The 62,063-nt window shown below is 44.0% G+C and overlaps 2 protein-coding genes and 6 long non-coding RNA genes across 8 annotated transcripts; 3 read left to right on the top strand and 5 right to left on the bottom strand.

Moving 5' to 3' along the window:
- The first annotated feature begins 5,412 nt into the window (after positions 1-5,412).
- Positions 5,413-7,138, top strand: LOC147644176 (uncharacterized). The gene is made up of 4 exons (XM_086829857.1): positions 5,413-5,908; positions 6,308-6,577; positions 6,672-6,825; positions 6,904-7,138. The coding sequence occupies exons 1-4, from the start codon at positions 5,413-5,415 to the stop codon at positions 7,136-7,138; spliced, it is 1,155 nt and encodes a 384-aa protein (XP_086685983.1).
- Positions 7,139-10,274: 3,136 nt separating this feature from the next.
- LOC147644175 (uncharacterized) lies at positions 10,275-11,021 on the bottom strand. The gene is made up of 2 exons (XR_015270967.1): positions 10,715-11,021; positions 10,275-10,615 (listed from the first exon to the last, which is right to left on the bottom strand). It is a non-coding gene; the product is annotated as an uncharacterized LOC147644175 (long non-coding RNA).
- A 4,013-nt stretch (positions 11,022-15,034) lies between these two features.
- LOC147644174 (uncharacterized) lies at positions 15,035-15,782 on the bottom strand. Its single transcript, XR_015270968.1, has 2 exons — positions 15,476-15,782; positions 15,035-15,375 (listed from the first exon to the last, which is right to left on the bottom strand). It is a non-coding gene; the product is annotated as an uncharacterized LOC147644174 (long non-coding RNA).
- Positions 15,783-18,512: 2,730 nt separating this feature from the next.
- LOC147644173 (uncharacterized) lies at positions 18,513-20,389 on the bottom strand. Its single transcript, XR_015270970.1, has 2 exons — positions 20,116-20,389; positions 18,513-18,887 (listed from the first exon to the last, which is right to left on the bottom strand). It is a non-coding gene; the product is annotated as an uncharacterized LOC147644173 (long non-coding RNA).
- A 7,315-nt stretch (positions 20,390-27,704) lies between these two features.
- LOC147644172 (uncharacterized) lies at positions 27,705-29,570 on the bottom strand. The gene is made up of 2 exons (XR_015270971.1): positions 29,292-29,570; positions 27,705-28,079 (listed from the first exon to the last, which is right to left on the bottom strand). It is a non-coding gene; the product is annotated as an uncharacterized LOC147644172 (long non-coding RNA).
- Positions 29,571-49,056: 19,486 nt separating this feature from the next.
- Positions 49,057-50,859, top strand: LOC147644171 (uncharacterized). Its single transcript, XR_015270969.1, has 2 exons — positions 49,057-49,247; positions 50,421-50,859. It is a non-coding gene; the product is annotated as an uncharacterized LOC147644171 (long non-coding RNA).
- Positions 50,860-55,538: 4,679 nt separating this feature from the next.
- On the top strand, positions 55,539-57,939 carry LOC147644170 (uncharacterized). Its single transcript, XM_086829855.1, has 4 exons — positions 55,539-55,919; positions 55,985-56,448; positions 56,557-56,957; positions 57,029-57,939. Exons 2-4 carry the CDS (start codon positions 56,246-56,248, stop codon positions 57,238-57,240), a joined length of 816 nt encoding a protein of 271 aa, XP_086685981.1. The 5' UTR covers positions 55,539-55,919; positions 55,985-56,245; the 3' UTR covers positions 57,241-57,939.
- Positions 57,937-58,805, bottom strand: LOC147644169 (uncharacterized). The gene is made up of 2 exons (XR_015270972.1): positions 58,535-58,805; positions 57,937-58,477 (listed from the first exon to the last, which is right to left on the bottom strand). It is a non-coding gene; the product is annotated as an uncharacterized LOC147644169 (long non-coding RNA).
- Between the last annotated feature and the right edge of the window lie 3,258 nt (positions 58,806-62,063).

The raw sequence follows: 62,063 nt of genomic DNA, 5'->3' as shown, positions 1-62,063 counted from the left end.
ATATTCCTTTTCGACTTTTTCCCATAAGGCTCACACCTGTTGGAGGCGTACTTGTAGTGTATGCGAGGACGGTGTCGCTTGACCAGGAGTGTTGATCTTTGCCTCAAAGAGGCTTACGCGATCGCTGACCGCAATAAACTTGTGCAAAGCTTCGGTTGCTGCCGTTGGCTGGTCGGAGGATATCATCTTTTTGCTGACCGCGCGTGTCACCCTTAGGAATTCACTCCCGGAAGTGGAGGGGATCTCAGGCTTAACTGCAAGCGACGATTCGCTGGATGCTTTCGCCAATGGATGGGAGATTACAATCCGGGGAGTGGTCTTTGAACTTGGCGACGGAAGCTCCCTTCCTGGAGATCCCCACAATTCGGTTCTTCCTTTCGGACTGACTGACTTGGGTGTTGGCCTAACGCGAGGCGGTACTGGAGTGGATGGGGTGGCTTTGGACTTCTTTCCTGGCGCAGATGTCGGTTTCGACTTTCTCTCTATGGGCATGCTCAATTAGGGCCTGACGAGACCGACACCGCCTGACTGACGCACCGCTCAACCAGAATACAAAATAAAACACTGCGACAAGGCCTGGACTAGGATGAACAACCCAGTCTAAATCTCAATTCGCAAAAAAAAAAAAAAAAATTGAAACTCCGCCCTAACTGGTACAAATAGTAAAAACAAATAAATTAGCTAAAAAATAGCTGAAATGCGGCTGCCAGTGTTAGCTTAAGCAGATAACAAAAAAAAAATATCCCTCTAGCTTGGTCAAATGCGCTACATAAAAACAACAATCAAACAAAAAAACGTTAGCTTTCCTTTTTATACAAAAAAGGCAATTAGCTAGAAAACCAAAAAAAAAAAAAAAAAAATAGCCAAATGAGAGAAGGATTGCTCTTTTATTTTTTTTTAAATAAATTAAAAAAAATAGTAGCAGTCACTCGGCTAAAAAAGGGTGGGAATCGGCTACAATAGCGCAACAACCCCAACTAGGAACAGAGACCGCAACACAATTTAAAAAAATAACTTTTCTCGCCAAGCTAATGGAATTAGCCTATTGAACGGTACTTGACAATTGCTTCCAGCCGACAGCCTCGATTTAAACTTCCGGAATACGACGAATGATCGCAGAAGGGATGTGAGCACGAAGCGAGACAGAAGAAAAAAAAAAAATAAACAAAAAAAAAAAATAAACAAAAAAAAAAATAAACAAAAAAATCAAAAATAAATCGCCAAACTAGCTGGAAAACCCAGCTAAAATATAGCTAACGCGTGTGTAGCTCGTTATGCAGCAATTAAGCAAAGTAAAATAAAACTTGGATAATTCTTTTTTTTAAATCCTTGGTTCACGAAATTTATTTCTTTAAAAATTGTAAGTGGCGGATTTTATCTCGTCGGCACTGTTCGGCTGTGGACTTTATAAGTGCAGGTGCTTGTACACACTCTAGGCACAAAGAGGAGACGAAACAGAAATGACAAATAATCACTTGATATGCCCTTATGCGGGCGTGTATATATACATATGTATGTATGTAATAGCTTGGATATCGATGCTCAGCGCAGAATAGCGCGAAGCTTGCCCAATATATATGTATGTACATATGTATTATTATTATTTTTTAATAATGTTTGTGCAATTGTGTTTTTGTGTGTGTGTATATATATATATTTTTCGTATTGTATATTAAAAATAGGGTTATTTCTTGTGCATGTGTGTGTGTGTGTGTGTATATATATATATATATTCGTATTGTATATTAAAAAAATTAAGTGCAGTTTAATGACGGACACTGGTACTTATGTGTGTGAATAGGCCTCTGGATTAAATAATCTATATACATATATAGATGCTGTTCGTGTCTACATCCTTCATAGACTTGAAAAGTTCTAAACCGTTTAAGCCCAAATTTTTACACAACATGCGTTGAGGTTCCAGTTCGGTTTCGATGTTGATAGCTTATCTGCGGTTGTGAATATATCAATTTTTTCGCGATTCTCCGTGCCCCTACTGCTGCGCCCTCTACAGGCAGCCAGCTGAATCAAAGCATTTCCTGTCAAACATTCAAAACAGATTGAAAGAAGAAACTTAAAAAGTTATGAACCGTTTAAGCCAAATTTTTACACAACATGCGTTAAGGTTCCAGCTCGGTTATTGTCTACTTCTGATGTTGATAGCTTATCTGCATTTGCGAATATATCACTTTTTTTCGCGTTTCTCCGTGCCCCTACTGCTGCGCCCTCTACAGGCAGCCAGCTGAATCAAAGCATTTCCTGTCAAACATTCAAAACATATTAAAAGAAGAAACTTGAAAAGTTCTGAACCGTTTAAGCCAAATTTTTAGAGAACATGCGTTGAGGTTCCAGCTCGGTTATTGTCTACTTTTAATGTTGATAGCTTATCTGCATTTGGGAATATATCACTTTTTTTCGCGTTTCTCCGTGCCCCTACTGCTGCGCCCTCTACAGGCAGCCAGCTGAATCAAAGCATTTCCTGTCAAACATTCAAAACATATTAAAAGAAGAAACTTGAAAAGTTCTGAACCGTTTAAGCCAAATTTTTAGAGAACATGCGTTGAGGTTCCAGCTCGGTTATTGTCTACTTTTAATGTTGATAGCTTATCTGCATTTGGGAATATATCACTTTTTTTCGCGTTTCTCCGTGCCCCTACTGCTGCGCCCTCTACAGGCAGCCAGCTGAATCAAAGCATTTCCTGTCAAACATTCAAAACATATTAAAAGAAGAAATTGGAGATACAAATTTTATTTTTTTGTTCAGGTTCAGTAAGAAACGAAGTCATGCCACCAAAGAAGTCGAGATTGGGTCGTCGTATTCGCAATACAGAAGCAAAAAGACGTAAGATTACGAATATGACTGACGAAGAACGGGCCTCCATCCGACAGACGCGGCTGCGCGATGAACTTTTACTCATACAGGTTAATGGTTCGGAGGACCGATTGCAATCATATATTGAAATGTCGTCAGTTGTTCCATCAGTACATTGTCGATATGTATGCAAAAATTTAAACAGAACGTTTGCTGTTCCTCCGATTGAATCAGAAGAAACTTCGGTCCGAGGAATATATCCATTTGCGGGATGCTGTGATGAATGACCGTAATACAACCAACGTTGGAAAGCTCACGATTTTGCAATCCTCATACATAGGTAGTCCACGCCACATGCATGAATATGCTCAAGATGCCATGGCATATGTTCGTTGCTACGGCCGTCCAGACTTATTTATCACCTTCACATGCAATCCAGCTTGGGACGAGATAGTGCAGCTGTTATTTCCTGGACAATCGTATATTGATAGGCATGACATCACAGCCCGTGTTTTCAGACAAAAGCTCAAGTCACTGATGGATTTCATTGTGAAACATGGAGTTTTTGGATCTGTGCGGTGCTGGATGTATTCAGTAGAATGGCAGAAGAGAGGATTGCCGCATGCGCACATACTGATTTGGCTGTATGATAAAATTACTCCAGACGAAATCGACGATGTTATATGCGCTGAGATTCCACGGGCCGAGGTTGATACGGATTTGCATGAAGTTGTCATCAAGAACATGATCCATGGCCCTTGTGGTACCCTCAACCCATGTTCACCATGAATGGTAGACGGGAAGTGTTCCAAGCGATATCCTCGAGCATTTACAGCCAAGACCGTAACAGGGGACGATGGATATCCTCTGTATAGGAGACGGTCAACTGAAGATAGAGGGACTTCGGCAACTTTAAACATGAGAATTGATGATATTGAGGTAGACAATCTTTGGGTGGTTCCATACTCATCACTATTGTCAAAATCATACAAAGCGCACATCAACGTATAATATTGCAATTCCGTGAAATCGATTAAATATAACTGCAAGTACGTGAATAAAGGCAGCGATATGGCAGTTTTTGGTGTTCAGGCAGAAAATGGTGACAGCAATGCAGTAAGAGTTGTCGATGAAATCTCTCAATACCAGGCTGGAAGATACATAAGCAGCAACGAGGCTGCATGGCGAATTTTTTCGTTCCCAATTCATGAACGCTATCCAGCTGTAGTTCACTTGGCAGTCAATTTTAAGAATGGTCAACGTGTCTATTTCACAGAACTAAATGTGCAAGAAAGAGTCCTGAATCCGCCTACGACAACTCTGACTGCCTTCTTCACCTTATGCCAGGAAGATGCTTTTGCCATCATTAACCACAATATGCCACAGAGAAACGTGGCAGGTTACAGCTAGTATATATATATATATATATATGTACATATATATACATATGCTTGGAACAGCGGATCACAGTGAGACGAAGGAGGGGGCCGATATTGGCAAGCGCTTAAGCACTTAGAAAAGAAGAAAATTCACTGTGGCTGGGCATATGTACATATGTAGGTATGCACTTGGATGTATATACATATATATATATATATTTATTTGGCACTTTTCACTTTGGTCGGAATCGGATGCACTTGGATTTATATACATATATATATATATATTTATTTGGCACTTTTCACTTTGGTCGGAATCGGATGGAAAGAAAAAAACGCCGTCGGAAAAGGAATATGGCGACCACGGACGAATGGACTTTGGAAGGCGAGTCGTACTTATCTTTGGAAAAAAATCCGCGATGTGGCACTAGTGCGATCAGGATAGATCCGGCGATCGAAGGACCATGAAATGGAGTGGGCGGATGGTGTCCAAAACTCTATTGCCGTCGTCAGCCAGTAATTCCTCGTGGTCGATGGCAGGAGTTCATTTTTGATGTTGTTGTTGTTGTTTCACTTTATGTTTTTTCCACAGAAAAAAGAGCGTAGTTGGCTTCACTTTGATATGTTTTATTAGGCACTTCGTTTCCAATTAAATCTAAAGCCCCGCTCAAGGGCTGCTGGGACCGGTGGAGTCGCCTTCGGCTACAAGACGAGAGGGAGCGAGCGACGGCCGGGAGCAGCGAGAGCGAAAGCTCGTGCTCCCACACTGCTGCTCGAAATTAAGCGCCCTTGTGGCGCGAACACTATGCATTCCTTATGGTTGGAACACTCCTCGAAAATCTCGGCAGTCAGCCATTTAAAATTTCCTCGCTTCATCATGCAATCTGACTCATCTTTGGAAATTCATGGATTTTCTGATGCAAGCTTGGCGGCATATGGTGCCTGTATTTATGTGCGCTCCGAAGCAGGGGGCACCTACTCATCACATTTGCTTTGCTCCAAGTCTAGAGTCTCGCCGCTTAAAACACACACCATACCCAAGCTTGAATTATGCGCAGCTCTATTGCTATCCGAACTCTTCTACAACATCGCTAATGCCATTTCTCAGCCTTGCACATATCATTGTTGGTCTGACTCAACAATTGGATTCGCCAGGCCCCATCAGACTTTAACATTTTCGTTTCCAACAGAATCGCGCAGATTCAAGAAAGGACCAAGGATATGGCTTGGCATCATATATCGACCCACTACAACCCGGCTGACATATTATCCAGAGGATGTACTCCGCTTGAACTTTTGGATTCGACGCTGTGGCGTGAGGGCCCACCATTCCTGCGGACAGACGAAGCTTGCTGGCCGCCTCATACGCCTACTCTAGTAGATGTGCCTGAACGCCGCCGCCTCGCGCTGGTGCTGACGCAAAACCAGGATATTTCGTATGGCTGCAAGTTTCAAAATTGTTTTGGAAAGCTGCAGCGAGTCTTTGGCTACATAAATCGATTCCTAATACTAAAAGCCAAGGATGAGCCACGACGGCGAGGACCTCTTACAGTAGACGACATCAAGGGAGGCACGCATCTGCTCATCAAGGGAATCCAGCTCATCAACTTTGCTGAGGAGTATAAGGCCCTGCAATCCGAAAGGCAGATTTCCTCAAAATGCAAGCTGTACTCGCTGCATCCAATCTGCGATGAATCGGGACTTATTCGAGTTGGCGGTCGGCTGCAGAATTCATTATTGGATTATGATGCAAAACACCCAATTTTGCTTCCCAAGGATCATCCAGTCACGTCAGCAATCATAGCTCACTATCATTTGAAATTTCTTCACTCAGGTCCGCAGAGCTTATTGGCGGCTTTACGGCAAAGGTTTTGGCCAATTGGTGGTCGAAAAATAGTCGCCGCCACTATCAACAAATGCATTCGCTGCTTTCGATTAAAGCCCAAATTAGCTGAGCACATCATGGCCCCCTTGCCATCCAACCGCGTGCAGCCAAGTCGACCATTTGTCACAGTGGGAATCGATTTCTGTGGTCCTTTCTACTCCAAGTCTGAACTCAGAAACCGGCCACCCGTCAAATGTTATATCGCAATATTTGTTTGCTTCGCCACTAAAGCCTGCCATTTGGAGCTGGTGGAGGATTTGTCTGCGGCTTCATTCATCGCTGCCCTCAAGCGCTTCATAAGCCTAAGGGGAAAGCCTGGCACAATATGGTCCGATAACGCTACAAACTTCGTTGGAGCCAAAAACGAGCTGCTGGAACTGAGGCAACTGTTTCTCGCCGACCCTCAAAACAGCGATCTTCAGCAGGCCTTCGTTTCCATCGGGATCAAATGGCAATTTATTCCCCTCGTTTGCCTCATTTCGGCGGCCCTTTCATCGGGTCGTTGGCAACACTATTCTCGCATTCAATGAGCTTCGCACTTTAGTCTATGAAATTTCAGCGATGCTTAACTCTCGACCGCTCTGTCCAATTTCAGAAAACCCTAACGATTTGGATGTCCTTACACCTGGTCACTTTTTCATTGAGTCTTCTTTCGCCACAATCGAGGAGCCCGACATCACGCACTTCAGCATCGATCGGCTCAGCCGCTGGCAACGAGTTTGCCAAATTCAGCAAATCATCTGGCGGAAGTGGAGTACCAGCTACCTCTCGCTTTTACAAGAGCGTTGGAAATAGCGTGCATCAAGGCCCAACATCCTACCGCATAGCATTGTGGTGCTCAAGGAGGACAACATCCCTCCGCTTCAATGGCGCCTTGGCAGAGTGGAGAGCATCATCCATGGAGCTGACGGTGTGGCCCGTGTCGCTGTCATTTGGACAGCCACCGGCCTAATAAAAAGGGCTGTTGGCAAAATAGCTGTTCTACCCCTGGAAACCACCTCATCTGGCAGCGTGCCGCATCCAGCGGGGGGAGCATGTCGGGAGCAGAAGCAGCAGATTTAATATCAACATGTTTAAAATCATTATATGTAAACAAGCGATCAGCTGCGGCAGAAGCTTTCCAACTCATAAGCCGGCTTGAAAGCTCTTCCGCCGCAGCTCTTCTGTTTTGCTTATCTATTCTCTCGCTTACATTCGCTCACTTTCTTTGTAACCAAAACCACACACAAGCACGCACAAATTAAAACAACTAATTTTACGCCAACACAAAACAAACCCCTCGCTAAATCAACTCGCTAATAGGTGGCATAAATTAATGCCCTCCTCAAAACAGATGTATTCCTGATTATTTTTGTTTTTATAAGCGGATTTTTGCATAAGAACATGTTTATACAACTAATTAAACAACTAATTTTACGCCAACACAAAACAAACCCCTCGCTAAATCAACTCGCTAATAGGTGGCATAAATTAATGCCCTCCTCAAAACAGATGTATTCCTGATTATTTTTGTTTTTATAAGCGGATTTTTGCATAAGAACATGTTTATACAATTAGGGTATTCCCTATACGACTAAATTCCTTAAAATATATATGTATATATCACGATATTTAACCGATTTTGAAATTTATGCGAGTGAATATGCAAACTGCCTAATTCATCCTAGTCCTTTTAAAAGATGACGATTTTTTTTAATAACAAACGCGCGGCTCGACAATAACATACAAATATTTATTTAATAAGTTACAGTTGTCTGACGAATAAATCACATTTTCGTTAAAACTCATTATTATGAATTTAATTATATGGCGAAACTAAGTATAAAAATTGAAAATCGAACTTTGAAAACCATTTGATTGGGTTGTTGCCGATATTTTCATTAATTCAGTCAAGTAATCGTATAGGGAGTCCCCTAAATATTAAACATTTCCAATTGTCTAAACATCTTGTATCGTTTATTGTAATGCTTTCGTTACCATGGTGGCTTCAAAACCGGATTTCTATTAAACATGCTAACATCATTGCTGGGTTTACTTTCTATAATAAATTAGAAAAATCAAGTGGCATTACAAGTAAAAAACCGTTAAGTGTACATATACAAAAGCATTCCTTTTTTTATTTTTTGTGGTTTGCTTAATAAAACTAATATAAGCACAATGATGTTAGATTATAGGTATACTGCCGTATTAATTATAATATATTGCACTGTAACAAAAAGTCATCATAATACAATTGAAGAAAATACTTCGGACAAACAGTCTATTATTGACACTCCGAGACAGATGTATATTGCCAAAGCAAAAGATACAAGCCCACCAAACTTTATTAGATTGGTATTATTGCGCTTAATATATGGAATCGCCTCTAGTATGGGTATAGAAGATAGATTAGAGGAGTCATTTAATGGAGTGTTTATACCTCCAGGCGCTAACGATGCACTTGAACTTGATGATACTGACAATGAAGGGATATTGGAATATATTTACGACAGATAATAATGTATTGAAATTCAAATTAAATTATTCATATTTAGATTATTAATAAAAATGTTGTTTATTAGAATAAACCTATCTTACTTTTTTATTATATCAGACCCTGTTCGATAAGGCAAGCGCAACAATGTAAGCCAATGGTATTGTAGCAAGAAATTTGTGCAGGCCTAAAATGATTTGAATGGTAACGAATAAAGGTCCAAAAAGAACTTTGTGTTACGATATTGGATTAACCGGTTGAACGCACATAGTGAGAACAAATGGTATCTCTCACATATCCTTAATACCCTGCAGTACCGCATGCCATCAATAGGCCATTGTAATCAACTGTTTGCGACTTCTACCGAGTCGACGCTCTGTCGGCTGCGACTTCTACTTCGAAGCGCTGCCCGCGATACAGTTACGACGGTAGTCTAGCCGGCAGGTCCACAGCCCGGCCGTTGAGAAATTTGTTGATGAATTGTTGATGATTCATCGATCAATTTTTGATGAATGATTTGATTAATAGTTGATGAATTTGTTGATGATTCATTGATTAATTGTTGATGACAGCCAAGGCCATGCCAATGATAAATTCATCAACAGTTTGTATGGCCATTCATCGATGAATCATCAACAACACCGCCTTGACTGTTGATTAATCGTTGATAAATTACTGATGACTGGTACTGCTGGGTATCAACGTATTACTACGGCCTGTTTAAATCAAAAGAAAGAAAACAAACTTCAGAAAGCCGAAGTGGAAATCAATGAAAAACTGCTCTCATCCTAAGCTCGTGCTTGTTCCACGGAATTATAGTGAATTATATGAAGTAGCCATACGATAGAAAGAATCTATTTAACAGGCAGAAGGATGCATTTCTGACGATACACAACAAATAGCACAGCCCAGTACCATGCTCACTCACCTCTTCATCCTCTTCTTTATCGGCATTGAAATTCGCCTCGCAAACGAGCTTATGCCTCAGCTGATTTAGTTCTGGTCGCCACAGCAGTTGTTCCTATTAAGAACCGTGCAGGCGCATATGTGCCTAGTTGCACGCTTCTAGACTCGAAATTTCAAGTCCATGGCAAATTGTAATAAGTTTCGTGTGTTTCCCGTGGCTCTTAAAGGCGAAATCTATAATGTACCATTGTATACCCATTGGACCTCCTCATTCTATGTTTCAGTGCATCCTACGGCGGGAGACTTCAACACTGGATATTCAGATATACAAGCTGGACACCGAACAAAGCGTGGCTATACAAGAAATGCATTAGCTGGCAGTGGAGAGTCTGCCTCTTATAATTTGGATTCTGCCGTAGTCCTACGAGATTTTTATATTGACGAGACTATTTCTGGTGGGTAGTCTCAGAAATCAACGATCAGAATACTGGTCCTTTTAAATGTGGTAATTTTCGGATTAAGAAGTGGTGAACCAATTCACCTGAGGTTTTGCGATGGAAAGGGATTTCTGAAGTTTGATAATGGAACGGACGTAACAGACTCATGGATTGGTTTTGCCATTCACATTTTCCCACATTGTATGTACATACATATGTACATACATATGTTAGAATCAAATTATAAATATTTTGCATACACACCAAATAAGCAGAGAACAAATGTCAAAAATATATTAATATATAAAACACTTATGAACACTGCAGCTGTCGTTAGAGCTGAGAAAGCATTGATTTCAACAACAAGACTAGATTCGGTAAATACTATTTTTTTCATCTAACTTTAATGTCGGAACCGCTGCTCCGAATCTCTTCGAAAACGACAGCAAATATGAAGTCAGATCATCGGCAGTAGCCGAAAACTGGTAAAAATAAACTAATTTACCTATTAATACATAAAATTATTAACTGTTAATCTTTTATCTTTCCAAGTGAACGTTGTTTTTTCTTTCGCTCTCGATTTATGTTTTGCATTCCTTTTAGTTCCTTTTTGACTGCTATGCGATTTAATTTTCTGTCTCCCACGCTCTCTCGCTCCCACGCTCTCGCTGTGCCTCTGCACCTCTTATCTTGCTCATCTTATCCAACGCTCTCTCTTTTTATCTACAAACGTTAAAGTACAGTGTTAAGTCATTATAATGTCCTCTAAGGTCGTCTGTTTCTCAAAAACGTGCAAGAATGCATAAATGCAGGTGATCTTACCATCGTCTGTCATTGTTCTTGGCGCTGGACACCCAATTTAATAGCCTTACGCTATTAAATTAGTCTCTGAGGGCGAAAAAAAATGTGGTAAGCATGTAAACGGACCCCAACTACCCGCAACGGGCTCTCGGCAGCAGCCCCCGCTCCCCAAATATTGATTAGGCAATAGCCGAACTATTTTCGCAGTTTTATCGAACAACTTATTCAAACTTTTCGTATTTACACCAGACTTATTCCTACGACATACCCAAATCAAACTTAATTTTCTGTCCTAGCCTAAACGAAAGCTCTCTCCTTTTAGATCTTCATCTAGAGGTGCAGAAACATCGAGTGAAACATCGATGTTATCGATGTTTGCAAATCATCGGAACCATCGATGGCTCCGAAAAAGAGAACCTTGGCGAAAATGAAGACCCTTTAAAATATTGGAAGGAAAGACTTTAAAATTGTTAAGCGGAAAATGCTAAGTAACCATTTTTATTATAGAAAAGTACTGATCACTGCTCTTTAAAATTGGTAGCAGCCAAATACTTGTCTAAACAAGCCTCGTCATGCGAAGCGGAAAGAGTATTCAGCAAAGCTGGACAAACCATTAGTGACCGCGGGACAAGGCTCTGTGAACAAGCTTGTATTTAACAATAAGAATTCACATTTCAATAATACTATTGATAGTCCTGATATCACAGATCTCGAATAAAATCTAGTCATATTGTTAAATTCCATTTTTTTTTAGAAACATCGATGTTTCACTCGATGTTTTTTTTTTAACATCGAAAACATCGATTGACGCACACATCGCTGTTTCTGCATCCCTATCTTCATCGTGTCAAGCCAGTTTATTCGCCAGGTCCCGACGGAATTCCCGGCTGTGTGCTTAGTATTGTGCCGACGCCCTGTGCTATCCCCTTCAGAAATTTTTTACTTTGTCCTTAGAAACCTCCCACTTTCCCATTATTTGGAAGGAATCATTTATTATTCCTCTCCACAAAAAGGTAGCAAATTGGATGCCAGCAATTATAGAGGAATCTCTAAGTTGTCGGCCATCCCTAAACTATTCGAAAACATTATAACTCCTATCTTGCATTACATTTGTAGATCAGTTATTTCTTCATGTGAACATGGTTTTAATAAGCGAATATCAACAACAAATCTTTTGGAGCTCTCTTCCTATATTATAAAGGACTTCCCTAATAATTTTCAGAAAAATTTAATCTATACTGATTTCAGTAAAGCATTTGACTCTGTCAACCATTCGCTTCTTGTTTGGAAACTCGATTTAATAGAATTCCTAGTTGATGTTCTTTGTTGGATCTCAAGTTATCTGAATGGCAGGACGCAAAAAGTCCTCTTTAAGAACAATTTATCCAATGCCCTAAGGCTTACATCTGGCGTCCAGCAAAGAAGCCATTTGGAAACCTTACCAGAGTGCTGATATCGTCAAGCATTGTGTGCAATATAAGGACTTCGCCTGCCAGTCGGACTTGCAAACAGATCTTAATCATTTTCAAACATGGCGCCATGTAAACTTATTAAACCGCTCTAAATGCAAGCAAATGATATTCACTCGTTTCGTTTCTACTTACTTGCTGAACTGTTGCTCCTTGGAAAGAATTAATTCTGTTGATGAATTGGACGTCCCCTTGAACCCAAAACTTGACTTTATTAATCATATTTCGTCTATGGTGAATAGAGCCAGGGGTGTGCTTGGATTTATTAAACGGTGGTCGAAGGAATTCAATGACCCCTATGTTACTTAATCCTAATACCTTTTTAGTTCGTCCTATCTTAGAATATGGATGCTGCGTTTGGAGCCCTCAGTACGGCGTGCATAGTAAATGCATAAAGTCGGTTCAAAAGAACTTTTTTTCGGGATTAATAGACTCCTCCTAATTAACTTACCATCCTTAGCCAACCAGAGAACTGTGCTTGGCATTACCTTTTTCTATAATCTCATTCATGGTGAAGTGGAAAATGCTGACTTGTTGAGTCAGCTCAATTTCCACGCACCAACTAGAAATACTTGATCCTTTATTCCTTTAGTATTGCACCACTGTAGAAACCCCTTTGAATTGCATGAACCTTTTATAATGATTTGTACCTGTTCCTACATACATCCTCTGTGGGAACTTCTTATTTATTGGAATCACCTTTCCGCTATTCAGATGGTTTCCAGTAGACTTTTGGATAGAAACCAGTTGGTAGTTCTAGGAGATTTTAATATCCCCGGTGCTATTTGGAGCTCAAATAATTCCACCAATACTCTCCATACACCTACAAAACATGACTTTATCGCTAGATTGTTTGTCATTTCGCTGTCTCAAGTCAACCATGTGCGAAATTCTTTACAGCGCTTGCTTGATCTTCGTTTCGTCTCTGATCCTGCGAGAGTCAGTTTAGCAAGGGTGGCGCCTCTGACGCAGCCCGAAGATCCTTATTATCCAACTTTCGATGTGACCCTTGATATCGGGTGTGTCGTACAGAATATTTCTGACCGTCTAGCCAATAAAGTCCTTTGCTTTCGTAAGACGTTCTTTGAACGACTGAATAATTTTATAAACGAGTTCAATTGGTCCGATCTATACATGTGCACTGACATGGCAGTTGCCGTGGATATTTTTTACAGTGCCATGAATTCATTTTTTGCTGAATGTGCTCCGACTTAAGAATAAAAAATCTAGACTAACTTTAAATTCACCGATTCTCAATCTGCCCTTTCATCTTATTTATCAGCTCGGTCAATCTTTACCGTGCTGAACGCGGAGAGTTGTAAAAACTATTTAACTCGTTGTAGGGCCCAGTTCTCACAGGACCCAAAACAGTTTTATAATTTCGTTAACACTAAACGTAAGCCTAAAACAAATCCTTTCTCGCTTTCATTTGAAAATACTTCCGCAAATAATGATCTATTGTCGCAGTTTTTTCAAACAACCTATTCAAGCTCTTCTTTACACCAGATTTATTCCTACGACATACCCAAATCAAACTTAATTTTCTGTCCTAGCCTAAACGAAAGCTCTCTCCTTTTAGATCTTCATCGTGTCAAGCCAGTTTATTCGCCAGGTCCCTACGGAATTCCTGGCTGTGTGCTCAGGTATTGTGCCGACGCCCTGTGCTATCCCCTTCTGAAATTGTTTACCTTGTCCTTAGAAACCTCCCACTTTCCCATTATTTGGAAGGAATCGTTTTTTATTTCTCTCCACAAAAAAGGTAGCAAATTGGATGCCAGCAATTATAGAGGAATCTCTAAGCCATCCCTAAATTATTTGAAAACATTATCACCCCTCACTTACAGCACCTTTGTAGATCGGTTATTTCTCCATGTCAACATGGTTTTATGAAGCAAAGATCAACAACAACAAATCTTTTGGAGCTCTCTTCCTATATTATACAGGGCTTCCATAATAATTGTCAGACAGATGTTATCTATACTGATTTCAGTAAAGCATTTGACTCTGTTAACCATTCTCTCCTCGTTAGAAAACTCGATTCAATGGGTTTTCCAAGTGATCTTCTTAATTGGATCTCTAGTTATTTGAATGGCAGGACGCAAAAGGTCCTCTTTAAGAATAATTTATCCAATGTTCTAAGGGTTACATCTGGCGTCCCGCAAGGAAGCCATTTGGGACCCTTATTGTTTACATTATTTATAAATGACCTGCCCAAAGTCTTGACTAACTCCAGAGTACTTATGTACGCGGATGACGTCAAGCTTTGCGTGCAATACAGTGACGTTGCCTGCCAGTCGGATTTACAAACAGATCTTAATAATTTTCAAAGTTGGTGCCGTGTAAACTTATTAAACTTAAATGGCTCGAAATGCAAGCCAATGACATTCTCACGTGTCGTTCCTAAGCTTGCTACTTACACGCTGAATTGCTGCTCTTTGGAAAGAATTAATTCTGTTGACGATTCTGCCGTAGTCCTACGAGATCTTTATATTGACGAGACTATTTCTGGTGGGTAGTCTCAGAAATCAACGATCAGAATACTGGTCCTTTTAAATGTGGTAATTTTCGGATTAAGAAGTGGTGAACCAATTCACCTGAGGTTTTGCGATGGAAAGGGATTTCTGAAGTTTGATAATGGAACGGACGTAACAGACTCATGGATTGGTTTTGCCATTCACATTTTCCCACATTGTATGTACATACATATGTACATACATATGTTAGAATCAAATTATAAATATTATGCATACACACCAAATAAGCAGAGAACAAATGTCAAAAATATATTAATATATAAAACACTTATGAACACTGCAGCTGTCGTTAGAGCTGAGAAAGCATTGATTTCAACAACAAGACTAGATTCGGTAAATACTATTTTTTTCATCTAACTTTAATGTCGGAACCGCTGCTCCGAATCTCTTCGAAAACGACAGCAAATATGAAGTCAGATCATCGGCAGTAGCCGAAAACTGGTAAAAATAAACTAATTTACCTATTAATACATAAAATTATTAACTGTTAATCTTTTATCTTTCCAAGTGAACGTTGTTTTTTCTTTCGCTCTCGATTTATGTTTTGCATTCCTTTTAGTTCCTTTTTGACTGCTATGCGATTTAATTTTCTGTCTCCCACGCTCTCTCGCTCCCACGCTCTCGCTGTGCCTCTGCACCTCTTATCTTGCTCATCTTATCCAACGCTCTCTCTTTTTATCTACAAACGTTAAAGTACAGTGTTAAGTCATTATAATGTCCTCTAAGGTCGTCTGTTTCTCAAAAACGTGCAAGAATGCCATAAATGCAGGTGATCTTACCATCGTCTGTCATTGTTCTTGGCGCTGGACACCCAATTTAATAGCCTTACGCTATTAAATTAGTCTCTGAGGGCGAAAAAAAATGTGGTAAGCATGTAAACGGACCCCAACTACCCGCAACGGGCTCTCGGCAGCAGCCCCCGCTCCCCAAATATTGATTAGGCAATAGCCGAACTATTTTCGCAGTTTTATCGAACAACTTATTCAAACTTTTCGTATTTACACCAGACTTATTCCTACGACATACCCAAATCAAACTTAATTTTCTGTCCTAGCCTAAACGAAAGCTCTCTCCTTTTAGATCTTCATCTAGAGGTGCAGAAACATCGAGTGAAACATCGATGTTATCGATGTTTGCAAATCATCGGAACCATCGATGGCTCCGAAAAAGAGAACCTTGGCGAAAATGAAGACCCTTTAAAATATTGAGTACTGATCACTGCTCTTTAAAATTGGTAGCAGCCAAATACTTGTCTAAACAAGCCTCGTCATGCGAAGCGGAAAGAGTGTTCAGCAAAGCTGGACAAACCATTAGTGACCGCGGGACAAGACTCTGTGAACAAGCTTGTATTTAACAATAAGAATTCACATTTCAATAATACTATTGATAGTCCTGATATCACAGATCTCGAATAAAATCTAGTCATATTGTTAAATTCCATTTTTTTTTAGAAACATCGATGTTTCACTCGATGTTTTTTTTTTAACATCGAAAACATCGATTGACGCACACATCGCTGTTTCTGCATCCCTATCTTCATCGTGTCAAGCCAGTTTATTCGCCAGGTCCCGACGGAATTCCCGGCTGTGTGCTTAGTATTGTGCCGACGCCCTGTGCTATCCCCTTCAGAAATTTTTTACTTTGTCCTTAGAAACCTCCCACTTTCCCATTATTTGGAAGGAATCATTTATTATTCCTCTCCACAAAAAGGTAGCAAATTGGATGCCAGCAATTATAGAGGAATCTCTAAGTTGTCGGCCATCCCTAAACTATTCGAAAACATTATAACTCCTATCTTGCATTACATTTGTAGATCAGTTATTTCTTCATGTGAACATGGTTTTAATAAGCGAATATCAACAACAAATCTTTTGGAGCTCTCTTCCTATATTATAAAGGACTTCCCTAATAATTTTCAGAAAAATTTAATCTATACTGATTTCAGTAAAGCATTTGACTCTGTCAACCATTCGCTTCTTGTTTGGAAACTCGATTTAATAGAATTCCCAGTTGATGTTCTTTGTTGGATCTCAAGTTATCTGAATGGCAGGACGCAAAAAGTCCTTTTTAAGAACAATTTATCCAATGCCCTAAGGCTTACATCTGGCGTCCAGCAAAGAAGCCATTTGGAAACCTTATTTTTGACATAATTTATAAATGACCAGCCCAAAGTTTTGACTAACTCCAGAGTGCTGATATCGTCAAGCATTGTGTGCAATATAAGGACTTCGCCTGCCAGTCGGACTTGCAAACAGATCTTAATCATTTTCAAACATGGCGCCATGTAAACTTATTAAACCGCTCTAAATGCAAGCAAATGATATTCACTCGTTTCGTTTCTACTTACTTGCTGAACTGTTGCTCCTTGGAAAGAATTAATTCTGTTGATGAATTGGACGTCCCCTTGAACCCAAAACTTGACTTTATTAATCATATTTCGTCTATGGTGAATAGAGCCAGGGGTGTGCTTGGATTTATTAAACGGTGGTCGAAGGAATTCAATGACCCCTATGTTACTTAATCCTAATACCTTTTTAGTTCGTCCTATCTTAGAATATGGATGCTGCGTTTGGAGCCCTCAGTACGGCGTGCATAGTAAATGCATAAAGTCGGTTCAAAAGAACTTTTTTTCGGGATTAATAGACTCCTCCTAATTAACTTACCATCCTTAGCCAACCAGAGAACTGTGCTTGGCATTACCTTTTTCTATAATCTCATTCATGGTGAAGTGGAAAGTGCTGACTTGTTGAGTCAGCTCAATTTCCACGCACCAATTAGAAATACTTGATCCTTTATTCCTTTAGTATTTGTTGCATTTCGGAGTTCGGAGGGGAAGAGGCTATCGATGTATCGATAGAGAGAGGCAGGATCGGTGGTCCCAGGGGGGGAGGAGGAAGCTGAGCGAACCGGGAACTTTCAAAGCAGGCTTAAGAGAAAGGTTTTTTACCCTTTCTCTCGGAAGGGCAAGGAGGAAAGAAAAAAAGGTAACGGCGTGGAGCTTTGGGAACGGAGGCAATAAAGGGAGGTGCAGGAGAAAAAAAACGGGAGTCAAAATTTGGAAAGAAACGTGGCGCGAGGTTATTTTTCGAAAAGGACAAAAAAAATCTTAACCGTTGACTGCCTGAGAGTGCGCGCGTGCCGATCCGTGGACACCGCCTCCGCGCTGCCCAGTGCGCCGCTTCAGTGCCGATCCGTGGACACCGCCTCCACGCTGCCCAGTGTCGCCGCCCGAGCTGAGAGCCCAGAGCCGCAGCGTGCCGCCTTAGTACCGCCCGTGCCGCCACTTCAGCGCCGTCCGAGTTGGGAGCCGCAGCGCCGCCGCCCACGCCACCTTAGCACCGCCAGTGCGCCGCTTCAGTGCCGATCCGTGGACACCGCCTCCACGCTGCCCAGTGCCGCCGCCCGAGCTGAGAGCCCAGAGCCGCAGCGTGCCGCCTTAGTACCGCCCGTGCCGCCACTTCAGCGCCGTCCGAGTTGGGAGCCGCAGCGCCGCCGCCCACGCCACCTTAGCACCGCCAGTGCCGCCGCTTCAGTGCCGTTCCGTGGACACCGCCTCCGCGCTGCCCAGTGCCGCCGCTTCGGTGCCGATCCGTGGACACCGCCTCCGCGCTGCCCAGTGCCGCCGCCAGTGCCCCGCCTTAGCACCGCCCGTGCCGCCGCTTCAGCGCCGTCCGAGTTGAGAACCCAGAGTCGCCAGGACAGCGTGCCGCCCGCTCCGACGCCGAAGCCGCCAAGGGCTAGTCCGGTGAGTCCGTTCCGGGTGGAGGGCCCTACCGGAGTTAAATTTAAATTTAAATTTCAATTAGGTTAGGATAGTTTAGTTCGTATTTTGTGTCTCTGTATTTGTAAGGTTGTCTCTGTTTTCCGCTTGGCCGTATCCCGGGTCCGGGATTGGTGCAACACAGGAGCTGTGACCAAAGGGGGGAACGGGGAAGAAGCCCGGTAATGGTGTTTCCTTGACCTTTTGTTTTGTTTTCTTTTGGTCGTGAACCCCTGTCCCTAGATTTCTCTTGGAGCTCCAGCAGGGATTAGGGACCCTAAAGAGGGAGTAATTGTCGTGGGGCCGTTTGAGGCCAAATGTTTTAAGGTGCTTCTCCTCCGCTAGCTTCTTAAGTCCCCCAACATCGCAGCCTTGGCGCAAGCGCATCCCTGGCTAGGGCCACGCTCTCGCCGGGAGTGGAGAAATACCACCTATAAAAGGAGATATTAATATTACAAGGAACGTTTATATAAAATAAATAATACAAATAACAAGAAAGGAAGCTAACTTCGGCACGCCGAAGTTTATATACCCTTGCAGATAGAACTTCTATGAATAGGAATCCATACAATATAAATTATATATATTTGTGTTAAAATACAATGAAGTAATACCTGCTTTCATTTCATTCACCTATACATATTATATTTGCAGTTTTACAGCCACAGATTTGCATTTTTCCTCTACATCAAACGATCGTTTGTATGGCACCTATATGATATAGTCGTCCGATTTTTATGAAATTTGCCACAAAATTTAAGACTTATATAAAATGGCTATACCTCAAATTTGATGAAAATCAGCTGAAAACTAAAAAAGTTATAAATTTAATTGTATTAATTTCTCGATCGTTCCTATGGGAGCTATATGATATAGTCGTCCGATTTTCATAAAATTTTACACAAAATTTTAGAATAATATGAAATGGCTATATCTCAAATTTGATTAAATTCTGTTGAAAACTAAAAATGTTATCGCCACCGCGATTGTCAGTCTTCCGACAACAGCCACCGCCATTCTCATTCCTCTTAAATTTCTCGATCGTTCCTATGGCAGCTATATGATATATTAGTCCGATTTTCATAAAATTTTACACAAAATTGTAGAATAATATGAAACGGCTATATCTCAAATTTGATGAAAATCTGTTGAAAACTGAAAATGTTATACTTATTAATTGAATTAATTTCTCGATCGTTCCTATGGGAGCTATATGATATAGTCGTCCGATTTTCATAAAATTTTACACAAAATTGTAGAATAATATGGCTATATCTCAAATTTGATCAAATTCTGTTGAAAACTAAAAATTTTATAATTTTTTTTGTAAAACTTTTCCGATCATTCCTATGACAGCTATATGATATAGTTGTCCGATCCGGCCCGTTCCGACATATATACGAGTGAGAGTATATAGAAGACTAACTGCAAAGTTTCATTCAGATAGCTTCAAAACTGAGAGACTAGTTTGCGTAGAAACGGACAGACGGACAGACGGACAGACGGACAGACGGACATGGCTAGATCGACTCGGCTGTTGATCCTGATCAAGAATATATATACTTTATATAGTCGGAGGTGCCTCCTTCACTGCGTTGCAAACTTCTGACTGAAATTATAATACCCTGCAAGGGCATAAAAATGGAGTAGAGTAAATACCTGGGGGGAGATGGGCCGGTCGCCAGACCGCCTGGAATAGGCTCCGGTCCGCCGGAGATGGGTGATGCCCCGAGACACTCAGGAGGCATCACAGGATGGGTGGGTGCGTTGTGGCGATAACACCAATGCCACCAATTTGTTCCGGCAGTGTCGTCAGTGTATATTTGTCGTTTGTTTACTTTTGTTTTGTGTTTAGGGATGGTAGTTTTGTCAGTGATGAGAGTCCGAATTGTCCGATATTTTATTGTGCGGACTGCGGGCATTGGGTCGAACCCAGCCCTGGGCCTCCTGAGCTAGCCCGGCGTTGCCCAAGAAAGCAGTTCCGTAACAATATGGCGCCCAACTTTTCAAAAAAACAAATAAGAGTTTAGCGGAATGACGATGTCTCGTAAGGTCGCGTCCCAGGGCATCCAGCCCCTGCAATCGGTGGCTTGCATGGCCTATATTGACGGCCTGCAACTGCACCGAGGACCGGGGACTGGCGGCCCAGGCGTACGTGTTGTTTTTTGTTTTCTTTCACCGAAAGACGGGAGGCTTGCTCCGCCAGAAGGACGGGCAATTGCTCCTGTAGACGCAAGGGTTCTGCTGTGGCAAGGGGATGACATCCGAGCGTGGAAACGACGGATTTGCATTCCTCGCCCACAGATCCGTGCATGAAGCACGCGATTAGAACAATTGTGAGATAATTTAGGCGAAAGTAATAAATGTTGTTTATTTAATTTAACGTAAAGATGTTTGTTTTCCATGTAATGTAAATTTGTGCAGATCCTTGGGTTTTCCTGGTGGAAGGGGCTTCCTGGTATCATCCTGTTGGTGAAGTCGTGACCCGCAGGTCTCACTGCGCGCTGCACGACCACCACAATCAGAGCTTCGGAGTCCCAGCCATCAAGGAAAATCCTACGGGATACTGCTGAAGGCCCATGTCCTTAACTGGCGACTTTCAGCCCAGCTGAAAGTTAGCCCAGTTGACGAATGGCCGGATTAGGGACGACACGGGACAATTGAAGACGCAAGTATCTGGTGCGGAGTCCACCGGCGGTTGATCGGCCATCTCCCCTGAAATTAAAGAAAATATTAATAATTAATTGTGGATATTGCAGAAATAATTTTCTGACCGACTGGTTATTTATTTCTATTATTTATTTATTTATTTAATTGTCTATTTATTTATTTATTTAATTGTCTATTTATTTATTTATTTAATTGTCTATTTATTTATTAAATTAATTTCCTACTGAATTATTTATTTGTTGCCTGCGGATTTATTTACGTTGAGATATTTATTTAGTAAGAATCAAACCGTTAGCTGTTAGGAATTAATGAAATTGGATTATGGAAGGGAACAAGGGAAACAATTATCAGCTCAGGTCGAAGGGTCCTTCAGCCCAGGAAGAGGAGTTGTGGTCCACGGATGGGGAGGGTGCTGTTGGGTTCGCGCCGCCGCGGGCCTCAATGGGATTGCAGAGGACACCCCCATCTCGGCGACAGGAGCGGCCACCGGAGGAGCATGTCCATCCAAAACAGCTAGACTTCGATGCGATCGGGGCAGCAGCTGAACACCTGGTAGAGATGGATCCCGCTCAGCGTTCGGTACATTCCCAGGAGCCGCCCGTAGATTCCACAGCCAAGTCGGCGGTGAACCTTGCCCTGGCTCAGGCTGCAGAAACGTATCGCAAGTCCCAAGAAGCTGGGATTAGCCAGAGCTTGCGGGACGAGATGCGGGCCGGTTTTCTGGAAATGATGCAATTAATGAACGAGGTACTGAGACCCTCCACAAAGCCGCAACACGTTCCAGGAGGGAGCGCGGAGCAGCAACCGATGACGGCAGGACCACAACACCGTCAACAGCAGCAACCGATGACGGCAGGACCACAACACCGTCAACAGCAGCAGCCGATGACGGCAGGACCACAACACCGTCAACAGCAGCAGCCACCGCCATTTGGACGATCGAGGGAAGCTGTATACGACGCTCGCGGAGCTATACTCAAGCAAGGGCAGACGGCTGCCTGGCAAGAGACGCGGCCGACTCCACGAGTCCCACCGAAGCCACCCCGGAGAGCACCCGATCCAGCCGAGAGCTTTTTCAACAGTCCAGACGGTTCCACCGAGACTGAGGAAATGCGTAGAGATGACTGCGTTGGTCGGAACTGGCGTGTCGAGGACCGGCGAGCTGGCGATTTCCGTGACGAACGGATGTATGTCAACTGGAACGCGGGAGACAGTTCCCATGGCACCAGGGTGGATAGGTGGAACATCTCATTTAGCGGTGAGGACGAGCGGAACCACATCGAAGGCTTCCTGTTCCGCTTGGAGTATCTCCAGAGGCAATCTCGTTGCTCGTGGGCCGAAGTGATGCGTAACTTCCACACGTTGCTGACGGGCAGGGCGTTGGAGTGGTTTTGGATCCACGTGCAGCAGCACCGACTGGACAGTTGGCATCAGCTGCGCCGAGCGCTGATCGATAGGTTCCAGAGCCATGAGACGGAGCATCAACGGATGCATCAACTTTTGCAGCGGGAGCAGCAGTCCGGGGAGAGTGTCGATGATTATCTGCACGCGATGCAAACCCTTGCTTCCCGCCTGAGGAAGCCAATGCCGGAGCGCCACCTGGTAAAGGTGATGAAAAGGGGTTTAAGAGAGGGAATTGCTCGCTTCGTATATGCCATGGAGCTACTCACCGTCGATGAGCTGCGGCAAGAGAGCCTTGAGGTGGAGCGTAGTTTCGGACGCAAAAGCCGGACCCAATTCCTGCCACCAACGCGCTACCAAGGAGCGGAACGGAACCGAGTCAGTGAGGCGTTTGCTCCAGAGCCGGAGGAGGAGGATGAAGACGAGCAACCATTGCAAGTGCAGGAAGTCCGGGAGCGGCCTCGAAATCCTTTCCGGGCTGGCTGCTGGAATTGTGGAGCCATGGACCATGGTTTCCGGGATTGCGAGAAGGAGCTGACCAAGGTTTTTTGTTTCCGCTGTGGAAAAGCGGACGTTGTTGCGCCGAAATGCCCGAATTGTGCGGGAAACGGATGGCTGCGCGATCCAAAGGCGGGAGGATCACGCCCAGCGAGGAACACCGCCAAATAAAAGAGCCCGAAATAAAACAAATATTAAATAAGAGTAATAATATGGATAGGTTAAGATATTTACCCCCTGAAGAGCGCATGCGACGGTATTTAGAAGTAAGAAACCGGATTTTCGAGCAGCACCAGATAAGCGGTATGCGCAAGGTATCCAGAACTGTCTTGAAGGCCCGAAATCGCTTTAAGAAACGCCAGGAGAAGCGGAGAGAAGTCGTTGCGGCCGTCAAGCGGGGTGACACCCACGATCCCAGGCCTTTCGCCCAAATAACCATTTTAGGCCAGCAGCTGACTGGGCTGTTAGACACCGGAGCGAGTGTCAGTCTGCTCGAAAAAGGCAGCAGGCAGCTGGTGGACGCGTTGGGTGTCCCCGTGCAGAGGTATTTCTCGGTGCTACGAACAGCTGCAGGCGAAGATCGGTCGATCATCGGTCGGATCAAGGTACCTGTAGAATACAAAGGATGGGTAGAGTTTATCCTCTTCTATTTGTGCCCGTACTTGGAGCAGGCAGCATACCTCGGCGTCGATTTTTGGCGAACATTTGAACTGGCCCCGGCTGTAGTGGGAAATTGCTCGGTGCAGGGCGTGAAGGCCGAGGAAATTCACGCTAGGGAAATGGAACATTACGCCGACCAGGAGGAAGACGACGAGGAGAAGGCGGACCCGGAATCCTGGACACTATCTGAAGCCGAGACCCGGGAGCTCGAAGACATCAAGAAGGTGTTTCTCACCTTCGAGAAGGACGGCTTGGGTACCACTGGACTGGAAAAGCACACCATCGAGCTAGTGGCAGGCGCGAAGGTTTTTAAAGACCGGCCCTATCCGATGTCTCCGGCGAAGCAGAAGGTGGTCGAGGACGAGGTCGACAAAATGCTAGCCCTGGGAGTCATCGAGGAGAGCAAGAGTCCTTGGAGCAACCGGACGACAGTCGTGTCGAAGCCTGGAAAGGATAGGTTCTGCCTAGACGCCAGGAAACTGAACGACGTGACCGTCAAGGACGCTTACCCCTTGCCTAGTATCGATGGAATCCTGTCCAGAATCGATCAAACCCACTTCATCTCCAGTGTGGATTTGAAATTCGCGTTCTGGCAGATCGAACTGGACGAGAAAAGCAAGGAGTTGACGGCGTTCACGGTGCCTGGTCGGCCCCTCTACCAGTTCAGGGTGATGCCGTTCGGTCTCTGTAATGCGGCACAGAGGTTGGTGAGACTCATGGACAGAGTAATCCCAGCCGAGATCCGATCCAATGTGTTCGTATACCTGGACGATCTGCTCGTACTGGCCCCGGACATAAAGACGCACTTCCGGTACCTACGACGGGTCGCTGAATGCCTAAAAGAAGCAGGATTAACCATCGGCCTAAAAAAATCAAAATTCTGCTTCAAGTCCTTGACGTACTTAGGTTTTGTCGTAGGTGGAGGTCGTCTGCGCATGGATCCCGGTCGAGTGGCAGCAATCAGGAGGATGCCGGAGCCGAGGTCGATGAAGGAGGTGCGCGCGTTCCTGGGTACCGCTGGCTGGTATCGACGTTTCGTCAGGAATTTCGCGACGCTGGCAGCGCCGCTAACCGAATCCCTCAAGAAGACTGGGAACAAGTTTTCCTTGAGTCCGGAAGCGCGGCAGGCTGTAGAAGCGTTAAAGGTGGCATTAACCACGGCACCAGTGCTGGTGCACGCGGACTTCCAGCGGCACTTCTACATCCAGTGTGACGCATCGCACGTCGGAGTTGGGGCCGTTCTGTTCCAAAAGAACGAGGAGGACCAAGAGCAGCCGATTGCCTTCTTCTCGGCGAAAATGAACAGGCACCAGGTGAATTACACAGTCACCGAGAAAGAGTGTCTTGCTGCTCTCCTGGCGATCCGCAAGTTCCGGCCCTATGTAGAAGGCATGCCGTTTACCTGCATCACCGATCACGCCAGCCTGAAATGGTTGATGTCCATGAAGGATCTGTCGGGACGCCTGGCCAGGTGGTCTCTGCAGCTCCAGGGCTTCAACTTTAAGATCGAACACCGGAAAGGCAGCGAGAACGTGGTGGCAGACACGCTTTCGCGATGCGTGGACGAGATCGCAGTGGACCCGACCAAGTTGCTGGGTTTTGAGACCACCGAGTTTGCTGGAGACGAATATAAGGAGTTAGTCCGAGAGATTCTGGAAAACAAGGACAACTTACCGGATCTTAGGATTGAAGACGGACTCATATTCAAGCGAACCTCCCTAGCAACTGTGGACGACGAGGTGGACGGATCGACATGGAAGCTCTGGATACCGCAGAGTCTGACCCACAGCCTGGTTGAGCGAGCCCATTCAGACCCAAAGGCTGCTCACGGCGGAATGGGGAAGACCCTGGAGATCCTTCGGCGGCAGTTCTACTGGCCTGGGATGGTACTGCAGGTGCGGGAATTTGTCCGAAGATGCCAGGTCTGTAAGGAATCGAAGGCACCGAATCACCGGATGATGGTCGGGATCGGCGAGCGAGTGCAGACAGAGCGGCCATTCCAGAAGTTGTACATCGACTTCCTGGGCAAGTACCCGAGGTCGAGGAAAGGACACGCCTGGGTCTTTATCGTGGTGGACCATTTTTCAAAGTACACATTCCTGAAGGCCATGAGGGAAGCGACAGCCTCGAACGTCGTGGATTTCCTCATCAATGAGGTCTTCTACAAGTTCGGGGTGCCAGAAATCGTACACTCGGACAATGGACGACAGTTTACGTCGAGGATTTTCGAGGAGTCCATGGAGAGCTTCGGGATCCGACACGTGAAGACTCCGATATACTCTCCACAGAGCAACGCAGCGGAACGGGTGAACCGGAGCGTACTGGCGGCTATCCGAGGGTTCTTGGATAACGACCATCGGGATTGGGATGCCTATCTTCCCGAGATCGAGGTGGCCATCCGGAACGCAGTCCATTCGGCTACGGGCGAAGCGCCGTTTTTCACACTTTTCGGACACCACATGTTCCTGCATGGTTCCAGCTACCGACTGGCCAGGAAGCTGCAGTCGCTGTGTGACCACGAGTTGGCAGGCATGCCGACTGCCGACAAGCTCCGAGTGGTACAGGAGAAGGTGCGAAAGTGTCTGGAATCCGCATACGATCGCAGTCGTCGACGTTACGATCAGAGAGCCAGAGTGTTTGCAGCAAGGCCAGGTCAGGAGGTATATCGCCGAAACTTCGTCCTCAGCGACTTCGGGAAACAGTTCAATGCCAAGTTCGCCAAGAAGTTCCTGAAGGCCAGGGTGGTGAAGGCAATAGGCGGAAACGCGTACGAACTGGAGGACCTGGACGGCAGGAGTTTGGGAGTGTATCACGCCAAGGATATCCGCGTATGACCTGGAAGAGGGAGCAAAAAGTACACATGGGCAAGACCAAAAAGGTAGAGGTACTTCCCGTAAGACGTGGGCCCCGCGTTGGGCACCGTTCGGAACTGCGCTGGAGATGCCATTCAAATGCTCCCAATGATCTTGTCGAGCCGGCTCCTGGTAGCACCTCTCCAAATCCTTGGGTGGTGTTGCATTTCGGAGTTCGGAGGGGAAGAGGCTATCGATGTATCGATAGAGAGAGGCAGGATCGGTGGTCCCAGGGGGGGAGGAGGAAGCTGAGCGAACCGGGAACTTTCAAAGCAGGCTTAAGAGAAAGGTTTTTTACCCTTTCTCTCGGAAGGGCAAGGAGGAAAGAAAAAAAGGTAACGGCGTGGAGCTTTGGGAACGGAGGCAATAAAGGGAGGTGCAGGAGAAAAAAAACGGGAGTCAAAATTTGGAAAGAAACGTGGCGCGAGGTTATTTTTCGAAAAGGACAAAAAAAATCTTAACCGTTGACTGCCTGAGAGTGCGCGCGTGCCGATCCGTGGACACCGCCTCCGCGCTGCCCAGTGCGCCGCTTCAGTGCCGATCCGTGGACACCGCCTCCACGCTGCCCAGTGCCGCCGCCCGAGCTGAGAGCCCAGAGCCGCAGCGTGCCGCCTTAGTACCGCCCGTGCCGCCACTTCAGCGCCGTCCGAGTTGGGAGCCGCAGCGCCGCCGCCCACGCCACCTTAGCACCGCCAGTGCGCCGCTTCAGTGCCGATCCGTGGACACCGCCTCCACGCTGCCCAGTGCCGCCGCCCGAGCTGAGAGCCCAGAGCCGCAGCGTGCCGCCTTAGTACCGCCCGTGCCGCCACTTCAGCGCCGTCCGAGTTGGGAGCCGCAGCGCCGCCGCCCACGCCACCTTAGCACCGCCAGTGCCGCCGCTTCAGTGCCGTTCCGTGGACACCGCCTCCGCGCTGCCCAGTGCCGCCGCTTCGGTGCCGATCCGTGGACACCGCCTCCGCGCTGCCCAGTGCCGCCGCCAGTGCCCCGCCTTAGCACCGCCCGTGCCGCCGCTTCAGCGCCGTCCGAGTTGAGAACCCAGAGTCGCCAGGACAGCGTGCCGCCCGCTCCGACGCCGAAGCCGCCAAGGGCTAGTCCGGTGAGTCCGTTCCGGGTGGAGGGCCCTACCGGAGTTAAATTTAAATTTAAATTTCAATTAGGTTAGAATAGTTTAGTTCGTATTTTGTGTCTCTGTATTTGTAAGGTTGTCTCTGTTTTCCGCTTGGCCGTATCCCGGGTCCGGGATTGGTGCAACACAGGAGCTGTGACCAAAGGGGGGAACGGGGAAGAAGCCCGGTAATGGTGTTTCCTTGACCTTTTGTTTTGTTTTCTTTTGGTCGTGAACCCCTGTCCCTAGATTTCTCTTGGAGCTCCAGCAGGGATTAGGGACCCTAAAGAGGGAGTAATTGTCGTGGGGCCGTTTGAGGCCAAATGTTTTAAGGTGCTTCTCCTCCGCTAGCTTCTTAAGTCCCCCAACATCGCAGCCTTGGCGCAAGCGCATCCCTGGCTAGGGCCACGCTCTCGCCGGGAGTGGAGAAATACCACCTATAAAAGGAGATATTAATATTACAAGGAACGTTTATATAAAATAAATAATACAAATAACAAGAAAGGAAGCTAACTTCGGCACGCCGAAGTTTATATACCCTTGCAGATAGAACTTCTATGAATAGGAATCCATACAATATAAATTATATATATTTGTGTTAAAATACAATGAAGTAATACCTGCTTTCATTTCATTCACCTATACATATTATATTTGCAGTTTTACAGCCACAGATTTGCATTTTTCCTCTACATCAAACGATCGTTTGTATGGCACCTATATGATATAGTCGTCCGATTTTTATGAAATTTGCCACAAAATTTAAGACTTATATAAAATGGCTATACCTCAAATTTGATGAAAATCAGCTGAAAACTAAAAAAGTTATAAATTTAATTGTATTAATTTCTCGATCGTTCCTATGGGAGCTATATGATATAGTCGTTTGATTTTCATAAAATTTTACACAAAATTTTAGAATAATATGAAATGGCTATATCTCAAATTTGATTAAATTCTGTTGAAAACTAAAAATGTTATCGCCACCGCGATTGTCAGTCTTCCGACAACAGCCACCGCCATTCTCATTCCTCTTAAATTTCTCGATCGTTCCTATGGGAGCTATATGATATATTAGTCCGATTTTCATAAAATTTTACACAAAATTGTAGAATAATATGAAACGGCTATATCTCAAATTTGATGAAAATCTGTTGAAAACTGAAAATGTTATACTTATTAATTGAATTAATTTCTCGATCGTTCCTATGGGAGCTATATGATATAGTCGTCCGATTTTCATAAAATTTTACACAAAATTGTAGAATAATATGGCTATATCTCAAATTTGATCAAATTCTGTTGAAAACTAAAAATTTTATAATTTTTTTTGTAAAACTTTTCCGATCATTCCTATGACAGCTATATGATATAGTTGTCCGATCCGGCCCGTTCCGACATATATACGAGTGAGAGTATATAGAAGACTAACTGCAAAGTTTCATTCAGATAGCTTCAAAACTGAGAGACTAGTTTGCGTAGAAACGGACAGACGGACAGACGGACATGGCTAGATCGACTCGGCTGTTGATCCTGATCAAGAATATATATACTTTATATAGTCGGAGGTGCCTCCTTCACTGCGTTGCAAACTTCTGACTGAAATTATAATACCCTGCAAGGGTATAAAAATGGAGTAGAGTAAATACCTGGGGGGAGATGGGCCGGTCGCCAGACCGCCTGGAATAGGCTCCGGTCCGCCGGAGATGGGTGATGCCCCGAGACACTCAGGAGGCATCACAGGATGGGTGGGTGCGTTGTGGCGATAACACCAATGCCACCAATTTGTTCCGGCAGTGTCGTCAGTGTATATTTGTCGTTTGTTTACTTTTGTTTTGTGTTTAGGGATGGTAGTTTTGTCAGTGATGAGAGTCCGAATTGTCCGATATTTTATTGTGCGGACTGCGGGCATTGGGTCGAACCCAGCCCTGGGCCTCCTGAGCTAGCCCGGCGTTGCCCAAGAAAGCAGTTCCGTAACATATTGCACCACTGTAGAAACCCCTTTGAATTGCATGAACCTTTTATAATGATTTGTACCTGTTCCTACATACATCCTCTGTCGGAACTTCTTATTTATTGGAATCACCTTTCCGCTATTCAGATGGTTTCCAGTAGACTTTTGGATAGAAACCAGTTGGTAGTTCTAGGAGATTTTAATATCCCCGGTGCTATTTGGAGCTCAAATAATTCCACCAATACTCTCCATACACCTACAAAACATGACTTTATCGCTAGATTGTTTGTCATTTCGCTGTCTCAAGTCAACCATGTGCGAAATTCTTTACAGCGCAGTTTAGCAAGGGTGGCGCCTCTGACGCAGCCCGAAGATCCTTATTATCCAACTTTCGATGTGACCCTTGATATCGGGTGTGTCGTACAGAATATTTCTGACCGTCTAGCCAATAAAGTCCTTTGCTTTCGTAAGACGTTCTTTGAACGACTGAATAATTTTATAAACGAGTTCAATTGGTCCGATCTATACATGTGCACTGACATGGCAGTTGCCGTGGATATTTTTTACAGTGCCATGAATTCATTTTTTGCTGAATGTGCTCCGACTTAAGAATAAAAAATCTAGACTAACTTTAAATTCACCGATTCTCAATCTGCCCTTTCATCTTATTTATCAGCTCGGTCAATCTTTACCGTGCTGAACGCGGAGAGTTGTAAAAACTATTTAACTCGTTGTAGGGCCCAGTTCTCACAGGACCCAAAACAGTTTTATAATTTCGTTAACACTAAACGTAAGCCTAAAACAAATCCTTTCTCGCTTTCATTTGAAAATACTTCCGCAAATAATGATCTATTGTCGCAGTTTTTTCAAACAACCTATTCAAGCTCTTCTTTACACCAGATTTATTCCTACGACATACCCAAATCAAACTTAATTTTCTGTCCTAGCCTAAACGAAAGCTCTCTCCTTTTAGATCTTCATCGTGTCAAGCCAGTTTATTCGCCAGGTCCCTACGGAATTCCTGGCTGTGTGCTCAGGTATTGTGCCGACGCCCTGTGCTATCCCCTTCTGAAATTGTTTACCTTGTCCTTAGAAACCTTCCACTTTCCCATTATTTGGAAGGAATCGTTTTTTATTTCTCTCCACAAAAAAGGTAGCAAATTGGATGCCAGCAATTATAGAGGAATCTCTAAGTTGTCGGCCATCCCTAAATTATTTGAAAACATTATCACCCCTCACTTACAGCACCTTTGTAGATCGGTTATTTCTCCATGTCAACATGGTTTTATGAAGCAAAGATCAACAACAACAAATCTTTTGGAGCTCTCTTCCTATATTATACAGGGCTTCCATAATAATTGTCAGACAGATGTTATCTATACTGATTTCAGTAAAGCATTTGACTCTGTTAACCATACTCTCCTCGTTAGAAAACTCGATTCAATGGGTATTCCAAGTGATCTTCTTAATTGGATCTCAAGTTATTTGAATGGCAGGACGCAAAAGGTCCTCTTTAAGAATAATTTATCCAATGTTTTAAGGGTTACATCTGGCGTCCCGCAAGGAAGCCATTTGGGACCCTTATTGTTTACATTATTTATAAATGACCTGCCCAAAGTCTTGACTAACTCCAGAGTACTTATGTACGCGGATGACGTCAAGCTTTGCGTGCAATACAGTGACGTTGCCTGCCAGTCGGATTTACAAACAGATCTTAATAATTTTCAAAGTTGGTGCCGTGTAAACTTATTAAACTTAAATGGCTCGAAATGCAAGCCAATGACATTCTCACGTGTCGTTCCTAAGCTTGCTACTTACACGCTGAATTGCTGCTCTTTGGAAAGAATTAATTCTGTTGACGATTTGGGCGTCTGCTTGTACCCAAAACTTGACTTTATTGATCATATTTCGTCTATGGTGAATAGAGCCAGGGGTGTGCTTGGATTTATTAAACGGTGGTCGAAGGAATTCAATGACCCCTATGTTACTTAATCCTAATACCTTTTTAGTTCGTCCTATCTTAGAATATGGATGCTGCGTTTGGAGCCCTCAGTACGGCGTGCATAGTAAATGCATAAAGTCGGTTCAAAAGAACTTTTTTTCGGGATTAATAGACTCCTCCTAATTAACTTACCATCCTTAGCCAACCATAGAACTGTGCTTGGCATTACCTTTTTCTATAATCTCATTCATGGTGAAGTGGAAAGTGCTGACTTGTTGAGTCAGCTCAATTTCCACGCACCAATTAGAAATACTTGATCCTTTATTTCTTTAGTATTGCACCACTGTAGAAACCCCTTTGAATTGCATGAACCTTTTATAATGATTTGTACCTGTTCCTACATACATCCTCTGTCGGAACTTCTTATTTATTGGAATCACCTTTCCGCTATTCAGAAGGTTTCCAGTAGACTTTTGGATAGAAACCAGTTGGTAGTTCTAGGAGATTTTAATATCCCCGGTGCTATTTGGAGCTCAAATAATTCCACCAATACTCTCCATACACCTACAAAACATGACTTTATCGCTAGATTGTTTGTCATTTCGCTGTCTCAAGTCAACCATGTGCGAAATTCTTTACAGTGCTTGCTTGATCTTCGTTTCGTCTCTGATCCTGCGAGAGTCAGTTTAGCAAGGGTGGCGCCTCTGACGCAGCCCGAAGATCCTTATTATCCAACTTTCGATGTGACCCTTGATATCGGGTGTTTCGTACAGAATATTTCTGACCGTCTAGCCAATAAAGTCCTTTGCTTTCGTAAGACGTTCTTTGAACGACTGAATAATTTTATAAACGAGTTCAATTGGTCCGATCTATACATGTGCACTGACATGGCAGTTGCCGTGGATATTTTTTACAGTGCCATGAATTCAATTTTTTGCTGAATGTGCTCCGACTTAAGAATAAAAAATCTAGACTAACTTTAAATTCACCGATTCTCAATCTGCCCTTTCATCTTATTTATCAGCTCGGTCAATCTTTACCGTGCTGAACGCGGAGAGTTGTAAAAACTATTTAACTCGTTGTAGGGCCCAGTTCTCACAGGACCCAAAACAGTTTTATAATTTCGTTAACACTAAACGTAAGCCTAAAACAAATCCTTTCTCGCTTTCATTTGAAAATACTTCCGCAAATAATGATCTATTGTCGCAGTTTTTTCAAACAACCTATTCAAGCTCTTCTTTACACCAGATTTATTCCTACGACATACCCAAATCAAACTTAATTTTCTGTCCTAGCCTAAACGAAAGCTCTCTCCTTTTAGATCTTCATCGTGTCAAGCCAGTTTATTCGCCAGGTCCCTACGGAATTCCTGGCTGTGTGCTCAGGTATTGTGCCGACGCCCTGTGCTATCCCCTTCTGAAATTGTTTACCTTGTCCTTAGAAACCTCCCACTTTCCCATTATTTGGAAGGAATCGTTTTTTATTTCTCTCCACAAAAAAGGTAGCAAATTGGATGCCAGCAATTATAGAGGAATCTCTAAGTTGTCGGCCATCCCTAAATTATTTGAAAACATTATCACCCCTCACTTACAGCACCTTTGTAGGTCGGTTATTTCTCCATGTCAACATGGTTTTATGAAGCAAAGATCAACAACAACAAATCTTTTGGAGCTCTCTTCCTATATTATACAGGGCTTCCATAATAATTGTCAGACAGATGTTATCTATACTGATTTCAGTAAAGCATTTGACTCTGTTAACCATTCTCTCCTCGTTAGAAAACTCGATTCAATGGGTTTTCCAAGTGATCTTCTTAATTGGATCTCAAGTTATTTGAATGGCAGGACGCAAAAGGTCCTCTTTAAGAATAATTTATCCAATGTTTTAAGGGTTACATCTGGCGTCCCGCAAGGAAGCCATTTGGGACCCTTATTGTTTACATTATTTATAAATGACCTGCCCAAAGTCTTGACTAACTCCAGAGTACTTATGTACGCGGATGACGTCAAGCTTTGCGTGCAATACAGTGACGTTGCCTGCCAGTCGGATTTACAAACAGATCTTAGAGCCAGGGGTGTGCTTGAATTTATTAAACGGTGGTCGAAAGAATTCAATGACCCCTATGTTACTAAATCCTTATATATTTCCTTAGTTCGTCCTATCCTAGAATATGGATGCTGCGTTTGGAGTCCTCAGTACGGCGTCCATAGTAAACGCATTGAGTCGGTTCAAAAGCACTTTTTACTTTTCGCTCTACGCGGTTTAAATTGGGATGCAAACCAAAGATTACCTTCCTACTCTAGTAGACTCCTATTAATAAACTTGCCGTCCTTAGCCAATCGTAGAACGATGCTAGGGATAACCTTTATTTTTAACCTTATACATGGTGATGTTGAAAGTGCTGACTTGTTGAGTCAGCTTAATTTCCATGTACCATGTAGAACTACTAGATCCTATATCCCATTAGTGTTGCGCCACTGTAGGACCTCCTTTGAACTGCATGAACCTTTTAGAGTGTTATGTGCAAATTATAATGATTTGTGCACAATAATCTCTAACGTAGATTCCCTTCCCAAATTAAAATCTTTAATACTAACACACTTAGTAAGCATGCAAGCTAACAATCTGGCAGCACGCCGGTAGTCAATTTTCCTCGTATTCTGTCCTATATTTTCCATCGCGCCTACTAACACCTAACCCAAACAGGCACGTGCCTGGTGTCATACGGGCCACTTGAATGTACTGACCTTAGTGCATCAACGTCCATTTAAGTTGGTCCTCTAGCATGAACCTAATGCAGCCGAGCTTAGTGCTCGTTCGTTATTCATTACTATTATTATTGGCATACCGAAAGCAAAAAGCATTTCTCTTAGTGGATTTTTTATTTCTTCAGATGCTCTTGACAGTAAAAGTTGTACTTGTGCATATTTGGAGAATTTATCGATACCTGTTAAAACGCTTGGTTTTCTTTTAATGTAAATATCTACGTGAATAATTTCTCCTCGATAATTTGGAATGGGGATTTGTTGTATTTTCGTTTTGGGGGGGTGTCTGTCGTACCTTGATTCTTTACAAGTTTAAGTTTAGGGTCGAGTCTGTTTGTCAAGATTGCGATGAGTTTTTCCTCCGTGTAGGATTTCTGTTTTATGATATGCCGAAAATCTGGATATGCAAGAGTCACATCCCTGGAGATGAGAGTGTTTTTAAGTTTCTCGAATGCCAATATAGTTTCTTTATCCAAGTTTATAGCGGCTTTGCTTGACTTGGTCTTAGATATACGGCCTTCTTCGCCTCTTAGGAGAATGGTTAAAGGCTTTGCTATTTTTGCATAGTCTTTGATGAAACGCCTGTAATACCCTGTCATGCCAAAAAAGCAACGAGGTCCTTTAACGTTTTTGGTTCTGGAAATTTTGTAATTGCTTTTATTTTGCCTATATTGGTTTTAACACCATTTTTGATATTGTCAACTTCATTTTAAAAAATGGCATTTTTCTATTTGAACTCTCATGTTTGCATTTTGAAGAGTTGAAAATACTTTTTCAAGGTTTTGGCCATGTTCTACCTCATCTTAGCTGAAGACTATAATGTCGTCTACATATACGTAGCAGATTTTTCCTTTGTATTCTCTCAATATGTCGTCTAAAGTTCTTTGAAAAATAGATGGAGATTTTTTAAGCCAAATGGAAGTCTTGTAAATTCGTATTTCCTCCATTTACAGCAAATGCTGTTTTCTCTATGTCCGTATCTTTTAGTGGTATCTGATGGAAACCACTCTTCAGATTTAACACCGAGAAATATTTGTTGTCTCCAAGCTGTGCGATAATTTCGCTGATTTCGATTATGATGTTATGATCTGAGATAGTAACATTATTTAGTTTCCTAGAGTCAATTACTAATCTGTATGTCTTTTCTTCGGACTGACCGGACTTTTTCGGGACTACCAAAACTATGTGTTATTTTAGTATCTCCTCCAACTGCATTGACGGAGAAAACTTTTTCATTAGGTTTGGGCTTTGGTACTAATTGGTTTTGGATGTAATTTTGGTTTGAACCGGTGTCAATTAGAAATTTTAGTATTTTTCCGTTCCCCATGGTTACCTTAAAGTAGGGTAGCGAGGAACGATTTACTCTAAAAATGTAGTTCTGAACTGTCTATATATTCTTGTTGATCGACATCGGCTTGCCATGCGTATTCTTCCTGTAGGTCATTTACGTTGTTTTTTTCTGTTCTGTTCTTGTTCTGAGATAAATGAGTCTTCTTCTGTAACTTGTTGTACTGCATTATCTGAGTCTGTGTAAATATGGAATTGCCTTGGTATTTTGTTAACATTTTGGACATTAGCAGAACTAAGTGGTCTTCTCCCTGCATAATTATTTTTTCTCGGTTGGCTCATATAATTAATACATATGACGCGAACGAACTGATTGATCAACGTCCATAGGTACTGGTTTTGGTTGTGGTCGTGGGGGAATGTTTGGTGTGCCATGAAGTGCTACCTGTTTTACGAAAGTCTGATTGTATGGTTTGGGTTGATTAAACTGAACAAGTGGAGTTTTCCCATTGTGGATGTTATTTGCGACTGATTTGGATAATGGTATAGGTGTGGATGAAAGCCTTGCTTTGTAGATACTATGCGGTATGGTTGCGGATGATTAGGGGGTAATATTGGTAATTTTCCGAAATAAGGGGTTTTTGGCGTCTGATTATTTCTAGTATTTTGATTCTCAAGAAGGCTACATAGATAAAGGCCGTGCCCTAAGTCATGTGGTTCTTTAATGGCCAACAATGGTGACAAGTTGCCATTTAGGTTTCTGACAAATGTATCCAAAGCATTTTCTCGGTACATGTTAAGGAGTTCACGGTCTCTTGTGAGTTATCTTCTTTACCAATTTGGTTCAAAATTAGAAAATTGATAGACTGTTCGGTAGAATTCGACTATGGAGCTGCTTGGTTAAGGGCATAAAGTTGATATTCTAAAGTTTTTAGGTCGCGTTTGTCTGAAAAGTGCACTGTTAGGCATTTCGAGATTGCTGTCCAGTCTATAGGAGTATTGTTTGACTCCAATACGGCGTCTGTTTGTCCAATATTCTTATTGCGAATTGCTAAAAGGATTCCGAGATATTTAGGTGAACCTTTTTTTGTTTTCATAGAGTTTTAATACCCTGGTAACATTTTTTTCCATGATAAATATTCAGTTTTCTTTCCTGAAAAATCTCTAAGCGATCGGACGATATCTAGTTATTTATCTAAGTTATTTAACTAACTTAAATTATGTGCAAAATCTTTTGTAATTGTCTGATCTTCATATTTAGAGAAGTCCTTAAGGTTTTATTGCCTTTACTAAGTTACCGAGGTTTTCCTCTAGAACTATTTTTATTTTTCCCTCATCTAGTTATTTATCTAAGTTATTTAACTAACTTAAATTATGTGCAAACTCTTTTGTAATTTTCTGATCTTCATATTTAGAGAAGTCCTTAAGGTTTTATTGCCTTTACTAAGTTACCGAGGTTTTCCTCTAGAACTATTTTTATTTTTCCCTCAATCTCACTTTGTGTCATAATTCGTGCGTTTAGTCGTGTGCTTGAAGAAGGTCCTGTAAGGTTTGAGAGTCTGTCGACTAGTCTTGTTTGGTCATTTTGAAATATGAATTATTGATAAATAATTTGTGTTTTGATTTCAGTTACTCAGAAGTCAAAAGTTGAATCTTAATTAGTAAATAATTCGAATTTTGTGTTCTTATTTTGTGTTGAGAATTTTTAATTGCGAATAGTGTTAATTTCTTTTCAGTGTTATTATTTTTTCATTATCTATATTTTTTTTTTTTTCTCGAGTGTGGGTCTACTTGGGGGCCACCTATATACCCTTCGAACGGGTACTAAAAGGATCACGGCGATAATTAATGGCCTGATCTTTCCTCCAGGTACTAGTCCTTTAAAATAGGGGTAGCGACTGTTTTTCGCTCCTTCGGTTCGCGTTGTTTGGATTTCACTTTTTACGTATTAGGCGGAGTTATTTTACCGAAACGTGGGAATTTTTTTTAGCGATCGACGCGGAACTTGCACTTTTCGAGGATATGAACCACCAGTTAAAGATTATTAGTTTTTTATTAATTTAAAAAAATAATCTTTGTTGATTTGAGTTGGATTAAGAACTGAATTAGCTTAAGCTTAACAATCGTTTATATAGGCTACTTGTTGCTCCATCACTGTCAGCGTCTCTGCCGCCGTCGTTGCTTCCACTGACATTCATTGTTTTTCTGCTGACGTTCTTTGTTCTCATGACGATTTGTAACTATTGGCCGCTTCTAATTACCATTGGTAAATGCATTGATATATAAGGTAAACCATATGCGTTGAGCTTGCATCTTTTTGGGTAGCCATCGTGGGAATACTAATCCGGAAGTTTATTGAATTGGTAGTAAATTGAACTGGAAATATAATGGTTTTTCCGTTTCCACCATCTAGGTTGAAAACGCATCCAGGTTCAAAAGTAAATCTGTAAATGAATTTATTAATTGAATACAAAAAAGTCACTTATCTTTTAACAATAATTAATTACAACGCAAAGCATTTGTGAACACTGCAGCTGTCATTAGAGCAGTGAAAACATCGATTTAAAAAAAGACACTATTGAGTTTTTTTTTTCGGCAAATAATATTTTTCTTCATTTCATCATCTGTGAAAACGACAACAAATATAAAGTCAGAACATCGGCAGTAGCCGAAAACAGGTAGAAATAAACCAATAAAAACTATTAAACTAAGCCAGCAAAAAAATTGTCACGTTCAATGTTCTGACTCGCCAAGACGAAAACAAAAATCTTAAATTACAACAGCAAGATCGTAAAAAGCAAAGAGTACTACTTCCATCCAAGAGTTAAGGCACTTGAATTTAAAAGAAGAATGAAAGACAACAAAAGTGAATTTAAATCAATAACTCTAAAACTCTCTGTAATTCTCTAAGATCTTTTGAAGTACACTCAATATTTGGAAAAGCTTGAGACCTAGGCTTGAATGTCAACCAATGCAGATCAATTATTAGTTCAGTTTGAGACTCAAAACTTATCGGTCGGTCTTCTTCATTTATTGTAAAAACGATTTGTAATAAATTCGTGATAAATAAATTACATGAAATCAATTTTTTAACTTACGAATTATACAAACACTTATGTATTTATATAAATATGTACATAGGTTAGGTTATGTTGAACTTTACTGCTGTCGTGGGGGCCATTCAAAGGCCAGAGTGGTTCTTATTTATCCGGATGTTATTATATGGACTTAGAGATTGTTACGCCATTTTAAAGCCCTTGATGTTAATCGATTCGTGTTGGATTGAACTGTGTTTGGGATAGTTCATTTGCCCACTGTAAAGTGTGGCATAGAATGTCTAGATTGACTTTGCAGTTTTAGGAAGTGCAATTTGTAGCTTGTAGCCTAGCGTGTGTCGCATTCGTAATGCAATTTAAAAAGAATGAGAGCATGGTAGCAGAATATCAAAGAGTCCGTTACTGAGTCAGGCGTGTTCGTTGACCGCAAACATATTTAATAAAAGCCTATTGTACAAAAAGTTGTATTACCGATTCTCGAAATATTCAATCGGGACATCTGGTAAGGACATTTCACATTTCAGTATTTTTTTCTCGTGTCGACGCTGGAGGGTATTATGAAATTTAGTCAGAATTGTTACAACGTGCTTTTGCTGATGGGGCAAGGCTGCCTAGCCAGCCTCTCGAGGCGGGATTTCTTCCCAGGTGCCCACGGGTCGCACAACAAATGTCCAGTTGATTACAAAAAAAAAAAAATCAAAAAACTAAAAAAAAACAGCACGAAAAATAATCTTAGCGATCTCGGATCTACATAGGTCTTGATTCTAATAACACACCCGACAGAAATTTCCACATTCTCCTTGAACTACCCTGATATACTTTGGATGGCCTTTTCCACGTCACCCCTTCCCACCCCCAATGAGGACCGACATTCATAATTTTAAGCATCATTATCATTTTAATTCTCATACATATTGACATTACACAGATAATTAACAATTTTTGGTCACATTCAATTTCAGAGTATACAATAGACTAAAATAGATAGATAACGGAATTTTCCATGTGTATTTATATATACATATGTAAAACGTGAACATGTTTTATACATACTTTTTATTACATCTATTTCCCACTTGGAGCTCCAATAAGAATCAGGGCCTGAGACGAGTCGGATGTCAACCCCTACAAGGTTAATGCCTTCACTTTTCACCATATAGTTTTCGATATAATATTGGTTGCGTTCAGCAGAACACCATGATCACTGATAAGCGATGCATTTCTAACGATGGTTCTTTTTTTTTCTTTTTTTTTTAAACATTTCATCTTTCCAAGTGAACGGACGTGTTTTTTTTCTTGCGCTCTCGTATTGTATTAAAGATTGATTCTAACCACCAGGGTTAACTTAAATTTTCTTATTTGTGTTTATAACTTCCCGTTCACTTCGCGTGTGCATGCAACTATTCTAATTTGTGTACATAATTGGCTTTATTTTCCAATTTAGTTGTGCTGCTAGTGTTAGCTTTTGCATATTTTGCATTCCTTTTTGTGCCTTCTTCGTCTAGCTTTTGTTTGCGCCGTCGCAACAGCTAAACGTTTTATCTATCTATCTCCCACGCTCTCTCACTCTCTCGCTTTAGCGGTGCCGCTGCACTTCTTATCTCATCTGATCTCATTCGCTCTCTCGCTCTCGCTGAGAGTCTTCACTTCTTTCTTAATAGCTCTGTTGTTATTTTTTCAAAGTACAAGTACAGTGGTAAGTCCATATAATGTCCGGAAATATTGTCTGTTTCGTTAAAACCTGCAAAAAGGCAATTGCTGCAGGTGACCTTACAATCGGCTGCTGGCTGTGCGACAATGTCATGCACGCCAAGTGTATTGGAGTTGCAGCTCGGACGGTGGACGATGTAAAACAAAACATCGGCCTGCGTTTCTGTTGTGAGGCCTGTCGCGATGTAGAAAGGGAGATGATGTCTTTCATGCGGCAAACCAAAAGCGGTTTTAAGGGCATTTTAACGAGTGTTCATAAAACTCTTGATATGTTCTTGGCGCTGGACACCCAATTTAATAGCCGTACGCTATTAAATGAGTCTCCTAGGCGCAAAAAAACTGCTACTGGTGGGCAGCATGTAGACGGACCCCAACTACCTGCAACGGGCTCTCAGCAGCAGCCTCCATCGGCACAGCCCTCAACCTCAGCATTAATTCCAAGAGTGCTGAGATCGAGCGCTAGAAAAGATTCGGTACCCGAATGTGCAGCGGGAGTGCCCGTACCGCCGGTGATTTCTGTTTTGTCCCAAATATTGACCACTCAAAGTCCCGTGTTTAACGATATATCTGCCCAGGGTGTTAGACCCGGAATACCGACCGACAATGGAACCGCAGATAACCAATCTGCCTTGCCAAAAGCCCTTATAGCGGTTCCACCGACGAGACATATTTTTGTCTCGCGGCTCTCCCCTGACCAAACATCGGAAGATGTTCTCGCCTTTATACAAGGCAAAACCAGAGCCGAAAAATTAAGATAAAGGTGGAAAAGTTCAAATTTTCTTACGCAAGGGACATTTCATCTTTCAAAATAAGTGTCCCTAACGAGCTCTTTAACACTATTTGCTCTCCCAACTTCTGGCCAGAGTACATCGTTGTTAAGGAGTTCGAGGCGAAGAAAAAGAAAAAGCGGCCTGTAGGAATAACTCTTCCCAGGCCTGATGTTACCACTGCGCCTTCTACGTCTTCCAATCCCGACCCAAAAAACTAACCTACTGCTTAGGTATTTCCTATCAGAATGCAAAAGGCTTACGTAGTAAGCTTCCTAACTCATATTCTGATAGCCTTTCGTTTGCATCTCAGGTTATTGTGCTCACAGAAACCTGGTTAAAGCCGGAGATTCTGAGCTCCGAAGTTTTTCCAGCTGTGTTCACAGTATATTTTCTAGATCGCTCTATCAGACGCGGGGGTGGAGTTCTTATAGCGGTGGACTCCTCACTCACGTCAGAGTTATTAACGTTCGAGGAATGCAACGATGTTGAATTCCTCTGTGTGAAGCTATCTTTCAAAGGTAGCTCCATTTTTATTACCTGTTCCTACACACCTCCACTGTCGGAACTTCCTATTTATTGGAATCACCTTTCCGCTATTCAGATGGTTTCCAGTAGACTTTTGGATAGAGACCAGTTGGTAGTTCTAGGGGATTTTAATATCCCTGGTGCTATTTGGTGCTCAAATAATTCCACCAATACTCTCCATACACCCACACAACATGACTTTATCGCTGGCTTGTTTGACATTTCACTGTCTCAAGTCTACCATGTTCGAAATTCCTTACAGCGCTTGCTCGATCTTTGCTTCGTCTCTGATCCTGCGAGAGTCAGTTTAGCAAGGGTGGCGCCTCTGACGCAGCCCGAAGATCCTTATCATCCAACTTTCGATGTGACTCTTGATATTGGATGTGACGTACAGAATATTTCTGACCGTCCAGCCAATAAAGTCCTATGTTTTCGCAAATCGGACTTTGAACGGCTGAATAATTTTATAAACGAGTTCAATTGGTCCGATCTATACATGTGCACTGACATGGCAGTTGCCGTTGATATTTTCTACAGTGCCATGAATTCATTTTTTACTGAATGTGTTCCGTTATATTATCCGCCAAGCTCGAATAAACCGCCGTGGTTTACTAAAGAGTTGAGCCGACTTAAAAATAAAAAATCTAGACTGTATGCTAAATTTAAATTCACCGGTTCTCAATCTGCCCTTTCATCTTATTTATCAGCTCGGTCAAACTTTACCGTGCTGAACGCGCAGTGTTATAAAAACTTATTAACTCGTTGTAGGGCCCAGTTCTCACAGGACCCAAAACAGTTTTATAATTTCGTTAACACTAAACGTAAGCCTAAAACAAATCCTTCCACGCTTTCATTTGAAAATACTAATGCAAATAATGATCAGGCAATAGCCGATCTATTTTCGCAGTTTTTTCAAACAACCTATTCTAGCTCTTCGTATCTACACCAGACCTATTCCTACGACATACCCAAATCAAACTTAATTTTCTGTCCTAGCCTAAATGAAAGCCCTCTCCTTTTAATCGCCAGGTCCCGACGGAATTCCTGGCTGTGTACTCAGGTATTGTGCCGACGCCCTGTGCTATCCCCTTCTGAAATTGTTTACCTTGTCCTTGGAAACCTCCCACTTTCCCATTATTTGGAAGGAATCGTTTATTATTCCTCTCCACAAAAAATGTAGCAAATTGGATGCCAGCAATTATAGAGGAATCTCTAAGTTTTCGGCCAACCCTAAATTATTTGAAAACATTATCACACCTCACTTACAGCACCTTTGTAGATCGGATATTTCTCCATGTCAACATGGTTTTATGAAGCGAAGATCAACAACAACAAATCTTTTGGAGCTCTCTTCCTATATTATAAAGGGCTTCCATAATAATTGTCAGACAGATGTAATCTATACTGATTTCAGTAAAGCATTTGACTCTGTTAACCATTCTCTCCTCGTTAGAAAACTTGATTCAATGGGTTTTCCAAGTGATCTTCTTAATTGGATCTCAAGTTATTTGAATGGCAGGACGCAAAAGGACCTCTTTAAAAATAATTTATCCAATGTTCTAAGGGTTACATCTGGCGTCCCGCAAGGAAGCCATTTGGGACCCTTATTGTTTACATTATTTATAAATGACCTGCCCAAAGTCTTGACTAACTCCAGAGTACTTATGTACGCGGATGACGTCAAGCTTTGCGTGCAATACAGTGACGTTGCCTGCCAGTCGGATTTACAAACAGATCTTCATAATTTTCAAATTTGGTGCCGTGTAAACTTATTAAACTTAAATGACTTGAAATGCAAGCTAATGACATTCTTACGTGTCGTTCCTAAGCTTGCTACTTACACGATGAACTGCTGCTCTTTGGAAAGAATTAATTCTGTTGACGATTTGGGCATCCGCTTGGACCCAAAACTTGACTTTATTGATCATATTTCGTGTATGGTGAATAGAGCCAGGGGTGTGCTTGGATTTATTAAACGGTGGTCGAAAGAATTCAATGACCCCTATGTTACTAAATCCTTATATACTTCCTTAGTTCGTCCTATCCTAGAATATGGATGCTGCGTTTGGAGCCCTCAGTACGGCGTCCATAGTAAACGCATTGAGTCGGTTCAAAAGAACTTTTTACTTTTCGCTCTACGCGGTTTAAATTGGGATGCAAACCAAATATTACCTTCCTACTCTAATAGACTCCTATTAATAAAGTTGCCGTCCTTAGCCAATCGTAGAACGATGCTAGGGATAACTTTTATTTTTAACCTTATACATGGTGATGTGGAAAGTACTGACTTGTTGAGTCAGCTTAATTTCCATGTACCATGTAGAACTACTAGATCCTATATCCCATTAGTGTTGCGCCACTGTAGAACCTCCTTTGAACTGCATGAACCTTTTAGAGTGCTATGTGCACGTTGATGCACTAAGGTCAGTACATACAAGTGGCCCGTATGACACCAGGCACGTGCCTGTTTGGGTTAGGTGTTAGTAGGCGCGATGGAAAATATAGGACAGAATACGAGGAAAATTGACTACCGGCGTGCTGCCAGATTGTTAGCTTGCATGCTTACTAAGTGTGTTAGTATTAAAGATTTTAATTTGGGAAGGGAATCTACGTTAGAGATTATTGTGTACAAATCATTATAATTTGCACATAACACTCTAAAAGGTTCATGCAGTTCAAAGGAGGTCCTACAGTGGCGCAACACTAATGGGATATAAGATCTAGTGGTTTTTAAAGTTTATTAATAGGAGTCTACTAGAGTAGGAAGGTAATCTTTGGCTTGCATCCCAATTTAAACCGCGTAAAGCGAAAAGTAAAAAGTTCTTTTGAACCGACTCAATGCGTTTACTATGGACGCCGTACTGAGGGCTCCAAACGCAGCATCCATATTCTAGGATAGGACGAACTAAGGAAGTATATAAGGATTTAGTAACATAGGGGTCATTGAATTCTTTCGACCACCGTTTAATAAATCCAAGCACACCCCTGGCTCTATTCACCATAGACGAAATATGATCAATAAAGTCAAGTTTTGGGTCCAAGCGGACGCCCAAATCGTCAACTGTATTAATTCTTTCCAAAGGGCAGCCGTTCAGCGTGTAAGTAGCAAGCTTAGGAGCGACACGAGAGAATGTCATTAGCTTGCATTTCGAGCCATTTAAGTTTAATAAGTTTACACGCCACCAAGTTTGAAATTTATTAAGATCTGTTTGTAAATCCGACTGGCAGGCAACGTCATTGTATTGCACGCAAAGCTTGACGTCATCCGCGTACATAAGTACCTGGAGTTAGTCAAGACTTTGGGCAGGTCATTTATGAACAATGTAAACAATAAGGGTCCCAAATGGCTTCCTTGCGGGACACCAGATGTAACCCTTAGAATATAGGATAAATTATTCTTAAAGAGAACCTTTTGCGTCCTGCCATTCAAATAACTAGAGATCCAATTAAGAAGATCACTTGGAAAACCCATTGAATCGAGTTTTCTAACGAGGAGAGAATGATTAACAGAGTCAAATGCTTTACTGAAATCAGTATAGATTACATCTGTCTGACAATTATTATGGAAGCCCTTTATAATATAGGAAGAGAGCTCCAAAAGATTTGTTGTTGTTGATCTTCGCTTAATAAAACCATGTTGACATGGATAAATAACCGATCTACAAAGGTGCTGTAAATGAGGGGTGATAATATTTTCAAATAATTTTGGGATGGCCGACAACTTAGAGATTCCTCTATAATTGCTGGCATCCAATTTGCTACCTTTTTTGTGGAGAGGAATAATAAACGATTCCTTCCAAATAATGGGAAAGTGGGAGGTTTCTAAGGACAAGGTAAACAATTTCAGAAGGGGATAGCACAGGGCGTCGGCACAATACCTGAGCACACAGCCAGGAATTCCGTAGGGACCTGGCGAATAAACTGGCTTGACACGATGAAGATCTAAAAGGAGAGAGCTTTCGTTTAGGCTAGGACAGAAAATTAAGTTCGATTTGGGTATGTCGTAGGAATAAATCTGGTGTAAAGAAGAGCTTGAATAGGTTGTTTGAAAAAACTGCAAAAATAGATCGGCTATTGCCTGATCATTATTTGCGGTAGTATTTTCAAATGAAAGCGAGGAAGGATTTGTTTTAGGTTTACGTTTAGTGTTAACGAAATTATAAAACTGTTTTGGGTCCTGTGAGAACTGGGCCCTACAACGAGTTAAATAGTTTTTATAACACTGCGCGTTCAGCACGGTAAAGTTTGACCGAGCTGATAAATAAGATGAAAGGGCAGATTGAGAACCGGTGAATTTAAATTTAGCATACAGTCTAGATTTTTTATTTTTAAGTCGGCTCAACTCTTTAGTAAACCATGGCGGTTTATTCGAGCTTGGCGGATAATATAACGGAACACATTCAGTAAAAAATGAATTCATAGCACTGTAGAAAATATCAACGGCAACTGCCATGTCAGTGCACATGTATAGATCGGACCAATTGAACTCGTTTATAAAATTATTCAGCCGTTCAAAGTCCGTTTTGCGAAAACATAGGACTTTATTGGCTGGACGGTCAGAAATATTCTGTACGTCACACCCAATATCAAGAGTCACATCAGAGGCGCCACCCTTGCTAAACTGACTCTCGCAGGATCAGAGACGAAGCAAAGATCAAGCAAGCGCTGTAAGGAATTTCGCACATGGTTGACTTGAGACAGCGAAATGTCAAACAAGCCATCGATAAAGTCATGTTGTGTAGATGTATTGAGAGTATTGGTGGAATTATTCGAGCACCAAATAGCACCAGGGATATTAAAATCTCCTAGAACTACCAACTGGTCTCTATCCAAAAGTCTACTGGAAACCATCTGAATAGCGGAAAGGTGATTCCAATAAATAGGAAGTTCCGACAGTGGAGGTATGTAGGAACAGGTAATAAAAATGGAGCTACCTTTGATAGATAGCTTCACACAGAGGAATTCAACATCGTTGCATTCCTCGAAGGTTAATAATTCTGACGTGAGTGAGGAGTCCACCGCTATAAGAACTCCACCCCCGCGTCTGATAGAGCGATCTAGCCGATATACCGTGAACACAGCTGGAAAAACTTCAGAGCTCAGAATCTCCGGCTTTAACCAGGTTTCTGTGAGCACAATAACCTGAGATGCAAACGAAAGGCTATCAGAATACAAGTTAGGAAGCTTACTACGTAAGCCTTTTGCATTCTGATAGGAAATACCTAAGCAGTAGGTTAGTTTTTTGGGTCGGGATTGGAAGACGTAGAAGGCGCAGTGGTAACATCAGGCCTGGGAAGAGTTATTCCTACAGGCCGCTTTTTCTTTTTCTTCGCCTCGAACTCCTTAACAACTATGTACTCTGGCAGAAGTTGGGAGAGCAAATTGTGTTAAAGAGCTCGTTAGGGACATTTATTTTGAAAGATGAAATGTCCCTTGCGTAAGAAAATTTGAACTTTTCCACCTTTATCTTAATTTTTTCGGCTCTGGTTTTGCCTTGTATAAAGGCGAGAACATCTTCCGATGTTTGGTCAGATGAGAGCCGCGAGACAAAAATATGTCTCGTCGGTGGAACCGCTATAAGGGCTTTTGGCAAGGCAGATTGGTTATCTGCGGTTCCATTGTCGGTCGGTATTCCGGGCCTAACACCCTGGGCAGATATATCGTTAAACACGGGACTTTGAGTGGTCAATATTTGGGACAAAACAGAAATCACCGGCGGTACGGGCACTCCCGCTGCACATTCGGATACCGAATCTTTCCTAGCGCTCGATCTCAGCACTCTTGGAATTAATGCTGAGGTCGAGGGCTGTGCCGATGGAGGCTGCTGCTGAGAGCCCGTTGCAGGTAGTTGGGGTCCGTCTACATGCTGCCCACCAGTAGCAGTTTTTTTGCGCCTAGGAGACTCATTTAATAGCGTACGGCTATTAAATTGGGTGTCCAGCGCCAAGAACATATCAAGAGTTTTACGAAAACTCGTTAAAATGCCGTCATTTCCCTTTCTACATCGCGACAGGCCTCACAGCAGTAACGCAGGCCGATGTTTTTCCTTACATCGTCCACCGTCCGAGCTGCAACTCCAATACACTTGGCGTGCATGACGTTGTCGCACAGCCAGCAGCCGATTGTAAGGTCACCTGCAACAATTGCCTTTTTGCAGGTTTTAACGGAACAGACAATATTTGAGGACATTTTAGCGACTTACCACTGTACTTTCAATTGAAAAAAACAACAGAGCTATGAAGAAAGAAGCGAGAGCGAGAGCGAGAGAGCGTAATAGATTAGATAAGATAAGAAGTGTAGCGGCTTAACTAAAGCGAGAGAGTTGGAGAGCGTGGGAGATAAATAGATGAAACGTTTAGCTGTTGCGACGGCGCAAACAAAAGCTAGACGAAGAAGGCACAAAAAGGAATTCAAAATATGCAAAAGCTAGCACTAGCAGCACAACTAAATTGGAGAATAAAACCAATTATATACACAAAATTAGGATAGCTGCATGCACACGCGAAGTGAACGGGAAGTTATAAACACAAATTAGAAAATTTAAGTTAACCCCGGTGGTTAGATTGAAACTTTAACACAAAACGAGAGCGCAAGAAAAAAACACGTCCGTTCACTTGGAAAGATGATAAGTATTGTTTAGTAAAGCTTTTATTTGCGGTGAGAACAAGTACTGATTTTATTAATAAAACTTAACGGTATTTTTAGCTAAAAATGGTTTTTAAGAAATAGTGTGTAAGAAGAATTGTGGAGTATAAACATTGTTGCTTATAACTTATACCGCGACTTAAACAGGTGTTCAACCTACACTAATGTTTAACGAGAAACTCGGTGTGGTGGTGCTTCAGATTGCTAGTTCGTATATTTTGAATATTTTGGCTGTATTTTCTTTAACTGTCTGGAACACCTGTTTTATGTCAATCTTAGCTTTTGTTTTACTGATAATAGTGCTGAATGTGTTTACGATTAATTCTGAAGGTATTCCGCTGGACACAGCTTGACGCTCTATAGGAATGTGAGTGGAAAATATCCATCTGTTTCGTTGAGAAGTTGTTACCCACAACGTTTTAGCGTATCAGTCTTGTGGATAAACAACTGATTCAAATCACACCGCTTTTCCACGCTAAATGTGGCTTGCTGATTAAAGCATATATGTGTGCTCAGCCTTTGGCAACTAAGACAGTGCTCAAACTCGCCCTTGGTGAATCCCATGAACTGATCTCTATTGGCATTCACGGCTGTTTTAAGGCTAAACTCTTTCCAGCTTCCTGCTGTAACGGAACTGCCTTTCTTTGGGCAACGCCGGGCTAGCTCAGGGTGCCCAGGGCTGGGTCCGACCCAAGGCCCGCAGTCCGCACAATTTAAAATACCGAATTAATCGGACGTCTCGGACTAAACTACAAGTGTCATCACTAACAATACAAAAAGGTAAACAAACAACAAAAATTAAGCTGCTGGGTTGAATTTGTGGCTTGGCTGGTTCCGCCACGACGCGCCCACCCATCCAGTGATGCCTCCTCCACATTTCGGGGCATCACCCATCTCCGGCATGTCGGAGCTTACTCCAGGAGGTCTAGCGACTGGCCCATCTCCTCCCAGGTAAAACTTACTCCATTTTCATTTTAATCTTTTACTGGCTATTGATTATAAATTTTTGGCATCTTACATCTAACGGAGTTACAAATATGGTTTTAGGCGCCAACTCGTCCACGGCGAGAACGTGGCCTCAGCCAGGGATGCGCTTGCACCAAGGCTGCCTTTTATTGGGGACCGACAACGTTGGCGGAGGAGAAGCTTTTCGGCCACCAATTGGCCACGATTGGCTAAGAGCTTCTTAATTGCTTCTTCTCCGTTCCCCAATTGGTCGCAGCGCATGGGTTGCACCAGCTATCCCATCTCGCCCTGGTTTGGCGCCGGGTGGTAAGGGCTGCCCGCAGGTCGGCGGCAGCTGCCTGGGCAGAAATTAATACGCAATTCGCCCCTTATTTCGTCCCATCCGGAACGGACTCACCGGATGGTAGCAGCTGAAGTGAATTTCCTGCAGTGGCTCAGCCGGCTGCTTTGGGTGTCGGAACTGTGTTGCGGCGGCGGCTCAGCGGATCTGGGGTCGTCTTTGGGCTGCGACGGCTCCGAAGTTGGCTCCGGCCGGCGGACTTGGCTTGCGGCGGCGGCGACGCGGTGGCCAGCAGCTCGGGCGACGGCTCTGGGAAAACGGCACTGGGTGCCTCTGAGGCGACGGCTCAGGAAAACGGCACTGGGTGGCTCTGAGGCGACGGCTCAGGGAAACGGCACTGGGTGGCGATCGGTCACGTCTCCAACTTGATTCCGGGATCACGTTTTTTTCTTTCCGAAGTTAACCGCCCACGGTATCCATCCAGATTTTTTCTCCTCGTTTTTTCCGCTCGCACTTCCCTTTATAGCCCGGTTCCTTTCCTCTGTTCCAGACTCCAGCCGTTACTTTTTCATCGCCCTTGCTGAGAGAAAGGGCAAGAACCCTTTCTCTTAGGCCGCTTCGAACTTCCCGGTTCGCTCATTTTCCTCGCCCCCTCCTGGTCCAACCAATTTCACCTATCGATATATCGATAGTCCTTCAGCCCGTTCCCTTCCGAAATGCAACACTGCATTCCATGTTGGAATGGAATATTTAATTAATAACTTACAATTTTTTTACGAATAAATCACATTTTCGTTAAAAATCATAATTATGAATTTAATTACATTGCGATACCAAGTATAAACATTTAAAACCAAATTTTCTTTTCCGGAATTTAGTCAATATTTTCACCACCCTCGGAGTCGATGAAGTGCTAAAATTATCGAATAAGCAGTTTGAATGGGTTGTTGCCGATATTTTCATTAATTCAGTCAATTAATCGCATATGGAGTCCCCTAAATATTAAACATTTCCAATTGCCTAAACATTGTCTTGTATCGTTTATTGTAATGGTTTCGTTACCATGGTGGCTTCAAAACCGGATTTCTATTAAACGTGCTAACATCATTGCTGGCTATACTTTCTATTATAAATTAGAAGAATCAAGTTGCATTACAAATAAAAAACCTTTAAGTGTACATATACAAAAGCATTCCTTCTTTTTTTTTGGTTTCCTAAATAAATCTTTTATAGGTACAATGATTTTAGATTATAGGTATACTGCTGTATCAATTATGATAAACTGTAATAAAAAGTCAACTTAATACTTTGGGCAAACAGGCTATTAATGGCATTCACTACAAGCCCACCCAACTTTATAAGATTGGTATTATTGCGCTTAATATATGGAATCGCCTCTAGTATGGGTATAGAAGATAAATTAGAGGAGTCATTTATTGGTGTGTTATACCTCCAGGCGCTAACGATGCACTTGAACTTGATGATACTGACAATGAAGGGATAATAATGTATTGAAATTCAAATTAAATTTCATATTTAGATTATTAATAAAAATGTTGTTTATGGAAATAAGCCTATCTCACTTCTTTATTATTTCAGACCCTGTTCGATAAGGCAAGCGCAACAATGCAATCCCATGGTATTGTAGCAAGAATCTTTTGCGTACGAATTAAAGTCAAAAAAAAAACTTTGTGTTACGATATCGTGTACAATTCAACGGATTAATCTGCTAAAAACACGCATATTAGAAACAAATGTTATCTCCCGTTCTTGCGCTCCCGTGTACATCGGACCTTAGCGCACTGCCCGACGAGCGAATCTATGTGGCCGAAACCCCGCTCCCGAGTTCCCGAGCTGCTAAACGAGCTGAGGGACGGTGAGTTCGCGCTCCACTTCTCGGGCGCGCTTTCGCAGTGTTAACCTGGGCTTATCGGTCGGGATCGCGGCCCTTATTTTTAAGCTAATAGTGCCATGTATGCAGCCTATAAAGCTGACACGCTGAAATCACCCCTGACGGGTTTTCTTCGTTTCGTGACGTGGGATTTGTGGCTTCAACCTTATAACTCTTTTTTGCAGTAGTTGAAATTTTCCAATTTACCTTCGTCATCGATCGTCAAAAGTTTACATCCGTGTCCGTATTGTGTGCGCCGCCAAATTCCTCGCCGTTTCCTTCGGTCCTCATTGTCCATCCACTTGCCAACATACACACACACACGCCTTCTAAGCTTTTGCACATATTTCTGTGCTAAATCCTCCGTGAACAGAGAAATTGTGTTGTGAGAAAAAGAGCATCATTAATATCGGCCAGCCGGTGTACACTTACATCGCGAGGTTTTCCTGTTCGCCCAACAGTACGTCAATGTCCCAATAAATGCCTTTACACATGCATAAATGCATGCCTATATATTTTCTGCCTCCGATTCAAGGAACTAACATCCGACAAATATAATCAAAAAAAATTTAAGAGGGCAAAACATGCAGCGATAAGATCCAAACGCAAACGTAAGTGTTTTTAGCCGCCGCTTTGCCGACGGCATATCCCAATGAGTTCATTTCTTCTGAGCAAAAGCCAAGGGCTTATTTGAATCGTTTCGGCTCCGTATTAAATAAAAAATTTAATCAGTAATGAATTATCCATTACGGGATACATCCACAATTCGTGACCAATGTTCTAAGCACAGAATATAAACAAACCTCCACGTCCGAGCTACGCAATAGAGAACAAATATTAAGGGAAAAATACATAGATAAACAAATAATACAAAATAATATTAATAAAATAAATTCCTAAGCTACCATACTACCATCCATATTTATATATTCTAAAATACATCAAGAATTTTAATTTCTAATAAAAATTAATTCCCATAAAAGAGAAAGAGAACATACTCCATAGTTTGGTCTGACTTCAATATTTTAAAACCTAAGACATTTCAACCAGTGATGCCAATATTAAAAAAAAAAAGACAGATTGACAAAAAAAAACAGGTAAATATAGGATGAAAATATTAATAAAAGGATAGAAAAAAGGACAAAAAGTTTGCTTACAGTAATTTTATAATATTGTTATTAAGATAATAGTTTTAAGTCATCTTCGATTATTTTTCCTTCGTCATTATTGCTGTCCTCATAAGCAGCCATGGAGCACCATGGAGGCACTTGGTAATGTTAAGTGCGTCTCCACTTTCAATTGAAACAAGTGAAAGGAACGTCGATTGAATTTTCTCGCAATAAGCGCTGCAATATATTATAGCAACCCCTGAAAACACAAAAATTTAAATATGTATATTAGGCTACATTAACGACTGTTACTTACCTAGAAGCTTGGTTATACTTATATCGGTAGACTCGTCAATTAACAGACTGAACTTTTCGTTGCCCAGGTCAAGACGCAGATCTTCATTAAAGTGCACAGACAATACATTTTTAATAAGGTTAGTGCACTTGGTTCTGTGTAATTTAACCTTCTTCGCGCCAAAATGTGTTTTCAACAATTCACTTAGGTGACCAACCGGCTAAATAGCACAATACTGGGCTATAAACATAGCTATCGCAGCTTCTTTGCGACAAGTTTCTGAAGATTTGACCAGCTCGAAACAAATTTTACTTTGTTTCACCAAACTTGATGTGCATGTTTTTTTGTCGTCATGTGCGCTCTTATTTGGTCAATTCTACAGTTAATACTGAATTTGCAGTTTTTGCAATAAGCCTTGTTATTGTCTGAATTATGTCGGCTAATCCAATCTTTAAAATCGGGCTGCAGTAGCCAGCAATCCCGAAACTTTTGCTTGTTCACTTTGTAACGGAACTACATCCTTTCTCGGGCAACGCCAGGCTAGCTCAGTAGGCCCAGGGCTGGGTCCTACCCAATTCTACCTGTCCCTATCGATATATCGATAGTCCTTCAGTCAGTTCCCACCCGAAATGCAACACCACCCAAGGATATGGAGAGCTCCTCCCGGCTTCCAGCGGCTCGACAGGATCATTGGGAGCATTTATATCGGTATCTCCAGCGCAGCGTACGGTGCCCAACGCGGGACCCACGCCTTACGGGAAGTACCCTTTCTCCAGTGTCTGGTCCATGTGTACTTTATGATCCCTCTTCCAGGTCACACGCGGATATCTTTGGCGTGGTATACATCCAAACTCCGGCCCTGCATGTCTTCGAGCTCGTACGCGTTGCTTCCTATCGTCCTCACCACCCTGGCCTTGAGGAACTTCTTGGCAAACTTGGAGTTAAATTGCCTTCCGAAGTCGCTAAGAACGAAATTCCGGCGATACATCTCCTGGCCTGGCTTTGCGGCGAACTCTCTGGCCCTCTGGTTATAGCGTTGGCGACAACGATCGTACGAGGCCTCCAGACACTTGCGCACCTTCTCCTGCACGACTCGGAGCTTGTCAGCCATTGGCATACCGGCCATCTCGTGGTCGCACAGAGACTGCAGCTTCCTGGCCAATCAGTAGCTGGAACCATGTAGGAACATGTGATGTCCGAAAAGCGTGAAAAACGGTGCTTCGCCCGTAGCCGAGTGGACTGCGTTCCGGAGGGCCACTTCGATCTCGGGAAGGTAGGCATCCCATTCCCTATGATCGTTCTCCAGGAACCCTCGGATAGCCGCCAGAACGCTCCGATTCACTCGTTCCGCTGCGTTGCTCTGTGGAGAGTATATCGGTATATATATTTAAATGCCGAATCCCAAAGCTCTCCATGGCCTCCTCGAAGATCTTCGACACAAACTGAGGAAATCCACAACATTCGAGGCTTTCGCTTCCTTCATGGCCCTCAGGAACGTGTATTTGGAAAAGGTGTCCACCACAATGAAGATCCAGGCATGCCCTTTCTTCGACCTCGGGTGCTTGCCAAGGAAGTCGATGTACAGCTTCTGGAATGGCCGCTCAGTCTGTACTCGCTCACCGATTCCGACCGTCATACGGTGATTCGGCGCCTTCGACTCCTTGCAGACCTGACATCTTCGAACAAATTCCCGAACCTGCAGCACCATCCCGGGCCAGTAGAACTGCCGCCGAAGGATCTCCAGTGTCTTCCCCATTCCGCCGTGAGCTGCCTTTGGGTCCGTATGGGCTCGCTCTACCAGGCTGTGGGTCAGACTCGGCGGTATCCAGAGCTTCCACGCTGATCCGTCCACCTCGTCGTCCAAAGTTGCCGGGGAGGTTCTCTTGAAGATGAGCCCGTCCTCAATCCTAAGATCCGGTAAGTTATCCTCGTTGCCCAGGATCTCTTAGACTAACTCCTGGTACTCCTTTTCAGCAAATTCGGTGGTCTCAAAACCCAGCAACTCTGTCAGGTCCACAGAGATCTCCTCCACGCATCGCGAAAGCGTGTCTGCCACCACGTTCTCGCTGCCTTTTCGGTGTTCTATGGTAAAGTTGAAACCCTGGAGCTGCAGAGACCACCTGGCCAGGCGTCCCGACAGATCTTTCATGGACATCAACCACTTCAAGCTGGCTGATCCGTGATGCACGTAAACGGCATGCCTTCCACGTATGGTCGGAACTTCCGGATCGCCAGGAGAGCTGCCAGGCACTCTTTCTCGGTGACGGTGTAATTCACCTGATGTTTGTTCATCTTTGCGGAGAAGAATGCTATCGGCTGCTCCTGGCTGTCCTCGTTCTTTTTGGAAAAGAACGGCTCCAACCCCGATGTGTGATGCGTCACACTGAATATAAAAGTGCCGCTTGAAATCGGCGTGCACCAGTACTGGTGCCGTGGTTAGCGCCATCTTCAAGGCTTCAACCGCCAGCTGCGCTTCCGGACTCAATGAAAACTTGTTTCCAGTTTTTTTGAGGGATTCAGTCAACGACGCTGCTAGTGTTGCGAAGTTTCGAACGAATCTCCGATACCAGCCTGCTATTCCCAGAAACGCGCGCTCCTCCTTCATCGACCTCGGCTCCGGCATCCTCCTGATTGTTGCCACTCTACCGGGATCCATGCTCAGACGACCTCCACCCACGACGAAACCCGAATAAGTCAAAGACTTGAAGCAGAATTTCGATTTATTCATGCCGATAGTTAATCCTGCTTCTCTTAGGCATTCGGCGACCCGTCGTAGGTATCGGAAGTGCGTCTCGATGTCCGGGGCCAGAATGAGCAGATCGTCCAAGTATACAAATACGTTGGATCGGATCTCGGCTGGGATTACTCGATCCATGAGTATCACCAGCCTCTGTGCCGCATTACAGAGCCCGAAAGGCATCACCCTGAATTGTTAGAGGGGTCGACCAGGAACTGTGAACGCGGTCAACACCTTGCTCTTCTCGTCCAGTTCGAGCTGCCAGAACGCAAATTTCAAATCCACGCTGGAGATGAACGCCGTTTGATCGATTCTGGACAGGATTCCATCGATACTAGGCAAGGGGTAAGCGTCCTTGACGGTTACGTGATTTAGTTTCCTGGCGTCTAAACAAAATCTATCCTTTCCAGGCTTCGACACCACCGTCATCCGGTTGCTCCAAGGGCTCTTGCTCTCCTCGATGACTCCCAGGGCTAGCATCTTGTCGAATTCGTCCTCGACCACCTTTTGCTTCGCTGGAGACATAGGGTAGGGTCGGTCTTTGAAAATTTTGGCGCCTTCCACCAGCTCTATGGAGTGTTTCTCCAGGCCAGTCGTTCCCAAACCATCCTTCTCGAAGGTGAGGAACCTCTGCTTGATTGCCTCTAGCGCTCGGTTCTCGGCTTCAGATAATGTCCAGGATTCGGGGTCAGTCTTTTTCTCGTTGTCATCTTCCTGGTCGGCGTAGTGCTCCATCTCCCTGGCATGAACTTCTTCGGCCTTCTTCACCACTTGAACCGGGATATTTCCAACTACGCCCGGAGCCAGGTCGCCTGTTCCAGATAAGGGCACAGATAGAAATGAATGTTTTCTACCCTTCCCTCATACTCCACAGGTACCTCTATCCGTCAGATGATTGACCGATCCTCTCCAGCGGCAGTTCGCACCACCGAGAATTATTAGAATTAGAATTATCCTTAACGCCTATCTTTTCATTTTTAAGGTTTCCTACTGCGCGGAATTCTGCGTTGGGCGAGCCCATTCCGCTCTGGGATCGCCAAGCCGTCCGTTTCGCATACAATTCGGCCACTTCGGAGCGACGGTGTCGGCCTTTCCGCAACGGAAACAAAAAACTTTGTTCAACTCCTGCCCGCAATCCCGAAAACCGTGGTCCGTGGCTCCACAATTCCAGCAGCCAGCCCGAAAGGATTTCGAGGCCGCTCCCGGACTTCCTGCACTTCCAGTGGTTGCTCATCTTCATCCTCCTCTGGCTCTGGAGCAAACGCCTCACTGACTCGGTTCCGTTCCGCTCCTTGGTAGCGCGTTGGTGGTGGGAATTGGGCCCGAGCTCTGCGTCCGAAGGTACGCTCCACCTCGAGGCTCTCCTGCCGCAACTTATCCACAGTGAGTAGCTCCATCGCATACATGAAGCGAGCGATCCCTTCTCTTAACCATTTTTTCATCACCTTAACCAGGTGACGCTCCGGCATCGGCTTCTTCAGGCGAGAAGCAAGGGTTTGCATCGCATGCTGGTAATCATCTACGCTCTCCCCTGGTTGTTGCTCCCGCTGCAGTAGCTGATGCATCCGCTGATGCTCCGTCTCGTGGCTCTGGAATCGATCTAGCAGCTGTCCAGTCGGTGCTGCTGCACGTGGATCCAAAACCACTCCAGGGCCCTATCCGTTAGCAGCGTGTGGAAATTTCTCATGACCTCGGCCCACGAGCAACGCGATTGCCTCTGGAGGTACTCCAAGCGAAACAGGAAGCCTTCGATGTGGTTCCGCTCGTCCTCACCGCTGAACGAGACGTTCCACCTATCCACCCTTGTGACCTGGGGACTGACTCCTGCATCCCAGTTGACGTACGCCCGTTCGTCACGGAATCCGCCGGCGCGGCGGTCCTCGACACGCCAGTTCCGACCAACGCTGTCATCCCGACGCGTCTCCTCAACCTCGATGGAACCGACGGGGCTGAATGAGTAGATCTCGGCTGGATCTGGCGCCCTCTTGGGCGGCTTCGGCGGAACTCGTGGCGTAGGCCTCGTTGCATGACCGGCGGACGTCTGTCTATGCCTGGGTACCGCTCCGCGGGCGTCGTGCACGGGCTTCCTCGCTCGTCCAAACGGAGGTGGTGGCTGCTGTGGGCGCTGTTGTTGTCCTGTTGCTGTCGACTGCTGCTGCTGACTCTCGATCCCTCCAGGTAAGTGCTGCTGCTTTGTGGCGTGGTGGAGGTCGTCTGAGCATGGATCCCGGTAGAGTGGTGGCAATCAGGAGGATGCCGGAGCCGAGGTCGATGAAGGAGGAGCGCGCGTTTCTGGGAATAGCAGGCTGGTATCGGAGATTCGTTCGAAACTTCGCAACACTAGCAGCGTCGTTGACTGAATCCCTCAAAAAAACTGGAAACAAGTTTTCATTGAGTCCGGAAGCGCAGCTGGCAGTGGAAGCCTTGAAGATGGCACTAACCACGGCACCAGTCCTGGTCCACGCCGATTTCAAGCGGCACTTTTATATTCAGTGTGACGCATCGCACACATCGGGGTTGGAGCCGTTCTTTTCCAAAAAGAACGAGGACAGCCAGGAGCAGCCGATAGCATTCTTCTCCGCAAAGATGAACAAGCATCAGGTAATTACACCGTCACCGAGAAAGAGTGCCTGGCAGCTCTCCTGGCGATCCGGAAGTTCCGACCATACGTGGAAGGCATGCCGTTTACGTGCATCACGGATCAGCCAGCTTGAAGTGGTTGATGTCCATGAAAGATCTGTCGGGACGCCTGGCCAGGTGGTCTCTGCAGCTCCAGGGTTTCAACTTTACCATAGAACACCGGAAAGGCAGCGAGAACGTGGTGGCAGACACGCTTTCGCGATGCGTGGAGGAGATCTCTGTGGACCTGACAGAGTTGCTGGGTTTTGAGACCACCGAATTTGCTGAAAAGGAGTACCAGGAGTTAGTCTAAGAGATCCTGGGCAACGAGGATAACTTACCGGATCTTAGGATTGAGGACGGGCTCATCTTCAAGAGAACCTCCCCGGCAACTTTGGACGACGAGGTGGACGGATCAGCGTGGAAGCTCTGGATACCGCCGAGTCTGACCCACAGCCTGGTAGAGCGAGCCCATACGGACCCAAAGGCAGCTCACGGCGGAATGGGGAAGACACTGGAGATCCTTCGGCGGCAGTTCTACTGGCCCGGGATGGTGCTGCAGGTTCGGGAATTTGTTCGAAGATGTCAGGTCTGCAAGGAGTCGAAGGCGCCGAATCACCGTATGACGGTCGGAATCGGTGAGCGAGTACAGACTGAGCGGCCATTCCAGAAGCTGTACATCGACTTCCTTGGCAAGTACCCGAGGTCGAAGAAAGGGCATGCCTGGATCTTCATTGTGGTGGACACCTTTTCCAAATACACGTTCCTGAGGGCCATGAAGGAAGCGAAAGCCTCGAATGTTGTGGATTTCCTCATAAACGAGGTCTTCTACAAGTTCGGGGTCCCAGAGATCGTGCATTCGGACAATGGACGACAGTTTGTGTCTAAGATCTTCGAGGAAGCCATGGAGAGCTTTGGGATTCGGCATTTAAATATATATACCGATATACTCTCCACAGAGCAACGCAGCGGAACGAGTGAATCGGAGCGTTCTGGCGGCTATCCGAGGGTTCCTGGAGAACGATCATAGGGAATGGGATGCCTACCTTCCCGAGATCGAAGTGGCCCTCCGGAACGCAGTCCACTCGGCTACGGGCGAAGCACCGTTTTTCACGCTTTTCGGAGATCACATGTTCCTACATGGTTTCAGCTACTGATTGGCCAGGAAGCTGCAGTCTCTGTGCGACCACGAGATGGCCGGTATGCCAATGGCTGACAAGCTCCGAGTCGTGCAGGAGAAGGTGCGCAAGTGTCTGGAGGCCTCGTACGATCGTTGTCGCCAACGCTATAACCAGAGGGCCAGAGAGTTCGCCGCAAAGCCAGGCCAGGAGGTGTATCGCTGGAATTTCGTTCTTAGCGACTTCGAAAGGCAATTTAACTCCAAGTTTGCCAAGAAGTTCCTCAAGGCCAGGGTGGTGAGGACGATAGGAAGCAACGCGTACGAGCTCGAAGACATGCAGGGCCGGAGTTTGGATGTATACCACGCCAAAGATATCCGCGTGTGACCTGGAAGAGGGATCATAAAGTACACATGGACCAGACACTGGAGAAAGGGTACTTCCCGTAAGGCGTGGGTCCCGCGTTGGGCACCGTACGGAACTGCGCTGGAGATACCGAACTAAATGCTCCCAATGATCCTGTCGAGCCGCTGGAAGCCGGGAGGAGCTCTCCATATCCTTGGGTGGTGTTGCATTTTGGATGGGAACTGACTGAAGGACTATCGATATATCGATAGGGACAGGTAGAATTGGTAGGACCAGGAGGGGGCGAGGAAATTGAGCGAACCGGGAAATTTGAATGCGGCCTAAGAGAAAGGGTTCTTGCCCTTTCTCTCGGCAAAGGCAATGAAGGAACAGGAAAAGTAACGGCTGGACTTCTGGAACAGAGGGAAGGAACCGGGGCTATAAATGGAGGTGGTAATGGAAAAAACCCGGAGAACAGAAAATTTTTGGATGAAAACGTGTGCGACTAATTTCGCGAAAAAGTCGAGAAGATGGAACGTACCACGAGGAAAAGTTGGACGACGTGACCGATCGCCGCCTCCATTTCGTAGCCCAGAGCCACCTCAGTGCTGCCGCGTCAGAGCCGCCTGAGTTCCGTCGCCTCATTGCCGCCGCCTCCATTCCGTAGCCCAGAGCCGCCCAGTTCCGTCGCCTCAGAGCCGCCGCCTCCATTCCGTCGCCTCAGTGCCGCCGTGTCAGTGCCGCCGCGTCAGAGCCGCCTCAGCGCCGCCACAGAGCCGCTGCACCGCCTAAATCACCGCAGTAGCCGGAGCCGTAGCCGAAGCCGCCGTAGTGCCCCTAGCCGCCGAAGCGTGGCCGGAGCCAACACCGCAGTAGCCGGAGCCGGGCTTGCCGCCGCCTCACGTGGCCGGAGCCATCACCGCAGTAGCCGGAGCCGTAGCCGAAGCCGCCGTAGTGCCCATAGCCGACGAAGCGTGGCCGGAGCCAACACCGCAGTAGCCGGAGCCGCGAACACCCATACTCCTATATTTCTCTTGGAGCTCCAGCAGGGATTAGGGAACAAAGAAGGGAAACATAATTTTGTGGCCGATTGAGGCCGAATCATTGAAGGCTTCTCCTCCGGTAGTTTTGAGTCCCCAAAAGAGGCCTTGGCGCAAGCGCATCCTTGGCTAAGGCCACGCTCTTGCCGGGAGTGGGTTGATGACCAATAGCCAAAAAGAAGTATACGTTTGTGAACGTAAACTAAAATAAAATATTATTATGAAAATGGAGTAGACCAGTTTACCTGGGGGAGATGAGCCGGTCGCCAGGCCGCCTGGAATAGGCTCCGGTCCGCCGGAGATGGGTGATGCCCCTAGATAACCAGGAGGCATCACAGGATGCCTCTGTTTTTTCTGTTTTTGTTGTAATTAGTGATGAGAGTTGTGTTTTGTGGGGAGTGTTGTCAGAGACGTCCGATTTGTTCCGATTATTTAATTGTGCGGACTGCGGGCATTGGGTCGGACCCAGCCCTGGGCCTACTGAGCTAGCCTGGCGTTGCCCGAGAAAGGATGCAGTTCCGTTACAATAGAGTTGTTTTTCGATGAATTTTTTACCAAACTATCGATATAAGTATGGCAGCCGCGAAAAGTTGCCACCTGTTTCATATTTTACAGCTGATAATAAATTTAAATTGGAGCGCAAAAGCAACTATTTTAGAAAAAAAGAATTAATATTAGATTTAAAAAAAGGACAGATTTTCGGATGAGAAATCTTAAAAAAAAGGACAGATTTCAGGTATGCGGATGATTTTCAATTTTTACCGGATAAAGCGTTAAAAACAGGACAGATCTGTCCGGAAAAAGGACAAATTGGAAACACTTATTTGAACCACTTCTTCGGAAAGTTTCTCCTCTCCGACACCTGAACTCTAGTGGCAACAAGTTAAATTTGTTCTGGGGCACACATTAACACTTCTGCCACTACCGAATCTGCAAAATTGTTTCCCTACATATGCCAAGTCCATAGCGATCAGATTGAGACCTTGTGGGAAAATGTGGAAAAGAGCTATAAAAGCAGCTCCGATCTTCTTTCCGTGTCTGCTGACTGTACGGCCACCGTGACAGTGATGGAACCCAAGTAAAAGTATTGTAACTCCGTCTATTCAAGATGTGTTGCCCAACTTCAAGAAGCAACAGAGAAGGGAGCCTTCCAGTATACCCAGACCAACCCACCATCCCACCCCCCAGTCTGCCACCAGTGGACACCGAAGATTTCGCTGTTGACAGTCTTCGGTGGCCCACGTTCAAAAACCTTATCACTGCGATATTTATTCACAACTCGCGTCTCACCTACTATCCACTTAAGTCGGCCACTGCGAGCGCCTTAGAGCGCCGTCTTCATTCTTCCGAAGAGTGACTCCAGCGTA

The sequence above is a fragment of the Drosophila serrata genome, unplaced genomic scaffold, assembly GCF_035046125.1.
Source record: "Drosophila serrata isolate PLE 108 unplaced genomic scaffold, ASM3504612v1 contig_225, whole genome shotgun sequence".
In the NCBI taxonomy this organism is placed as follows: Eukaryota; Metazoa; Arthropoda; class Insecta; order Diptera; family Drosophilidae; genus Drosophila; species Drosophila serrata.
This window is presented reverse-complemented; position numbering and strand designations above follow the sequence as displayed.

What these genes read in the sequence shown, in the direction of transcription:
- LOC147644170 (XM_086829855.1), top strand. Translation starts at nt 56,246, where the DNA reads ATGTCCAGGATTCGGGGTCAGTCTTTTTCTCGTTGTCATCTTCCTGGT. An exon ending in CCTTCCCTCATACTCCACAG is followed by an intron (nt 56,449 to 56,556) that starts GTACCTCTATCC and finishes TTCATTTTTAAG; the next exon opens with GTTTCCTACTGCGCGGAATT. An exon ending in CCTGCCGCAACTTATCCACA is followed by an intron (nt 56,958 to 57,028) that starts GTGAGTAGCTCC and finishes CACCTTAACCAG; the next exon opens with GTGACGCTCCGGCATCGGCT.
- LOC147644176 (XM_086829857.1), top strand. Translation starts at nt 5,413, where the DNA reads ATGGCTTGGCATCATATATCGACCCACTACAACCCGGCTGACATATTA. An exon ending in GGGACTTATTCGAGTTGGCG is followed by an intron (nt 5,909 to 6,307) that starts GTCGGCTGCAGA and finishes TCGCCACTAAAG; the next exon opens with CCTGCCATTTGGAGCTGGTG. An exon ending in CAGCAAATCATCTGGCGGAA is followed by an intron (nt 6,826 to 6,903) that starts GTGGAGTACCAG and finishes CCTACCGCATAG; the next exon opens with CATTGTGGTGCTCAAGGAGG.